The sequence below is a fragment of the Lycium barbarum genome, chromosome 3 (assembly GCF_019175385.1).
Source record: "Lycium barbarum isolate Lr01 chromosome 3, ASM1917538v2, whole genome shotgun sequence".
Taxonomy (NCBI): Eukaryota; Viridiplantae; Streptophyta; class Magnoliopsida; order Solanales; family Solanaceae; genus Lycium; species Lycium barbarum.
The window spans coordinates 130,456,118-130,528,206 of NC_083339.1; the positions used below are offsets into that span (position 1 = coordinate 130,456,118).

The 72,089-nt window shown below is 34.3% G+C and overlaps 4 protein-coding genes, 1 non-coding gene and 1 pseudogene across 9 annotated transcripts; 3 read left to right on the forward strand and 3 right to left on the reverse strand.

The window, feature by feature from the left end:
- Positions 1–1,335: 1,335 nt before the first annotated feature.
- On the forward strand, positions 1,336–3,429 carry LOC132632528 (adenine/guanine permease AZG2). The gene has a single exon (XM_060348494.1). It carries the CDS (start codon positions 1,597–1,599, stop codon positions 3,205–3,207), a length of 1,611 nt encoding a protein of 536 aa, XP_060204477.1. The 5' UTR covers positions 1,336–1,596; the 3' UTR covers positions 3,208–3,429.
- Positions 3,430–7,831: 4,402 nt separating this feature from the next.
- LOC132632529 (B3 domain-containing protein Os01g0905400-like) lies at positions 7,832–40,829 on the reverse strand. 4 transcript variants are annotated; one of them, XM_060348499.1, is made up of 6 exons: positions 39,985–40,507; positions 39,221–39,388; positions 33,358–34,093; positions 30,651–30,728; positions 10,077–10,201; positions 7,832–8,214 (listed from the first exon to the last, which is right to left on the reverse strand). In XM_060348499.1, the coding sequence occupies exons 1-5, from the start codon at positions 40,030–40,032 to the stop codon at positions 10,086–10,088; spliced, it is 1,146 nt and encodes a 381-aa protein (XP_060204482.1). In that variant the 5' UTR covers positions 40,033–40,507; the 3' UTR covers positions 7,832–8,214; positions 10,077–10,085. The 4 variants fall into 4 exon arrangements, with proteins under 4 accessions (XP_060204482.1, XP_060204479.1, XP_060204478.1 ...); XM_060348496.1 differs by lacking the exons at positions 7,832–8,214; positions 10,077–10,201; positions 39,985–40,507 and adding exons at positions 28,770–29,280; positions 30,372–30,490; positions 40,576–40,829; XM_060348495.1 differs by lacking the exons at positions 7,832–8,214; positions 10,077–10,201 and adding exons at positions 28,770–29,280; positions 30,372–30,490 and having other exon boundaries at positions 39,985–40,497.
- Positions 18,873–26,751, reverse strand: LOC132632530 (DNA-(apurinic or apyrimidinic site) endonuclease-like; annotated as a pseudogene).
- Positions 28,009–28,093, reverse strand: LOC132634540 (small nucleolar RNA R44/J54/Z268 family). Its single transcript, XR_009580259.1, has one exon. It is a non-coding gene; the product is annotated as a small nucleolar RNA R44/J54/Z268 family (small nucleolar RNA).
- An 8,809-nt stretch (positions 40,830–49,638) lies between the features above and the next one.
- LOC132632531 (E3 ubiquitin-protein ligase AIRP2-like) lies at positions 49,639–52,984 on the forward strand. 2 transcript variants are annotated; one of them, XM_060348500.1, is made up of 5 exons: positions 49,639–49,955; positions 51,557–51,719; positions 51,837–51,903; positions 52,225–52,456; positions 52,569–52,984. In XM_060348500.1, exons 1-5 carry the CDS (start codon positions 49,864–49,866, stop codon positions 52,777–52,779), a joined length of 765 nt encoding a protein of 254 aa, XP_060204483.1. In that variant the 5' UTR covers positions 49,639–49,863; the 3' UTR covers positions 52,780–52,984. The 2 variants fall into 2 exon arrangements, with proteins under 2 accessions (XP_060204483.1, XP_060204484.1); XM_060348501.1 differs by lacking the exon at positions 49,639–49,955 and adding an exon at positions 49,979–51,476.
- A 17,102-nt stretch (positions 52,985–70,086) lies between these two features.
- LOC132634178 (cysteine-rich receptor-like protein kinase 44) lies at positions 70,087–71,208 on the forward strand. Its single transcript, XM_060350473.1, has 3 exons — positions 70,087–70,173; positions 70,407–70,574; positions 70,676–71,208. Exons 2-3 carry the CDS (start codon positions 70,434–70,436, stop codon positions 70,982–70,984), a joined length of 450 nt encoding a protein of 149 aa, XP_060206456.1. The 5' UTR covers positions 70,087–70,173; positions 70,407–70,433; the 3' UTR covers positions 70,985–71,208.
- Positions 71,209–72,089: the final 881 nt, after the last annotated feature.

The following is a 72,089-nucleotide window of genomic DNA, read 5'->3' on the forward strand; positions in this document are numbered from 1 at the left end:
CTGTGAGGAAAAAATTGTTTACTTGAAAAATTGGGATTTCTTTTGAAGTTTGGGGTGAATTTTTTTTGACACATTGCATATCCAAACAGGCCCTTAAGTAATTCACACCAAGACTTGTACAACACGATGAGAGGAAAATTACAATTTAGTAATTAAGGGAATGTTGTTTAAAACCTTATATAGGAAAATCATTACTCTATGTTGTTATGCAGATTGAGATAATTCACCAACTAGTCAAAGATCTTTCTTGGCTTTGATTTCAGGGTCTGTCAGATTCTATAATTACTAGCAATTTCTCCATAAAATCCTGTAACTACCAAGACAACAGTCAAACGAGAGTACAAGTTGATCTCCTACACCCTAAGACTACAAATTGACATTATTTAACAACACTGGTACTCAGTAAAATTAGCATATGCCTTCAGTTCCAAGGTAAAATCGAGAATATTAACTGCCCCTTTTTATCCAAAAAGAAAAGAAAACTAGTGACCAGTGAGCTAGAAAATAAGGCAATTAACTTGCCAAAATAAGTTAAAATGCACTGACAATGTTAAAATTTATTACTATGTCATTGTGCATAGGTTAAATCTTGGGGAAAATTTAAGTTAATTTATATACAGAGATTCTTCCGCTTTTTTTCTTATTTCTTCTGCATATTTCCCTCCTAACCCTATTTTGTTTTTGTTAACTTTCTAGAAAACACTTTTTGTTTTATTTAAAATTCTCTAACTACCGTAAGTATTTGGTGTTTTGTGCCAGGAACGTTCCCGTGGGCTAGTGGGAATGTGGCAAATTTGAGGAGAATTTGGGAAAAAGAACTAAAACGGGAAAAAGAATAAATCAATCTTTTGGACACATTTTTGGAATTGTGTTTATTTTCTCACATGGAGTGTACTTGTATAAAGGAAAGAATAAAGGAAGAAGCATTTATGTAGAGATTAAAATATGAACCAAACTTCATGGCTTTGATGGATTTCGGGCTTCACCGCAAGTTTTCAGCCGGATCAAATGGGGAAGAAGGGTTTTAGAAGTAACTAGTGTTAATTAATTATGTACTAATATCCAATTAAAAAATGAGACTTCTCTTTGTTATTCAATTTTAAAATTATTTTTTTGACTTTCACCTAACATAGAGCGCACACACTCTCTATGCCATATCATTATTCAAGGGATTTTAATTCCATTTTAAAATGGTTCATGATAATTCCATTCAAAATTTAAGTATGTAACTGATAATTCAAAACAAATTTACTATGTTTTTATGCCTTTTCCCTAAACCTTAAAAGGAAGGGTGGATGGGGTGTTGTACCATAATAATCATACTAACCCACTAAAAACAACCCACCAGTTTCCTTAAAAGATATGCTTTTTATTACTTTTTGTTCTATAATGTCCATATAAGTATAGTAACAAATCTGTCTGTCAGCCCCGCATGACTTAAAATTCTCACTTTATTATAAGACCAAGACTGATGCATCCTCAAATTACTACAATCCCACACTAAATTACAATTCTTTTCCTCTCTTCTCCTCCCTTATATTATTCCTTTCCCCTTTACATACATTCAAAGAAACAAAACACAGAAAAAAAAAAAATATGGGGGGAGACCTCTGTGCAAGTGCAACTGGTTCTTTCACCAAAATGGAGAAAAAGGTAAATGAAGCAATTTCAAAGAGTAGAATTGGCAAATTCTTCAAGTTGGAGGCTAGAAAAAGCTCTTTCACTAAAGAGTTTCGTGCTGGCACAGCCACGTTTCTTACCATGGCTTATATAATCACCGTCAACGCTAGCGTTTTATCGGATTCTGGTGGCACTTGCTCCATTTCTGACTGCACTTTTCCGGCTAACCAAACACATGCAACACCAGACTGCATGTTGAACGCAAATGAAGGTTATGATAAGTGTGTTTCTAAAATGAGAAGTGATCTTATTGTGGCTACTGCTTTAGCTTCTATGATCGGTTCATTTGCTATGGGCTTATTAGCTAATCTTCCATTGGGCTTGGCACCAGGTATGGGCCCAAATGCTTATTTAGCTTATAATTTAGTGGGCTTTCATGGGTCTGGAAAAATGTCATATCAAACTGTTATGGCAATTTTTTTAGTTGAAGGTTGTGCTTTTCTTGCTATAGCTGTTTTTGGGCTACGTGGGAGAATAGCCAGGTTTATACCTCAGCCTGTAAGGCTTGCTTGTGCTGCTGGGATTGGGCTTTTTATTGCATTTGTGGGCTTACAAGCCCATCAAGGTGTAGGCCTTGTTGGGCCTGATTCATCCACTTTGGTCACACTCACTGCTTGCTCAAATACAAATCCTTTGACAGGAGAATGCATTGGTGGGAAAATGCAAAGCCCAACTTTTTGGTTAAGTTCAGTTGGGTTTATAATAATGTGTTATGGACTAATGAAGGAGATTAAAGGTAGCATGATTTATGGTATTCTATTTGTGACATTACTTTCATGGATTAGGAATACTTCTGTCACAATTTTCCCAAACACACCATCTGGTAATTCAAGCTATGAGTATTTCAAGAAAGTGATAGATTTTCATAAAATTGAGTCCACAGCTGGAGCTTTAAGTTTTAGCCATTTTAACAATGGTGACGTATGGATAGCTTTATTAACATTACTATACATAGATGTGTTAGCTACCACAGGTACATTATATACAATGGCTGAAATTGGTGGATTTGTTAATGAAAAAGGAGAATTTGAAGGTGAATATACCGCGTACATGGTTGATGCAGGATCAACAATAGTTGCATCAACTTTAGGAGTTTCACCTATAGCCACATTTGTAGAATCATCAGCAGGGATAAAAGAAGGCGGACGAACGGGAATAACAGCGATAGTCGTTGGATTTTATTTTCTATTGTCTTTGTTCTTTACACCTTTGATTGCTAGTGTGCCACCATGGGCTATAGGTCCATCTTTGGTAATGGTTGGGGTGTTGATGATGAAAGTTGTTAAGGATATTGATTGGAACAATATTAAGCATGCAGTGCCTGCATTTGTTACTATGGTGTTAATGCCTTTGACGTACTCAATTTCCAATGGTATTATTGGTGGAATTGGGGTGTATATTGCTCTAAGTTTGTATGATAGCATGGTGTTTTGGGTCAAGTGGTTGGGCAAAATGAGAAAGATGGTGGTGAAGGAGCACAATCAGGTGTCAGCTACTAATGCAGATCATAGTATTGAAATTATTTGATATTTTTGTCGATGTAATTTAGTAGTAGTTCATTTGGGTTGGAAGTAGTTCTTTCTTTTTAATTTCATGCAGTGATAGTAAATGCACAAGCCACCGTGATAGGCAAGGTGTGATAGACGGACCTTTCAAGGGCGCTTGTGCATCTTTGGTCTTTGTGGTATTTAGCTCTCTTGTTATAAAAATGCCAAGTATCAAGATTTTGATAATTTGTGCTTTGTGTTTTTTCTTATTGTTAGTGAAACGTCTAATTGTTGTTTTTCTGTTGTTTCACTTTATAGATATGGTTACTGTGCCTATTTGAGTTACAAGTGAAAAAAACAAACAATCTTAACTAGACTCAAAACTTAAAACATATAGTAGGCATTTGGACATGATTGAAATCAGGTTAATTTGAAGTTGAAATTTTATTTCAACATGCAATTTAGATCTCAAAAGTTGTACTTATTTTCATAAATATGAAAAACTCCACAGTTTGTAAAAACTATCAAAATTTCTTCAAAACCATAGTTCATAAACAAGATATCATAATATCATAAGGTGCCGCATTAACAAATTACATATTTACAGGTTCATTTCATAGATATCTTACGATTACATGTTATAGCAAACTTTCAAATTCACATAATTTTACAAAGATCCACTAGTCCATACATTAACAATAGTGATAACTAGTTATTCTTTAATATAATCCTTTCATATGGTGCAAACAATCTCTTCACGTCGAGCATGAATCTTTTTCTAACAATTTAATGTTGTACAAAAACCATTAATGAGAATCTGGGCATAGCTCCTTTTTCATTCCTCTTGTATCTGCTCAAGGTAATCGGCTCCAAGTAGCTCTTTTGGCATCTTACTTTTGGACTTTCAGAGTTTGCGTACATCAAATATACATTTCTGCTGACTTACAAGTTCAAAAAGACATTCATCTCCAGGATTCAGACCATAAAGTGCAGTGACTATCTTCCATCCACTTGTTAAAACATCAAAACCTGGTCTGCAATGATAGATAGTAGGCTAGATTCTTTTATCCGATCCTTAGAGCCAAATAATCCACCATTGATGCTTTATCGTTTTCATCAAAAGGTCTCGCCATGATTCTAGTAATACATGCACAGGCGTAAAGGAGGTCTAAATTCAATGAGAGAAAAAAGGAATACACTAACTGGAAAACAATGAGTATCTCAGCCAAGTAGAAGCACTTAATTGCAACGTAGAGCGGACTAGATTCTCCAAAGGCTAAGCAATATGCCTGAAATCACACTAGAAAATAACGACCAGGGTGGTAAGGTGATTAAAAAACTGAAACTCAATAACACCATGTAAAAAACAATGTAAATGTTGGTCTTCCTTCACAAAAAAGTTAATGATCCTATATGACATCTTCCTGTTTAGATTATAAACCAAAGAAGCAAATATCTCTTATTTGCAAAGAGAAACCTAACAAATGTCTACACACGTACAGTTGATGGAAATCATCCAGTTGCTTTGATTAAAAAGAAGTATAACAAAGAGAGGTCTTACTAACAAATTGATCCATCTATTTCGAGAAAATTATACCTCACGATTACTCAACGACATCCGCAATCAGACATACGCATTAACTTTAGATTTAAAGAAATAATGCCATCATTGGCGTGTCCTGTGAAAGAGCTAAACCTCTTTTTTTTTTTTGTTGATAACTGTGTTATCTGAACCAGCTTGCACGCACCTCGACTAATTTCTTGGGATACCTGCCACCTCCCACCAGCTAGGAGTGTCAATGGTACGGGTCAGGCAGTTGTTTGATAAAATTTATACCATACCGATTTTTTGGTTATTTTATCTAGTATAACCAAAATTAGACTTTTTTAAACCGTTCCATCATCTCACTTTTTCTTCGGTATCGGTACGGTTCGGTTAATTTTCGGTATTTTTTAAAAATAAAAATTCATTTAAAAACCACTAGTAAAAGTTAGAACAGGATACCAAGCATACTCCGGTTGGACTTTGACAAACACTCTCTAGACATTTTTATTGCTTAAAAGGTGATGAATCAAGAAACGTAAAAGACGACAAAAAAGAGACTAATCTCACTATTTTACGATAATACAAACTGAAAAGGGTCAAATATACCCCTGTACTATCGAAAAAGGGCTAAATATACCCTTCGTTATATTTTGGGTCTAAATAGACCCCTACCGTTATACTATTGACTCAAATATACTCCTCCACCGTTAAAGTTGTCCAAGTTGGAACTCAATCCCACGTGACACTAATATTTTAATGAGGTGGGTACTATGTGGCATGCCACGTCATTAATCAAACCCAATTTTACCCCACTCCCTCTCCTTCCATATCATCTTTCACCCTGACCATCTCCCTCTCCACCATTGCCCAGTTGTACAAATACTTCTGTGCATCCATATTTGGAGAAGCAATAACAAAACAGTTAGCACTGCTATTATCCAAAGAAATGTAATGCAACTAGCAGCAAACTTTGGTGGAAAAAAAAAAAACTGGCAGCAAACTCAATCTTGAACAAAGTTGGAATCAACTATATATAGAATCTAATGGTTCAAACACAATAAAATCTTTAACCACTTGAAGCAACTTCCACTGTTGAATTACAATCTACCACACCTGAACATATTGATCACTGTAAGAAGATATCATCAAAAAAGTTATATACATAATCGATAATCCTTTGATGCGTGAGATCTGAACAAATCCATCAAATTGATCACCCTTAACTTAAAAAAGAAATATTAGTGAAAGGGTGTAGCAATGGTGGAGAGGGAGATGATAAGGGTGAAAGATGATATGAAAGGAGAGGGAGGTCGGGTAAAATTGGGTTTGGTTAATGACATGGCATGCCACATAGTGTTCACTTCATTAAAATATTAGTGTCATGTGGGATTGGGTTTCAACTTGGACAATTTTAACGGTAGAGAGATATATTTGAGTCAATAGTATAACTGTAGGGGTATATTTACACCCAAAATATAACGAAGGGTATATTTGACCCTTTTTCGATAGTACAGGGGTATATTTGACCCTTTTCCGTAATATAAAACAATGTTAAGTAAAAATAAAAGATATAATTTAAATCACACAAGTGGGAAGAAATCAATCAAGATGAGACTCGAGAACTAAGTCTACTAAGATTAAGTATCCAATAAGAGAAATATAATTTAAATCATACAAGAGGAAATATATTTAACATCTTGTAGCAATCGAAAATCGTTCAAATACCTTGTAGCTTACATGTTACTAATCGAGATCCTAGAATTAATTTAGTTTTAATATATAGTAGTATAATAGGTTTCAGTGTTAGGACCTTGGGTGTTAATTATGTTGCCGGCTTATAGTTGTTTCCATCATCCTAGGCCCAAGGCGAAAATTTTAATATTTTAAAATTTAATATATATACATATAAATATATTCGGTACGGGGATTCAACCCAGGGATGTCTTTAATGGGATCCAACTAGTTGTTAAACCAGACACGAGCCTAATCAGGAACATATACTTTCAGCTACTAAGGGACAATCCAAGAGTGGCATGGAAATGTCTAGTGTTTAAGAATGAAGCCAGACCAAAGGCTAAATTTATTATGTGGCTAATGATGCATGGGAGATTGCTTACTGTGGATAGATTGTTGAAATGGGGGCTAACTATGTATCCCTTGTGCAGCTTATGTAATCAACATCCAGAAACCAGGGACCATCTCTTCTTAGACTGTCCTTACAACTAACAGCTACGGGACAGATTACTCAAATGGATGCATGAAGATATAGAGCGTTTGTGAACAGGGAACAATATAACCAATGGATTATCAGCAGAACCAAAGGCAGATCCCAAACTGCCCAGATATTCAAGATGTTATTTGCTGAGTTCGTTCATAGCCTGTGGTCTGTGGAGAGAGAGGAATCAGCGGATCTTCAAAGAAGTATAGAAGATGGGAAGACATCGCGAGAGAAGTTGTCTACACTTGCAATGTGAGTGCAATATTGGTACAAAGCTACAGATTCTACGTTGTTCACGTCTTAGTAATAGCTTGTATTTCTTCTGAGTTTCTTTATTTAGATAGCCAGTAGAGTATTATACTTGGCTATGGTATTGTAATGAATTCGCTTTGGTGATTAATAAAAAGTTAGTTACCAATATATATATATATATATATATATATATATATGATTCGATATTTCTTCGGTTTATTTTTATAAAAACAAACACCAACCTAATTATTCGGTACGATTATAAATTTATATAAAAATCGTTGGTTTTCTTAAAAAAAACTTAAAAATTGGTTCGGTGCGATTCAGTTCAGTCGGTTAAGTCGATTTTTGAAAAACCCTTGACACCCCTACCACCAGCAACCTGAGGTAACTCTGTCAATCAAGGCTAGAACAGATGGGAAAAAACAAAAGGCGCTAAACTTGAAACATAGTTATACTCGATCAAAGTATTACTAATAAGTTATTGTATGTCCAGTGTGATTTCGAGATGCTTATTTTAAACAAACTAGAGCCTTAAAAAAGACAAAAGTTTAATTCAAGTGTATGAGCTAGCAATCATCATTTTTCTTATATATGTATTTTTCCTTTCAACACTCGAGTTACAGAGATCATCACTTCACTTCGACTCTTCATGAATTTTCAAGAACATTTTGCAGTGTTTAAGCCCAAAGGTGTCCTGTCATGACCCAAACTACGGGCCGTGCGAGTACCTACCGTATTACTATCGAGTAGGCGAACCCTTACCAACCACCCAACATCCAAGACATTTTTATTACCAGTAATATAATTAATTATCACAATTTAAAAGTAAATACTCATAATGACTCTGTTATCGATAGAAGAAAACTGAAAATCCCCGGGATCTAGTCTAGACAGGTACAAGAGCTCCTATTACACAGGGATAGCCAAAATAAATGACACAGCCTCTGACTGGAATGAGATGGGCAAAGCTGTAGGAAGATGTCCGGTAATCCACTAGGAGAAACTTCAAGTAATAACCTGCAACACATCTACACCCCAAAAAGGATGTAGCAAGAGTAGTATCAGTAAACCACACGTACTGGTAAGCATCATAGGTCAACTAAGATTAGTTCACGCAGCACAGTATAAAATCAATAAGGTAAACAGATAAGTCCACGTACGCCCCCAATACTCCCAATATAAACAATTACGCGGGTACGAACTCACCTCTCTAACTCCTGACTATTCCGGTTCCCTTATTACCACAATAGCACCAGCTACCCGACTAGACAAGGTGTAGTCCTATTTCGTATTTCTTTTGGAGCCAAATTATTAAGTCTTATCTCCTCGATTACACTAACGTCTACTCCCTGATTATTAGCATTAGAGTTTTCTATCCAGTTGCCTCGCTAGGGTATGATGCATCCATGGAACATACTCATCCCACGTCCACCACAAACTGTGACTCTCTAAATCCATCAGATTTAACACAGAAACTCTGAAACTTAATGATTTATTCTTACGCCAACACCTTCATGCATGATCAGAACTCCTCAGACAGTCCAACACAAATGTAAGAGATGCATAATGCAATCATAGTAGAATGACAACATGTAAACATGAGAATATGAATGTATGCAATGCGATGCAATGCAAGGGCCTAACACACAAACTGTACATACATGCTAATTGGTGTCTTTGCCCAATATTCATGACCTGTGGGGGACCCATGGTGTCCATGTACCACTTATTCCGGAATAAACCTCGGAACACGAGCTCACAACTAGGCCACATCCTCACCCCCCCGGTCAAATGTGCCTTTTCATACATGTAAATATATTTATCTTCACATCACTTCTAACGATCGATTATCAAGTAATACCTCATATTCAACCCAACTCGGCCATGAAACTGGATAGCACAACTGATACTTACTCAGACTTTCCGCACCAAGCATCATTCCATGATCACATGCATCTATATGCAACGATGCTAATGGATGAATCAATATCATGAAATATGCCCTTGACGGGCGTAACATTATTATGCCTTCGCTTCAACTCACCCAATGCAAACCTTTTTACTGACAAGCATAATCAGCCGTATGAATATTACAAGTAACTCAACAATTTATTGCGGAAATTAGAGATACCTGGGGATAATTACGCTAACCTACGTGGTAACCTTTTATAACAGCGATAAGTGATCTCTCCCAATCAGTAACACATAGAAATCAACAATTTTAGAACTTAGTACCCATTTATACACTCGTTATTACCCTAGTTACTATATATGTACAACTTCCCTACACTATATGTATATCCATCCGAACTCCATGTCTGAAGACCTAATCATGCTTTCTCTCATCAATTCTATACGGATATATGACTCACTAATCAAAGTCTAACTCAAGTAAACCGTAACCTACCTCTATGATGAGCAGCTGTTTGAATTTCCACGAAGTATCCACCCTCCTAGCTTCTATCCGAAATTCACGAGAGATGATAGTTGAAGGGGAAGACGTGAAGAATGTTGGAGGAGCCTCTTTTTCTTGGTGTCAAGGGTTTTTCTTCATGTAAAACCTAATAGCATTTAAACACCCCACAGGGCTTATCTTTTAAGGTCTTACGCCTCAATTTGGTATGGGTTTTGCGAAGTGTTAAATAACGATCGGGCGGGTCGTTACATGTCCTGATAAAAGCATCATTCCCTCTATAACATCTTATTAAACACAAAAGTTTGATGAAAAGAATGTCAAAGTGCGTGCATCTTCAGCGGTAAACTCAAGACTTATATAAACTCAAGCAGTGTATATGCCAGTGATAAATATTCACAGAGAACACATCAAAAAGTAAGATTATTGCAATCCACCAAAATGACAGAAGGATGAAATAGTTAAACAAGGCGTTACCTGAAAATCTCAACCCTCGACCTCCAGATGAAATGCATAGCTGACTGCATGAAGGGGTGGTGTGTCTCCTGAATCAGTAGGCTCACTTTTGATGACTTTTTTGTTGCCATTTGCTGCCTTTTCTCCTGAATCATATACATCAGTAAATCACAAAGAAAGCAGCAAGAAGATGCTCAAAGGCAGTCAAAGCACAACACCAATATGCTAATGGCAATGGGCAGTTACAAAAACTGACATCAAAGTTCAAATAAGTTGTAAAGATATATAAAAATGAATTGACAAAGCACATCACTTATCTATCTAATAGGATAAAATGCCTCTACTACTGCCTCCTCAAATTCTTTCTTGACTAGTCTTGTTTCCCTAGCTGCATGTGGCAAAAACATTTACCATGTAGAAATTCAATAAAGTCACAAGATAAGGATGTCTACTAGACAATCAAGCACCAGACAGGCTTGACTGGAGGTAATCAGGCATGGTGTGAGCTTGCTAGAGCTGAAAAATTTCTGGCTGAAGTTCAGCTCTGTCAGGAAAAACAGAAGCTTAAGCTTGAGAAGTTTGATCAATAGAACCAGCAATTTCCTGCCAAAAACTCTAATTCCTATTTTCCAATTTAGCCAACCCACCAAAGAAAGGAGAGCATTTTGGTTTAGGGGGAGTATGTCACATCTAACTCCTAAATGAATGACCGAAATTGTGATTGAATCCCTTTTTATACCAAGTGTCAACTACTTCATCATTGTACTGGTCTTAAACTTACCTCTCTTGCATTAGTACCAACTACCAACACAATCGTACCTTATCCTAAGGACTCCCACTTTTGACTTATATCATCTTCTTCTTAAATCCATACCAAAAAGGGTGACACAAAAGATGTGCTTTGGATATGCGATTGGATTCTATAAGAGGTAAATGTTTGTTTCTATTTTGGAAGCAGCAAGATTGTCACAAAGGGCTCAAAGGAAGGAGCTGGCGACGGGGAGAGGTGAACCTCAGGGACTTGTAAGGGGCATATGTGATAGGAAAGGCTTGTCTCTTGAGGATATGATTAGTACAATCATTAAAGTAGGAATCATATCACAAGTTATCTCATATATTAGGAACTCTTACGTACAACAACAACAACAACAACCCAGTGAAATCCCACATCGTGGGGTCTGGGGAGGGTAGAGTGTACGCAGACCTTACTCCTACCAAGGTAGGACGGCTGTTTCCGAAAGACCCTCGGCTCAATAAAAGCATAAAAAGAAGTCAGATAAGGTTAAGAGATTCAAAGCGATATGGAAATGAAATAATGCAAGCGACACAGATAACACAGGATAATCAAAGCACAGGAAATAACAGATAATAGCAGAAATCAGAGCAGATAACACAGGATAGTCAAAGCACAGGAATAGGAACTCTTACGTAGTGAATCCAAAAATTTCCAAGCGTACTTAAAACGAATTTCGAAGTGGGAGAAGAATGTAAACTTAAAGATAGTTGTAAACAACATTCAAAAACCTCTACAAATTTTGAATTACACGAAATAAGAGAAGTTTCTTAATTTCTTGAGATTCATATATTAGGACATAATCATTAAGAATATTATACACAATACTTTTGTGATTCTTTTGACTTTCAACACGACCACTCAAACTCAAAGTGGGTTTGATTACTGCTTAGTTTGAAAACAAGATATACTCAAAAGTCATTTGAATAGCGAACAAAATTGTCAGAAAGAAAAGGGTGGCGTAAGTGTTTCCCCATTTCCCCATGAAATTCATCGGTTATTGCATAGCCAAAAAAACAACAAGTGCTTCTTACACCAAAAAGAGGTACTGGGATGAAAATCTATGGAACATCATCGACTTAGATTGAATTGACAGTTGAAGAGTAACCAAAAAAGTTGTTGGACTAATGACAGGAAAAGTTGCTATAAGAATAGACCGAACAGAGGTAGAGCAGAACCGAAGGGACCAAAAAGAAGTTAGGTGTTGTTAGAATTACCAAGAAGAAACACAGTGCCTTTTGAGCAATTACCAAGTAGTTCTTCTGGCATCTTACTTTTGGATGAAAATCTTTGGAACATCTTCGACTTACAAGTTGCTATAAGAATAGACTGAACAGAGGCAGAGCTGACCAGAATGGACCAAAAAGAAGCTAGGCATTGTTGGAATTACCAAGAAGAGACACAGTGCCTTTTGAACAATTACCCAAAAAAAAAAAAAAAAAAAAACTGACTACTGAAAGAGGAGTTGTGCAGCAGGAACGCCACCAAAAAAAGGTAAAATTAGAAAAACTGAAAAGAAGGAAAACGTTGGCAGAATCGACAGTGTTAGACGCTGGTAGGTCAAAGCTACTTAAGTCTCAACCAAGATCATGGAGATTCTTTTACCAAGTAAAGAGAAAACTTTCAATGAAATGAGATGTCAATATATCAGAGAGCTCCTTATATAAGATAAGAAATGTTTCTTGAGGAATTCCAAATTACTGTGACATCACCATTAAGGACATTGTACACAATATTCTTAATCATTTCCCCGATGATCAAGAAAATCAAATTTACAACTTCAAAAATAATTAGAAGTACAAAATACCCCCAATTGCTTTGAGGGAAGCAATTAATTATGAAATAGATACTGCTGAACGTAGTGTTGAAGCCAAATCTTTGATGACGTCAAAAATGGAAGGTAGAAACAACAATTTCACTAGAGAGAACTTGAGAAAGTCGGTGGAAAGAGTAGAAACTCAGAAAAAACATGAGAAAAGTAGATGGATAGGACAAAGAGATGAAAACCAAAGAAGGGTTATACTGATGAGTACTGGGAGAAGCGAGGAAGCTCGTTTTTGAAGCTGAAGAATAAAATTTAGGGTCCTCCAACACATACGCTAAGGACAGTAATGCAATTTGGTATACAATTAACCAACAAAAAGAACAAAAGGCTTAGCTGTGCTCACGAGCCTACAAAGCTGAGCTTTATGGAATCAAAACGCTACCTGAGACTGTATTTGGCCAGCTCAACATAACGTGAGAAAAAACGAGCTTCAGCTGAGCCCTCACTGCCTCAACTATATAGTCCTAATATGTATATTCAAGACAACACAACAAAAGCTTACCAATTTGATATGTTTCTTTGGATTTCTCATCTTTTGGACCCAGCAGTGGAATATCCTCTGCTGGTCTACTAACCATATGAGTTCCCGTGATTCCAGCCTAAAACGTTGGCAACGATGTTTCTGAATTTAAGTTGTCGATCTCAACATCTAAATTTGGTTGTGTTTGTGGTCTTAAATTGGTTTCAACATGATTAGAATTTCCAACGTCACCTTTTAAAGGACTGCTAGTTCGTTCTGCTAAAGGTTCGCTTGCTGGCTTAACTTTGAAACAAACATTGATTCCCCGGTTAAGCTGCTTCAAACAACTGATATAAATTCAGCCAAGAAAAAGAGAGAAACATCTACTGCATCAAAGTCTGAAAAGGTCACATACAAGCCAAATATTACCAATTTTGAAACAAAACATTGATGCTGACACTGGGAAGGGACAATTAGTACATTCATCTATGTCGGTGGATGAATCATTAAGGGACAATTAGTACATTCATCTATGTCGGTGGATGAATCATTAAGGGAAAATTAGTACATTCATCTATGTCGGTGGATGAATCATTCTTTATGATTGATAGAGATGCTCAATGTGATCAAGGGGACTGACAGGTTGTGCTTGCATCTGTCAAGTTTTGAAAAGCCAGCTAGCGAACCTTCTGCAGAAGGAACTAGCAGTCCTTTAAAAGGTGACATTGGAAATTCTAATCAGGTTGAAACCAATATAAGATCACAACCACAACCAAATTCAGATGTTGAGATCGATAACTTAAATTCAGAAGCACAGTTGCCAAAGTTTGAGGCTGGAATCACGGGAACTCATATGGTTAGTAGACTAGCAGAGGATATTCCACTGCTGGGTCCAAAAAATGAGAAATCCAAAGAAGCATCTCACGTGAGCCTACAATGTTTACCAAACTGAGATGCTTCTTTGGATTTCTCATTTTTTGGACCCAGCAGTGGAATATCCTCTGCTAGTCTACTAACCATATGAGTTCCCGTGATACCAGCCTCAAACTTTGGCAACTGTGCTTCTGAATTTAAGTTATCGATCTCAACATCTGAATTTGGTTGTGTTTGTGATCTTAAATTGGTTTCAACCTGATTGGAATTTCCAATGTCACCTTTTAAAGGACTGCTAGTTAGCTGGCTTTTCAAAACTTGGCAGATGCAAGCACAACCTGTCATCTCCTTGATCACATTGAGCATCTCTATCAATCATATAGAATGATTCATCCACCGACATAGCTGAATGTACTAATTGTCCCTTCCCAGTGTCAGCATCAATGTTTGTTTCAAAGTTGGTAATATTTGGCTTGCGTGTGACCTTTTCAGACTCTGATGCAGCAGATGATTCTCCCTTTTTCTGGCTGAATTTATATCAGCTGTTTGAAGCAGCTTAACCGGGGAAGATGCTTCTGGATAAGTCCTTGCTCTTTTTTACCTTTGCCAATGTCACTGCAGAGCTTGATCTTTTCACAAGATCTTGTTCCAGATATTTGAACAATGAAGTGCTGGCCCTGAATATAGTGGAAAACCAAGAAGTCGCCCACATTCAGACCATATTCTCATGAAAATTTAGGCCATGAAAGTGAACCGTTATGGTTACACACTGTTACCCTCCATCGCTGTCCATTTGAGTCTTCCAGATAAGTTTCCTGATCAGTCAGGTGTGAAACTGATCGATCAAACTTTTTTTTTTTTTTTGGGGGGAGGGGGGGGGGGGGGGGGGGGGGGGACTGAAAAGAAATTGGAGAAATTAAAACTAAGAACTACCACATATTGATACATAGCTCAAATGCTAGGCTAAAGAAACAGGTTTACGACTATATCCTTGGAAGTCTTTTGAGTCCTGGATGGTACAATTGTTTATAATACAAATGCCAAAGCATCTTGATAGCAATGCATCCCTTTCATTTGATCAAACACAAAATATATGATATGACAAAGAGAAGGTTAAAGTAGCTAATGCATTTATGCCACATATTTTCTTTAGAAGCACGAAAGTTGGTTTGTTATCAGCATTATTACCAGAGACCAGTTCACTACATTTTTTTTTTATTAGGTAAAAGAGACCAGTTCACTACAAATTAAGCTTCACAAATATGCAAATACCTCAATACCACTGTTAAGCGTATTCCTTTAAGAAGCTTCAAAGCTTAATATATGATTTATGATCTACACACTAAAAATTTGACAGGTGCTCAAGTAAGATTTGAATGATCACTCCAGAAATATGTTGACTTTAATAGATTTACATGTTTTCAGGTAACTAAAAGAAGATACAGAATCACATGATGAGTGAATGGTTGACTAAATGCTCTGCAAAGTGCAAGGACCGTCTGTGATGAAGACAGTCCATGGGAACACCTATGGTAGGTCCCAATTACTAAAGTTGCTACACCAGAACAGATCAGCTTCCTTAGAATGATATTGGTTATATTTGAAGCTACATCAGGATTGAAGATAAACGGAGAAAAAGCAATATCTTTCCAGGTAAGGAAGTACAACAATACAGGTTTTGGCAAATATTCTGGGCTGTAGAGTGGAAAAACTACCTACTATTTATCTTGGTATGCCATTGGGATCAAAACACAAATCCTTGGAGATATGGGATGGAATCATTGAAAAAACATAGAAGAAGTTAGCTCTGTTGAAGTCTCAGTATCTTTCTCTGGGAGGGAGACTTATTTTGATAAATTCAGTGTTGGAGAGCACCAACATATGTAATGTCTTTATTTCCTATGCCAAGCAAGGTGATTGACATCCTAGATAAATTGAGGAGGAATTTCTTATGGAATGGCAATAAGGAGGGCAGGAATTTTCACTTCGCGAAGTGTGAGAATGTACAGAAGAATAGAGATCAAGGAGGTATGGGGGTCAAGGAGCTGAAGCTGCAAAATAATAGTCTTTCTTATGAAATGGTTATGGAGATACAATGAGGAACAACAAGCTCCCTGGAAGGAAGTAGTCCAGCAAAAATTTGGACAAGAAGGTCAATGATGTACAAATCCTGCAACAGACACATATGATGTAGGGTTGTGGAGAACTATTAGATCTTTATGGCCTGATTTTAAGAGAAACTCATGTTACAAGGTGGGAAATGGCAGCAGGATTTTTTGCTGGAAATACAATTGGATTGGAAATGGAACACTAAAGGAACTGTTCCCTGTGTTCTCTATTTGTAGCAATTCTGATTGCACAATTGAAGAAGCTTGGACATCTCAGGGATGGGATCTTAACATTCAGAAGATGTCTAAATGATTGGGAAGTGACCAATGTAGCTGAACTACTGACTCAGGTGGGGAATTTTTTGGGTACAAATGTCGAAGCTGATGCAATCAGATGGAAGCATCAAAATGATGGAGTATTCTCAGTGAGCAGGGTGTACAAAAGGGGAATGTTTGAACTGGCAGGAGTTTCAACCGGTCCTTGGAAGCTTCTGTGGAAGAACATGGCACCAACCAAGGTGACATGTTTCTCTTGGCTAGTGGCAAGGGGAGCTTGTCTCACACATGAAGTTCTACAGAAAAGAAAAATACAAATAGCATCTAGATGCTCTCTGTGTCAAGAGGCAGTAGAAACAAATAATCATTTGTTCCTTCACTGTAAAGTTACAACTCAGGTTTGGGCTCTCTTTATCAGTTTAGCCAAGGAAAGCTGGATCATGCCAGAACACACAGCAGATCTCTTAAGTTGCTGGATCAGAGAGAAATGACAGAATCTATGAAGGCAGATCCAATTCCATTCAGAAGATCAAATGGAATTGTATTAGTTCCTTATGTTTTTGGTGTAAAGAAAATAGTATAGTTGACGAATTACAGTTAGTAGACTTCATAGGACTTTTGTAATTAATACCACTCTGTATTTCTCTTTTTGGAGGTGGCCAGCATATCCCTTAACGCTGAGGAATACATACCAGTTTTTTAAAAAAAACACTAGACACTAAATAGATACAAATATTTTAACACAAATTACACATTAAAAAGCTACACCAAACTCTATAAATAAATTAAAACTGCAGAAACTACAAAAATTGTGCCTCTAAAATCTACCAAACACAGTTCGGTAAATATTTGACAGAAACTAAAAGTGTTAAACTTTTGCCAAACTTAAAGGACCAAAACTATTAAATATATACTTATGGAACTACTTTAAACCTACCCTCAAACATAAGGGACCACTTTTGTCATTTTCTCCTTGATGGTCCATCTCCCTATTGCAAATTCATTCGACCACCTTTGTATTTTCAAGAATAGACGTTATACACGCTGCTACACAACAAGTACTACTTGTAGCTGCAGAAGCAGATCTAAAATTCAAAGCAGCTAATAGCGTGATTCCTGATATGTTCCGAATAAACCTATAGCAACTCAAAAAAGATATAAAGTTAAAAAAGTACTACAATTAATGAAGTCACATTTTGCCCAGAAAGGTAACATAACCATGACTCTTCAATTCCTAGGATAGCGCCTCACTGAAATCGGCTTATATGCATGTTATAAGGCCAGATCATGCTAACAATCAAAGAAGAAAAATAAATGTTGCTGATCTTTCCATTTTTAATGTAGCTCATCACTCAAATCAGCTATTAGGATTTCTCTACATAACCCCATTTTTGCAAATCATGGTTATTAACATACAAAGCTGCTAAAAATCAAAGAAAAAATGCAGAACTAGAAATCAAAAACAACGAAGAAGAAAAAATTATACTGTCTGAAAACAGAGTAAACAGCAAGCAAAATTGTTAATCTCTTCGTTGGGTCAGAATCAAAACCACCTTTTCTCACTTTCGTTTTAAGTTGCAGAGTTTTCTCCACCGCACTGTTCGAAAAACAGCCTTTTTGTTCCTTTTATATATCCATCATGTAGTAAGGAACTTTGAGTGCGGAAATTAGAAATACAGGTAGGCGCAGAGTTGTCTATCATGATCATGAATCAATATTTAGTAGTATTAGGATAATCTCTATGTTATAAATTGTGGCACGCTCAATACACGTGTACTGTTTCAGCGTTGAATAAAAATTCTCTAAATCAATTAAATAAATGACTTTTTTTAATTGAGAAAAAAATAATTTTCACTTGTAATTCTATTTTTTTTAGGAGTTGAAGCCGTAAGCATTATTGGAGAAGACGAAGCATCAAATTAAGATTTATCGAGCTTCCGAAATAGAATGTGATCTTCATAGAATTGGTCATTATGTGCCATAGACTGTATTAATCAAATCAGTAATGAATCGTACAAAATAAGATAAAACTTCATTGACAATCCAAATAGGGAAAGTGTCAAACCAAGTAACTTCACTACATAGTGATAATAGAAACTTAGCTAACTTATTGTTAACCGATTTTTTATGTTATATTTTACTCCTTTTGAATCAAAAAGAGTGTCCACTTACCCTTTTTTTTTTTGTTCAAAAAGAGTGTCCATTTACCAAATCAAGAAACAATTAACCTTATTCTTCCAAAATTGCCCTTATTAAGTGTTAAGCGATCAAATCACAATACCTATTTAATTAGGGGTAGTTTAGTCAAAATTACCCCTAATAAGATCAGCAAGTAAAGTAAAGCATGATTCACGCTGCATGAAATATATAGTACTGCCCCCTAGGTTTAAACACAAACATTTCAATCTTGTTTGGCATCTGCATCCTTCTCAGAAAGTTCAAGGGATACTGGACAATGGTCACTCCCATAAAAACCTACCATTGATACAACATGTTAAGTTTTAGATATTAAGTTTTAGATACTCAGCATAAAAGGCAATAACAGGCATGAAGAAGAAAGACACACACAGTTAATGATAATAATGTGAGCTGCATATGAAACTTCAGTATATGTTTCCTATACATGAAACTTTAATCCCATTCCGACCAGGTCAAAAGTTAGTATCACACAGTAAAACTCCGAACAAATGCTACTGGTTTATATAAGGAAACATAAGATCCTACTATTTATTTCAGTTTTTGGATTAGGCCTAAACATGAAGAGCTAAAATCTGCTTAAGTGTTACAATTATGATGGTCATTGAGTAATAAATGTTTGCTGTCACAAATTCACTTCTTTTTGGCAATTTCTTGGCAGCCACTAGCTTCATGTATTGTTTCATTTTGAGATTAACTTGCCATCCAATTCGATGCCTCGTCCATGCATGTTGCATGAAACAACCCTGTCTTTCAATTTCTCAGAGACAATAAAGTAATCTATTCTCATCCTTTTCCCACAATACTGCAAGTAACGTTATCATCACTCATCAGGACAATCAGTCCCAACAAAGGACCAAAGACAAGAACAAATAACTTGATGGTAGTGGAACAAACTAATTTTATTAGAGCATGTTTCCATGGAAAGTCTTCTGAGTTATGAATATACTACTTTAAATCACTTACTTCCCAATAGGATTTCCCGACCACGAGAAGCCACATTCCATGTTCTTGTCCTTGTGAAGAAATCTATATGCATCTACAAGCTTTCCTCTGAGAAATATGATTATCACTTTATTTTTAAATAAAGTAATGATTTCATTAAAAGAAGGGCGAAAAGAAGTCCATATAACAAGGAGTATACCAGAAAATAGAAAGGATTATCACATAACAGTACACAACCAGTCAATGGAATGACAAAATACAGGTTTTATCCAATGAAAATTTAACTTGAAAGAAATTGATTCATAAGACTAAACATCTGCAACTCACAAGTTCCAATTCAATATAATCTACTTTCCTCGTATTCACTTGCTCATTGTTAACTAGCTTTGTTTTCTGCAACAATTTTTAATCTTTTCCCAAGTGATCATTTCTTCTCAAATTAATCTTGCATCAGCTTACATCACATAGCTACACGAGATTTTGAACAACATTATGCAATCATGTGAGCTTCTTTCCTGCTTCTAACACTAACCATCATTTACATTTGATTTAGATCGCCGGTTAAATTATAAATTTGTAAAACACACATCTAAAAGTTCAATATCTAGACAGAAGAAGGTGATGAATTTCCAACAAATTCATCAGTGTCCCCCCCCCCCCCCCCCCCCACCCCCCAAACCCCCGGATTATATAGTCTGAAATATGAAAAGGCATCTGATGCCCTTGACCCTAACTTCAGTTGAGATGAAGTTTTCAGAACATTTCTAGATAGAATTGTTACATTTGTTACTCTGTAGCACTAAAAGAAGCATTAGTGATGTCTAGCATCAGCAAAGAGCGAAGAGGAGAAAAAGAATTGCAGAATTATTGTCACAGTGTTACAAATATACCAACAGAAAAGAAGAAATATAATCCCTAAAAAGTGATAACCAATTTCCATTATCAAAAAAGTGGATTGGTAGAAGCTATTAGTCATTTCACATAGCATCACAACAATCATAACTGACAACAAACCATTAGCTCATGTGGCACAAACATATATGACATATTAAGCAATTCAGAAGTATGAATTGATTTACATACTCTTTTAATATGGCACCAAACCTCCTCCTCTCAGCCAGGGTAAATCCAGGTTGACCACAACCCTGCATGATAAATTATAGTCAGAATCTTAGACATAACCACAAAGTGAATGTTATTTAAATTATTTTACGTCCTGCTTCAATCTCATCCAGGACTTATTGGAACATATCCTATAAAGTTTATCCAACATCATAGGAGGAACAACCAAGTAGGAAAGCAAATTCAGGAAACATAAGCAGATATTACCATGAAAACCTCCACTTTTCCATTATCCAGGAAGCTAAGTTCAGCAGAGCACCACGAAATAACAATAATTATTAAGTTGTAACTAGCTGCCAAGCACCATCAGGTTGCTTCTCTTCTTATAGAAAAACCCTTTCAGACTGACAGATATGTTGTTTTTTCAGTAAGACTTCTATTTCACAAACACTTGTTTATACAGACAACTGAAAGTATCAAATACTAGAAACACAAGAAATTATTTCACAAACTACGTTTTTTTTCAGCCAGAGATTACTACAGGTCCGGCTTGATTCAACAATTAAATTACTAGCATTATCAGGTTATTAGTGAGAGCATCCCGTCTCCTGAGGTTAACTGGTCATTTTGCTGAGTTCCTTCGACATGGTTCTCTCAAGTGTCCCTAGTATACTCAACTTGTTCACCAGCGGTCAGTTCAGCCGGAGCATTGCCTTTCCAATTTAAAGTTATTTCCCGGAAGTCTCAAGCTTGTTGACATGACAACAGACACGACTATAAACAAATTCCTGACATGACAGGGCTCTAGTCTCTCCTCTCTCACCTACAATCGAATTACTGCCTCCCACCAATCCCAAACCCCACCCCAAACTCCAAATCCCACCCCCCCCCCCCCCCCCCCCTTTTTTTTTTTTTTGGAAAATGGTAATGTTGTATTCCTCAGCATTAAGGACATGCCAGGGACCTCCAAAAAGAAGACACAAAGAAGCATCAGTAATTACAAAGAACTTAAAAGACCTAAAATACCCCTTTATTTCTACCTCCAAAAACATTAACAAGCACACACACACTGCCAAAGGTAGTGGGAATAATCACAGTTGAGTTTTAACGATATTCACTTTCTTTTTATTAGGATAACCTATATCTGCGTGGCATGATTGAAGGAATTGAAGCGAATATCATCAGTTTTAATGATATTAACTTCAGTTCCTTCAATCACACCACACAGACATGGGTCCATCGATAACACTAGATCAAGCAAAAAACTTAACAATGCAGAGCAAGGAGTTACAGCCCAACGGGGGAAAAGAAAAAAGATCCAGTGACATGGTTGAAGACATCAGGCAGTCTTCAGGAGGAAAGGGGATATAGACACACCAGAATGATGAAGTCATTGTAGTATTTAGTATACAGTGTTGATTGACAAATAAAGAAATATTGATGTCATGATAGCATATTACCTCTTTGTTTGGTGGAACGAACCATGGAGCTTGGCTGCACTGAAAAATTCTGGATGACTTACATCAATATCTTCATGACTACAGGAAAGACATTCAAGAAAGGATGAGTATCATAGAAATTTCCTGAGCATGTTTCGAACGTATAATACAGTGTCAATTTTTACTGTCAAAATTCAGAAGTAATGAAACTGCAGCTGATCAAAACATTATGACTTTACAACTGTTTGCAATTATAACATCAAGAAACAACTCATCCTTTTGACCAAGACTCTAAGAGTATTCATGATAATTTGTTAGCAACCCAACGATCCTCACTTTTTGAAAGATAACACAAATGGAGACAAAAAAGAATGGGAAAAAGAAAAAGAGGTAACAGAAAAAGAATTATGTAATCAAGTACAACAAGTACATAAAATAAAACCACATGCTAAAGGGAAAAATATCAAAAATAAACAGAACTGTACCTTACATTAAGATCACCACACCAAATCAGGGGTTTATCTGAAGTTGCGAGAACAAACTCTAGCATTCTTTTATCTCATTTTCTTCTCCTCTGAAATGAATATTCCCCGTCTTTCCAGCCATTGTTTGGCGTATATGTGTTTAATATTCGGAATGACTCAAATTCAGCCAAAATAACTCGACCATCTGGTTCATGCTTAGAACCTAAAAATACAAACATTTCTCAAGCTTATTATCTGCTTTAGCCAGTTGAATCAAGCACATAACTTAGGCAAACAGGGAAGAGAGAGAGGGAGGCGGTGTTGGTGACACATTTTCAAGACTGGGGCTTATAGAAGCTAAATATCACTCATAAGATACGAACACCAATAGAAATCTTCTTTACTTTTAAGTAGTTCCAGACATAAACATGATAATGATCCTATATTAGAAAAAGCCTATATTGGTAAGTAAACAAAAAAAAAAAAAAAAAGTTATCATCACAAATACAGTATTTTAAAACAAGTCACCCAAGATGTCCTTGAAATACATAAATATTAATGCCTTTCATTTCTTTGAAGGTCTGTTTAAGCCACCACATTCACCATATGTATGGCGACTAGGAACATATTTCTAAAGCAATCTCCAAAGGGACCTACGCTGAATAAGTATACATCTTTTTATTAGCTAAAAAATGGGAAAAATCTGGTCAAGCAGCTGCACAATACGGTGTCACAACCTTTAGCAGAAGATGACGACAGACCTGTCAACCTCCTTAATTTTCAGCCTGTTTAGAAGAAAAAAAAAACTGATAAGAGTAAAAGGGTAACCCTCATCAGACCAATAAAATTGCAAGGGAAAAAGGTGGACTTGAAATTGCATAATTGAAAGTCCTCTCCAACTAGAGAAACAAGTTGCTTCTGCTTCCAAGTTTCTTTTGCTTCATCCTCTAAACCAGACCGAACATCACGGTAGGACATCCACAGAATATGATAGAATATCCCAGAAAATACTTCTTTAGCCAACATTTCACAGATCAAATTGAAGCAGCAATTGATTGATATAAATTTTTTTCCTCCTACATCTTTGTCGGGAGGGGCAGGAGTAAAAAGGGTGCTTCTCATAAAAAAAAAAAAAAAAAGCTTCATCATTGTGTGAATCTCCTAGGGCATCAAGAGCCGGTTTTATTGTATTTAATGTACATAACATAAATGCTGCGCATCTTCAATGATTTTTCCTTTGGAAAAGAAATCATTTTAAAAAAAATTATCTACTTATGAGCACCTGTTGCATCAAGTGAAAAGGAAACCTTCATTGGTTGAAAACACTTTTTGATTAATAATGCAGTTCCAGCATATTTTGAGTCCGAAAGAGACCACCAAACATTATAATTTTGAATGGTGGACTTGATAAGGCTCGCGTCACCACCTGCAGGATGGGAAAATAAACCCAATGAAAAAGCACCACAACCTCATTATCACAAAACAAGAAGTGACCAAATATTTTTCTCAATATTAACTCAAGGAATCCTGTCTGTCACTTTAGTCACAGCAAACAAGTTGAAATGAGATTTTCTAAGGAAACCAAAAAAATACACATTGAATTTAGGATTATTTGCGATAGTGCAAGATATATGTATGCTGAGGATTTTTATCTTCGAAGCCCATTGGAAAGGGCAGTGCAAGAGAAATCATACAAAAATGATTGAATCTTTGGACACCCCGAAACAGATATGAGGTGCTTGGAAATGGTCATCCAAATTACTTTAACAACATGACCAGCATCAATTACCAGTTTTTCTTCACGTGAAGAGCTGGTATCATCTTTTAACTCTCTAGGGTTCTTAGGTGAGCCTTTGGAACCAGCGGCTGGCATTCTTACTTCCTACCACCAACGTACGGTTAGATTGGCATTCCTACCAATTATAAATTATAGAAATTTTTCTCCAAGAATCAAATGCTGAATTAATGAACAACGGATAAAAAGTATATCTCAATAAACAAAGAATAAACAAAGAGAGTGAAAAAAGAAAGAAGTGAGCAGCTAACCTAAACCACAAATATCTATTACAACATGAAATAAGGATGCATAATAATCAAAATAATAGGACAACTAGAAACTTCACAAATTTATTTAATAGTGTGTATAGTTTCCATCGTAAAATGATCTATTCATTCCACTTCATTTAATCTGTATAAAGATACCCACAGTTTGAGATCATATAAGTTATGCTTCAACATATCACCACTAAACAAATTAAATAGTGTAAAATCGTGAAAACACAAGTTACTTGATCACATACCCCAAAGACTAGGACCAGCATGACATTCCCTCAGATTCAGGTATAAAGGAGTAAGGGACTACAAGAACAACAATAAAAACTTTACCTCAAAAAAAAAAAAAGAGGATAAAAACTATGCGTCAATCACAAATTAGTTTAGAAAATAAAGGACTAATCCAGAAATTAAAGCTGTCAAATTTCCTCTTACTAGAGCAGAATCAAGCGGTCGGTAGTAAGAAAGCCATGTGAATGTTGATGGAAAGGTGTCTTTGAAAGGGCACAGGAGAGATGTACTAAAAGGGGAGTGAAAAAAGTAGGTACAAGAAACAAGTCAACTATGTCAACTGGTAGATGCCTCAACCAAACGGATTTCAAAAATTCACGGCAAACTGAAATACCAGCATTACTCAATATGAATAAGACAATAGAAATGTTCATCAATGCGTAACCATAGTCAGGTTGGCTAGTCCTCAATGCTTCAATTATTTTCTTCATTACCCCTTTCAACAATGGTTATGAATAAAAGGCATCAACTAGATTGTAAGGTTATCTGTTATTCAAAAAAAGATTGTAAGGTTATCTGTGAAATGAACGTAAAAGTCAAGGGGCAAAGCTCTTCCGGGAAGAGAAACACATCTAAGTAAAACATCAAAAGTAATGTTGATGCAGTAATTACAGCATCTGGAAGGGGATCAACACCAGGTTATCTCGACGTGAAGTACCGGCAAATATTTTACTTAGTCACATGATAATGGAGAAGATGACAAAATCGACAGTGTATGAACAAGAGCAAACAATGGGCCGCTTATATGTTATATATAATAGCAAGATAATATGCAATTGATACTTTTGGGAGATGTATTTGCAGCCCTTCTTATGATGTGACAGGTAGGAAAGGTATCTGTCAAAAGATCCCACAAGGACTGATCTCTTCAAATATCGACACTCGATTTCTTTCCTCTAGTTTTTGCTTCTTCTCTGTGTAATCCTTCTATGTTTTCTGTGTGTTTTCAAACTTCTAATCATCAAGCTCTTGCTTTCCACCTCGTTTCCAGTTTGCAACACTTATTCAAAGATCTTTCCTATCCTTTGCTCACTGTTGGACAGATTTTTTAAGGAATTACTCCATTTTATTGCAAATTAGTCATTGAAAAAACTCATCACCAAACAGCATTTTGGCATTGAAAAAACTCAATACAAGGCAAGGCAAGCTTATAGGCTATAATCATAAAACAGTGTGCAAAAGAAAGAAAATTAGCACCTCCTTTACTCAACTTGATGAAAAGTATCCTAAATTTCTCGACGTTCTTAACGTATCGATAATCCAAGTGTCCCCTTTTTTCTAACACAAGGGCAAAGCAATTGGACCATTAATAACACTTAGCAGCAGCATAAAACAAAGGCATAATTGAAGAACCTGTATGGCAATAACATCAGGATCAAGACTCTCAATGAACTTGGTGAACTCTGCACAGTTGTTCTTAATTCGAAGAAGAAAGCTATTAGCATTCCATGTTAAGTAATACATTACTATCTCAGTCCCAATGACATTGCTCCATTAGGCATGTAATTTGAAAAGGTATGGCTATAAATATCTCATTGAGGGGTAAAATCAGAATATCAAATTAAATCATTTTTAAATATAAAATGATGATATTCCTTTTTGAACAAACTAAATTAATGTGTCACACAAAATCGGGATAGATGATTAAATTCTAGGCTTATGTAGTCTCCTAAACTTGTTTTTTTTTTTTTTTTTTTTATAACTCAACTAAGCGTTGTTACCATTGAACTCCTGAACACAAATGTATCTATCAAACCCTCTAAATTTGATTTTTATTAGAAGCAAAAAATAAATTGTGGTAATGAAGGTAAAGTAATATTTTAGACATGTGGTAAGCTATTCTTTAGGTCATGGATATGTTAATTTTTGCTGGTTCAGCTCTTTCATTGCCAGCTTAATTAAGAGCTTACTCTTTTTTCTCTCTCAATTGCTGCTAATCTTAGCTAAAAAAAATGGCATAATTAAATTAGAATATATATTAGCATGTTACTACATTAAAGATAGAATATTATGTAAGTTAGATTGTGTTTGATAGACACACTTAAGAATGAGTTCAGGGGGTTTAATAGAAACAACACTTAGTGGAGGTGCTAAAATAGAAAAAAGGGACCAAGCTCAGGGACTGCATATGCATTAAGCCTAAATTCTAATTCATAATAAACGGACGTGCAAACTGGTATATTTTCTTATGGGTAAGACTATTGAAAGAAGAGAAGGTGAATACCTTATACTTCATATATAAAAATAAAAATAAAAAAAAACTTATTTTAAAGAGCTTCTTATTTATTAGTTGCGATGTAATTTCAATCTCATTTTCAAACTAAATATGTATTCATATGTTCCTTTGCACAGGGCGGCTCAATGATGGTGGTGGCCTAAAGCGAAAATATATCAAAAGAGCTCTAAGTTTATTTCGTAAAATTCATATAATTTATAATGAGACATAAAAGAACCCCTAAATTTTTGATCTAACGGTAAGAGCATACACATCACAATTCCGAACTTTACCGTAGGCAAAAGCATGGTAATTAAGTGTAGCAAGGTAGAAAAACAAGCCTATTATCTATCGAGTTTTTAACTTTGTGTCACTTGCTTTTAGTGACTTCTCAGTTAAAAAAATGACAAATGTATTTAATTTCTGATGCATGGATCAAACATGACATAATTAAATTGCTAATTTAGAAAAATCGAAAATAAAATCATTAAAAACGTGAAAGAGAATGAGTGTACATAGAGTAAGAAAAATTAGAATCAACAGGGAATATTAATATACTATTTAATTTAATGAATTTTTTTACTGTTATTTACTCACTCATTTGTACAACTTCAATCAAAATAAAATTTAAATTTAATTTTTTTAATTATTAATATTTATAATAATACACAAATTATGTGTTATATATAATAATATAATACTTAGTATTTATAGTAATTTTGGGGCCTAAATATTTGGGGGCCTAAGGCAAAGGCTTCATTTGCCTTACCCTTAGGCCGGCCCTGCCTTTGCATCCAATTGTCCTTGTTGTCTCTCTCTAATAAATTACTTTTCCTCGTACATGAATCTCTAGAAATTTTGGTATATTTTTTTATTTTTCCAGTGTGTCGCTTCAAATTAGTTACTATTATCTAACCTTGATAAATGGTTTTTTTTTTAATACACACACAAAAATATGCATCAGAGAGATTTCCATCGACAAATCATCATTCCCCCAATGGGGTGCTGATGTCCCTGTCTGTTCTATCATCATTGCAACCCTAATAAAAGATAAGGTTTGATGCAACAGTAAATTTAGAAGGACATGAATTTAAGTCATGAAAATATTTTTTTTGTAGAAATGTAAGATGAGGGGTTTACACAATAAATTCACGAGGCCTTGTCCTTTCCTAACCCAACGCATAACAGAAACTTGTGCTTTTATGTGACATGTTACGAATTTCCTTGACACAAAATCTGTTGGGATTTCTTTGGACTAGACCAAGGTATCCTCATTTTACAATCTTACCAAATGAGCAAATCATACTTCATAAACAAGATAACATAATATCATAGGGCGCCGCATTAACAAATCACATATTTGCATGTTCCTTTAATAAATAAATACTTATGATTACATGTTATAACAAGCTTTCAAATTCACATAGTTTTACAAAGATCCACTGGTCCATACATTAACAATAGTAATAACTAGTTATTCTTTAATATAATCCTTCCATATCGTACAAACAATCTCTTCACGTCAATCATGAATCTTTTTCTTGCAAATTTAAAATTATGGTCCTGTTTTTGCCAAATATAAACTTATGAGACGAGTATTAAATTTTATAAAAATTGAAATCACAAACTAGAAATTGAAATCCTACCTTTTAGGTGTATTTGAGATTTAAAATGAAAAATTCAAATTGTGTCATAAACAAACATAGAAATTCTGATTTGAAATCCAAATTGCATGGCCAAGCCCTTGTCTCAAAGTATTGCAGCAGTCGAAATGATAATTTGTGAAGCGTTGTAGCATAACGGTCGCGCATAAAGTGCAGCTTCAAAATGATTGTACAAAATATAAGACCCAGCCAAGCAACAGTTTAATGCTGTACAAAAATCATTAATGAGAATCTGGGCATAGCTCCTTTTTCATTCCTCTTGTATCAGCTCAAGGTAATCGGCTCCAAGTAATTCTTTTGGCATCTTACTTCTGGACTTTCAGAGTTTGCGTACATCAAATATACATTTCTGCTGACTTACAAGTTCAAAAAGACATTCATCTCCAGGATTCAGGCCATATAAAGCAGTGACTAGCTTCCATCCACTTGTCAGAACATTAAAACCTGGTCTGCGATGATAAACGGTAGGCCAGATTCTTTTATCCGGTCCTCGGAGATAAATAACCCACCATCCACGATTTCTCGTTAGCATCAAAGGTTTTCGCCAGGATACTGGTAATATCTGCATAGGCATAAAGGAGCCTAAATTCAACGATAGAAAAAAGGGATACACAAACTGGGAAATAACGCGTATCTCAGCCAAGTAGAAGCACTTCATTGCAACGTAGAGCGGACTAGATTCTCCGAAGACTAAGAAATGTGCGTGAAATCACACTAGAAAAGAACGATTAGGGTGGTCGGGTGATTAAAAAACTGGAACTCAATAACAGCAATGTAATGTAAGTGCTGCTTCACATGGTGTTCTGGTGATGAAAGGATTAGAACTCTGAAAAAAACACTGTAAATGTAGGTCTTGCTTCACTAAAAAATTAATGCTCCTATATGACATCTTCCTCTTTAGATTATAAACCAAAGAAGCAATATCTCTTATTTGCAAAGAGAAACCTAACAAATGTCTGCACACGTACCAGTTGATGGAAGTCAGCCAGTTGCTTTGATTAAAAAGAAGTATAAAAAAGAGAGGTCTTACTAAACCATTGATTCATCTATTTTGAGAAAATTATACCTCACGATTACTCAAGGACATCCACAATCAGACATACTCATTAACTTTAGATTTAAAGAAATAATTAATGCTATCATTGGCAAGTCCTGCTTCGCAGGCACTAAACTTTTTTTGAGTTGATAATCGTGGTATCTGGCCCAGCTTGCGCGCACCTCAACTAATTCCACGGGATACCTGTCACCTCTCCCACAAGCAACATGAGGTCACTCTGTCCACCAAGGCTAGAACAGATGGGGAAAAATAAAAGGCACTAAACTTGAAACATAGTTATACTCGATCAAAGTATTATTAATAAGTTATTGTATGTCCAATGTGATTTCGAGATGCTTATTTTAAACAAACTAGAGCCTCAAAAAAGACAAAAGTTTAATCCAAAGGTGTCCTGACAAAAGCATCATTGCCTCTATAACATCTTATTAAACACAAAAGTTTGATGAAAAGAATGTCAAAGTGCATGCATCTTCAGCGGTAAACTCAAGCAGTGTATATGCAGTATTGATATATACTCACAGAGAACGCATCAAATAGTAAGATTATTGCAATCCACCAAAATGACAGAAGGATGAAATATTTAAAAAAGGCGTTACCTGAAAATCCCGACCCTCGACCTCCAGCTGACATGCATAGCTGACTGCATGAAGTGTGTCTTCTGAATCAGCAGGCTCACTTTTGATGACTTTTTTGTTGCCATTTGCTCCCTTTTCTCCTGAATCATGTACATACATCACAAAGAAAGCAGTAAGAAGATGCTCCAAAGGCAGTCAAAGCACAGCACCAACATGCAAATGGCGATGGGCAGTTACGAAAAATGAAATCAAAGAACAAATAAGTTGTAAAGATATATAAGAACGAATTGAAAAGCATACCACTTATCAGTCTAACAGGACAAAATGCCTCTGCTGCTGTCTCCTCAAATTCTTTCTTGACTACTCTTACTTTCCTAGCTGCATGTGGCAAAAACATTTACCATGTAGAAATTCAATAAAGTCACACGATAAGGATGCTTGCTAGACAATCAAGCACCAGATAGGCTTGACTGGAGGTAATCAGGCAATGGCGTGAGCTTAATAGAGCTGGAAATTCTGGCTGAAGTTCAGCTCTGTCAGAAAAAAAGAAGCTCAAGCTTGAGAAGTTTGATCAATAAAACCAGCAATTTCATGCCAAAAACTCTAATTCCTGCTTTGCAATTTAGCCAACCCACCAAAGAAAGGAGAGCATTTTGGTTTAGGGGGAGTATGCCACATCCAACTCCTAAATGAATGCCCGAAACTGTGATTGAATCCCTTTTAATACCAAGTGTCAACTGTTTCATCTTTGTACTGGTCTTAAACTTATCTCTCTTGCATCAGAGCCAGTACTGAGTTGATTGTAGTCTCATGCAAAGCCTGGGTGACTATGTTTGATGTGCTACTGAAATACACCCTTTTGTTCTCCAAAAGAGAATACGACAAGAGATGAATATTTTAGAAACAACCTTAGTACCAACTACCAACACAATCGTACCTTATCCTAAGGACTCCACTTTTGACTTATATCATCTTCTCCCTAAATCCAGGCCAAAATGGGTGACACAAAAGATGTGCTTTGGATAGGTGATTGGATTCTTGATGTGCTACTGAAATACACCCTTTTGTTCTCCAAAAGAGAATACGACAAGAGAAGAATATTTTAGAAACAACCTTAGTACCAACTACCAACACAATCGTACCTTATCCTAAGGACTCCACTTTTGACTTATATCATCTTCTCCCTAAATCCAGGCCAAAATGGGTGACACAAAAGATGTGCTTTGGATAGGTGATTGGATTCTATAAGAGGTAAATGTTTGTTTCTATTTTGGAAGCAGCAAGATTGTCACGAAGGGCTGAAAGGAAGGTGGATTAAGCTGGCGAGGGGAAAGGCGAACCACAAGGGCTTGTTAGGGGCACATGTGATAGGAAAAGCTTGTCTCTTGAGGATATGATTAGTACAATCATTAAAGTCGCAACCATATCACCAGTTATCTCATGTATTGGGAACTCTTACGTAGTGAATGCAAAAATTTCCAAGTAGAATAACTTTTTTTGAATTTTCCAAAATCACAAGAAATCCAGTACTCAAAACGAATTTCAATTATAATTTCGAAATGGAGAAGAAAGAAAACTTAAAGATGGTTGTTAACAACATTCAAAAACCTCTACAATTTTGGATTACACGAAATAAAAGAAGTTTCCTAATTTCTCGAGATTCAAATATTAGGACATAATCATTAAGAATATTATACACAATATTTTTATGATTCTTTTGACTTGCAACACGACCGCTCAAACTTTGATCACTGCTTAGTTTGAAAACAAGATGTTTGATTACTGCTTAGTTTGAAAACAAGATATACTCAAAAGTCGTTTGAATAGCAAACAAAATCGTCAGAAAGAAAAGGGTGGTGTAAGTGTTTCCCCATGAAATTCATCGGTGATTGCACAGCCAAAAAGACAACAAGTGCTTCTCACACCAAAAAGAGGTACTGGGATAAAAATCTTTAGAACATCATCGACTTAGATTTAATTGACAGTTGAAGAGTAACCAAAAAAGTTGTTGGACTAGTTACCAAGAAGAAACACAGTGCCTATTGAGCAATTACCAAAAAAAAAAAAAAAAATTACTGAAAGAATCATTGGAAAGAGGAGTTTTGCAGCAGAAACGTCACCAAAGAGAGGTAAAATAGTAAAACTGAAAAGAAGGGAAACGTTGGCAGAATCGACAGTGTTAGACGCTGGTAGCTGAAAGCTACTTAAGTCTCAACCAAGATCATCGAGACTCTGTTACCAAATAAAAAGAAAACTTTCAATGAAATGGGATGTCAATATATAAGAGAGCTCCTTATATAAGATAAGGAATGTTTCTTGAGGAATTCCAAATTACTGTGACATCACCATTAAGGATATTGTACACAATATTCTTAATCATTCTCCCGATGATCAAGAAAAACAAATTTACAAAACAATAATTAGAATTACAAAAAAAAAACCCAATTTCTTTGAGGGAAGCAATTAATTAATTATGAAATAGATACTGTTGAACGTAGTGTTGAAGCCAAATCTTTGATGATGTCAAATATGAAAGGTAGACATTTTCACCAGAGGGAACTTGAGAAAATTGGTGGAAAGAGTAGAAACTGAGAAAAACATGAGAAAATTAGATCGATAGGACAAAGAGATTAAAACCAAAGTTATACTGATGAGTACCGGGAGAAGAGAGGAAATTAGTTTTTGAAGCTAATGATTGAAGGACAAATTTAGGGTCCTCCAACACATACGCTAAGGACAGTAATGCAATTTTGGTATATAGTTAATCAACAAAAGGCTTCACTGTGCTCACGAGAGCCTACAAAGTTGAGGTTTATGGAATCTAAGTGCGACCTAAGACTGCATTTGGGCCAGCTCAAGACTGAGGTCAAGCTCAACATAGCGTGAGCAAAAATCGAGCTTCAGCTGATCCCTCGCGGCCTCAACTACATAGCCCTAATATGTATACTCAAGACAATAGAACAAAAGCAAAAGAATCCCAACAATTTGCTGTGAACAGAAAGCTTACCAAACTGAGATGCTAGTTTAGATTTCTCATTGTTTGGACCCAACAGTGAAATATCCTCTGCTGGGCTACTAACCATATGAGTTCCCGTGATTCCAGCCTCAAACATTGGCAACGCTGCTTCTGAATTTAATTTATTGATCTCAACATCCGAATTTGGTTGTGTTTGTGATCTTAAATTGGTTTCAACCTTATTAGCATTTCCAATTTCACCTTTTAAATGACTGCTAGTTCCTTCTGCAAAAGGTTCGTTTGCTGGCTTTTCAAAACTTGACAGGTGCAAGTACAACCTGTCGTCTCCTTGATCACATTGAGCATCTCTATTGATCATATAGAATGATTCATCCACCGACATAGCTGATGCAGCAGATGTTTCTCTCTTTTTCTTGGCTGAATTTATATCAGTTGTTTGAAGCCGCTTAACCGGGGAAGTTGTTTCTGGATAACTCCTTGCTCTTTTTTTCCCTTTGTCAATGTCACTGCAGAGCTTGATCTTTTCACAAGCGCTTGTTCCAAATATTTGAACAATAAAGTGCTGACCCTGCATATAGTGGAAAACCAAGAAGTCGCCCACATTCAGACCATGTTCTGATGAAAATTTAGGCCATCCCTGTTGGATTGCAAGTGAACCATTATGGTTACACACTGTGACCCTCCATCGCCGTCCACTTGAGTCCTCCAGATAAGTTTCTTGATCAGTCAGGTGTGAAACTGATCCAGCAAACTTTGGGGGAAAAAACTGAAAAGAAATTGGAGAAATTAAAACTAAGAACTACCACATATTGATACATACCTCAAATGCTGGGCTAAAAGAAACCGGTTTACGATTATATCCTTGGAAGTCTTTCAAGTCCTGGATGGTATAATTGTTTATAATATACAAATGCCTAAGCATCTTGATAGCAATTTATTCCTTTCATTTGATCAACACAAAATACATGATATGACAAAGAGAAGGTTAAAGTAACTAATGCATTTATGCCAGATACTTTCTTTAGAAAACAAAGCATGAAAATTGGTTGTTATCTGCATTATTACCAGAGACCACATTGCAGTTCACTACAAATTAAGCTTCACAAATATGCAAATACCTCAATACCACGGTTAAGTATATTCCTTTAAGAAGCTTCAAAGCTAAATAAATGATTTATAATCTACACACTAAAAATTTGGTAGGTGCTCAAGTGAGATCCGAATGATCATTCCAGAAATAATGTTGACTTTAACAGATATACATATTTTTTAAGTAACTAAAAGAAGATACAGAATCACATGATGAGTGAATGGAAAGGTTTGACTAAATGCTTTGGAAAGTGCAAGGACAGTCTGTGACGAAGAAAGTCCATGGGAACACCTATGGTAGATCAATTTACCAGTTCCAAAAAAAAAAAAAAAAAAAAAAAAAAAAAAACACCTATGGTAGGTCCCAATTACTAAAGTTACTCATAAACATTTTCTCTGTCGAAAATTTATGAGCATGAAGCATTTCATTTTTGTGTTAAGCTCTTTAAAAACTGGAAAGTGGCCTTTTAAATCCTTCAAGCAGAATGATTTTAAAGTAATATAACATATAACTTCTTTTTCCTTTGGGGGAGTTGAGGAGACACTCAAGACACATTGTAGAAGCAATAGCTCATGAAAACAATTGAAGACTTCTCTTCGGGATCTTTTTCTTAGAGCAGGTAATCCTTTGAAAACAAGATATTTCGGAACTCATAGGTGTTTGGCATGAGTTCCAAAACTTAAACAGGACATCTGGTCGCTACTGCAAAACATGACCAACATATGTCATGATCATTATCAAGTGCATAGATACATACCTGAAAGATAACTTATATTAGGAAATTCAAGTGGTTGAAAATTTCTTGAACTTTATACACAAACGGGCAGATGGTCGAAAGGAAGTTCAGACAGATAGTATTGTACTCAGTTACTGACTGAATCGGTAGATACAACACCCATCTCTACCATAACTGAAAAAGTGACCAAGCTTACTTATATATTTGTCAATATATGATTTGTTGGATTAGCTCACTTCTCATAGGTTACACTTGCATTCTGCAAGGTTTTCCAGATTGCCTCTATGATGCAGAAGTAGGGAACTAAATTGTAAAAGAGCAAAGCATTGGGTGCAAAAAGTGCAATAGGATGCATACATTGGGTGCAAAAAGTGCAATAGGATGCATACATTGGGGTACCAAAATGGAAAAATGCTAGACGTCTGAATTATGTTACAAATAGCAGCAGATATTTTCTGGTCAGTCATTTAAATCTCCTCCCTTTTCTGCACCACTAGGTTAGGAACAACCATGAAGGAATGAGTTTATGGAAATAATCCTGCTCAACTAGTGGCATTTATTTAGTGTCTCTTATATAGTTGTGTTTACCTCTAAGGATTTGAAACCATGAGAATCTAATTGGGATAGGCGTCTTATATGCAAAAAAAAAAAAAAAAAAACACTACAATATGGAGGACCTAAGACCACAAACGCAAAGATGTATCTGTTTCGATATTTTCAAGAACTAAGTATGTCAAAACCTGTTTGCCTAGTAATCCTTTTTCTTGATCAAAAAAAAAAAAAAAAAGTAGGTCAAAACCTGTTTCTCAAATCCAAAAGAATCAGTAGCCATCACTTTCAGTATTAACTGTTAAATCAGTTTTCTCACAAAGTTCCATAGCAGAAGTATCCTAACATTTCCTTTTCAAGAATTATGTCATCTTTTCATTTATTTGCATTCATTGCACATCGGTGTATGAAAAGATGGGTATATTTCAGTGAAGTTTATGGGAAGAGGATCAAACTAAGCTAACAGAGCAAACGGTTTCATAAAATGATCATAAATAGTACGTAACGACTATGTTGCTTGGACTCTTCAAAATCCTTGCCTCACCCCTGTCAAACAACAGGGGTGTAGGTGTTGGTGGGGGTGGGGGTGGGATCCACACCAAATTTGTCCAACTTACCTGGGATGCTTTGACTGCTTCGACTACATCTATGACCGAGAAGTATAGATCGATTGGGTATTTGATTTGATTTTTGGGTTTATGTCATATATATATAAGTATATAAACTATGAGAATGTTTTGTTATTACATGAGATGTCTAATGAATAAAATGTTGGTGCTTATAGAAAATTTAACTTTATTAATTTTAGTTCAATAGCTTTAATTAATCGAGATATATACTTCATATGTCGTAAGATACATTTATTGGTTGTATCCCACCAGTTGTATCCGCACTCGGATCTACACCCGTATCGGATACCCAAATCTGAGTCCGAGTAACTTAGGGCAATGACCTTCCTTTTCCTTATTTTGTGATATAGTAGGTAACAACCTTCTTATAGTAAGTCATTTACCTGGAGAACGGATAGTGATAATGAGGCCAAACAAGAACATAAAAGTAAAAGAAATTAAAGATAACGTTGATTGTTTGAGATATAATAACAAGATGACACTTGCCAAACATTTGCTTGGTTAAGGGTTGTGCATTTATTTATTTCAGAAGGTGTAAGGTGTAACTCATCATCGATATATTCATGCATTTATTTATTCACATACATAGGTTGACCAGGACTTGAAGATGATGGGGCACAATTATCTTTAACATAGTCATGCCAACTACTGAGCTGAGGGTCTATCGAAAACAGCCTCTCTATCCCACAAAGGTAGAGGGACGGTCTGCGTACATCCTACCCTTCCCAGATCCCACTTGTGGGATTACACTGGGCATGTTGTTGTTGTTGTTGTTGTTGTATAGTCATGCCAACTACCAGCTACAAAGTTTGGCGTTAAGTCCAACGGATCTATTAAGGAGGGAGTGTGTGTGTGTAGACAAAATCGTATAAATATACTAAAGCGACACCAAGTTTAACTAAAGGGCCTTAGCCCTTAGGTTGGCTAAATGTTTCACCAAAAGGTTCCAAAAGGTTGGAGTTCGGATACCGCCTGCCATATTTTTGAAAACTTTTTTGTTTCCTTACGTCATTTTTAACCATAGAATTTGTTCAACTCAAAAACGTAAAAATAAAGTGCAGCCGTGTAGGTGAGGATTCGAACCTAGGTATAACCAAGCACAAGAGCAGGCGCCTAAACCAGTGCCCCCAGACAGCATTCGCACATCAGGGTTCCCAGGAAACTATGTAGAACTTATTTAAGGTATATACACATGTAATTAGGATTTTTTGCGAGGTTAATGGGTGCCCGTGACCCCCCTAACCTCAATGTAGGTCTGTCTCTATTCACATCTTTATTATGACAAGCAATATATTCCTGCACAGTTTGCCATTTAAAAGTGCTATTGACTCCGGGAACTCTCATCTCATTAACTTGTCGAAAATCCTTCTTCTTTCAAATATGATGTAGCTTTATTTCCCCAGAGTTGGTTATCCTAGCTGAGAAGAAGCTTGAAACTCTAATGCAATGCAAGTTATGGTTCATTTCTGCCTCCATATCCTTTGAACATTTTGGGTGTCAGAGCTTGTTTCTGTTTTTCTGAGTTTCATTAATTATATTACAGTTCCGGTTATTGTGCTTTAAGAGTCCCGCTAGTCAATTTACCATATCTTGGGTATGTTAATGTTGAGGAATTAGAGGTCACATAATTACTACTTCAGCAACCCATCCTTTTGGTTGGTAAGATCCTACACCTCATGCATTTGCGTCTTCTCTCTAAGAATTTCAGCAAAACACTTGTGATGGTACGGATCCTTGAATTGGTACATATTTTGCATTATCTCAAATTTTTCAATGTCGAAAACTTACAGCTCACATAATTATCACTTCGACTGTCCCTCCTTTAGTAGGTACAGATCCTGCACCTCGTCAGGCATCTTCTCTCAAAATCTTCACACTTATCATGCTTCCCGATTGAGTTCTTCTTCCATTAGATTTTCAAAGTTTTAGATGACTGATTTATCAGATTCAAAGTTTTCATAAAGTGAATACCAATCTCAAATTTCAGCAGAGAGTTCGCATGAAATTTTTCAGTACTTCTATTAATCAGTTAGTTTCAGAATGGAAAGATTCATATTGAAGCTGAATCTTATCTCAAATGAAAAGTAAGACCGTGTTTTCATTAAAATAAGCTAACCTCTTTTCCTGTATTTAATGGTCCTAATAGTCCAGTAGTTTTCTAACTATGTCAGGGTTTATCATTTTAGATCTTATTATCGCCTGTTTCCGAGTTTAGCTACTAAGAGATACTCTTTAGCTTTGACTTTCTGAGTTCATAGGAATCTGCTGAAATACCTCTTTAGACTCAAGTAAGAATCTGATTTTATGATCTCAAAGACATGTAAGATGAGTTTAATACCTTAACTGTTTTCTGTGCATGGTATAGCTTTAAATACGGTGATATGGTCTATACTTATTTAAGGAGTGTTTGAGAGATTTTCTATAGGAGAAGAAGAGAAGGTTTTCTTTATGCCTGTTGGTTAGCTTGGGTGTTATAGCCCTGTTTCCTTTTTGGAAAAGACTCAGGATTGAAGAACCAGATGTCTCAGGATTCTGGTGGATATCTGGTGGATAACGGTATGAAGTACGATCTTGAACCTAGCGGGTATGCTAAAAGGTTCACATCCCCGAAATGTAACTGGTTCTTTTAATCTTTCACAAATTTTCACTACATTGATACAAGAACAACAACTATGCTTCAGTTCCAAACATTGATGTAAAACAAAAAACTAGAGTAAAAGTTAAAAGTTAGTTATCAAAATAATAAGCAAAAGGATGTCACGAACAATTAGACAATTAAGTACAAGAATGACTCATTGCAAATATGGTGATCCCTAGCAAGTATACATTTAAAACGAGTACTTTAAACTAAGTCGAGAAAACAAGCGTCAACAAAGAATCACACTTTACCAGAACTTGTAAGTCACTTTTGGCAATCATTACTTTAAAGAAAGAAGAAACCCTCTTCCCATGAAGCATCAGGCAGTTATTGTTGCGCCCATGACATGCTTCGTTCTCCCGTTCCGTATACTCCCTGTACATAGTATGTTCCATTGTTCCCCCAGCAACTTCTAAATCCTACATAGTTTAGGGAACTCATGAAAAATATCACCTAGAATTTTAAGATCAGAAAAATAATACCATTGAAAACAACGGATGAAATGGCGGACCAAGGCATATTAAGATATCAAAAATAAATGAACTCTATCCAGGCAACTTATTAAAGTTCAACTTAATGGTCGAGAAAATGACAAAAATGGTCCGTTATGTTTGAGGGTAGGTTCAAACTAGTCCCTTACGTATATAGTTAACAGTTTTGGTCCTTTTTAACACCTTTAGTCTCCGTAAGATATTTACTGAACTCTATCCGTTAGATTTGATGGAAACAGTAAAAGAAAAGGATTTAAACACTAAGAAAGTCCAATCAAATTCTAAAATATGCAACACAAAAAAACACTAAAAAGATACAAAATTTATCAAAAATTACACCTCAAAAAGTTACACGAGACTCTATAAATAAATTAAAAATTGCAGAAACTACAAAAATTATACCTCCAAAATCAATCAAACACAGTTCAGTAAATATTTGACGGAAACTAAAATTGTTAAACCATTTCCAAACTTAAAGGACCAAAACTATTAAATATATACTTACGGAACTACTTTGAACCTACCCTCAAACATAAGGGACCACTTTTGTCATTTTCTCCTGGATGGTCCATCTCCCTATTGCATATTCATTCGACCACCTTTGTATTTTCAAGAATAGACGTTATACACCGCTGCTACACAACAAGTAGTACTTGTAGATACAGAAGCAGATATAAAATTCAACGCAGATAATAGCTTGAATCCTGATATGTTACAAATAAAGCCATAACAGCTCAGAAAAAGATACAGTATAAAAAAAATAAAAAAAAGTACTAAAATTAATGAAGTAACATTTTTCCAGAAAGGTAACATAGCCATGACTCTCTTCAATTTCTAGGGTAGCGCCTCACAGAAATCGACTACATGCATGTTGTAGAGCCAAAAGATGCTAACAATGAAAGCAAAAAATAAATGTTGCTGATATGTTAATGCAGCAAATGATCCTTCCATTTTCAGGGCATCGCATCAATGAAATCATCTATTGGCATAACCCCATTTTGTAAAATCATGGCTATAAACTGTTGATAACAGCAAAAAATCGAAGAAAAAAATGCAGAACCATAAAATGAAAAAGAAAAAGAAAAAATGGAGAGAGAGAAGTAAATATTACTTACCGTCGGAAAACAGAGTAAACAGCAAGGTGAGAGTAAGCAAAAATGATAATCTCTTCGACACCACCTTTTGTCACTTTAGTTTAAGTTGCAGAGTTTTCTCAGTCACTGTCCAAAAAGCAGCCTTTCACATACCCATCATGTAATGAGAGATTTTATTCTGCATGAGACACAAAATTCCGTGGCAGACATAAGTTGTGTGAGGGTCCTCCCATATTTTGCCAAATGTTTTTCCTGTGCCACTTTTCAGTGAGAGAGAAGAATGTAGGGCACTCACGCGTGACCCAAAGTCCCCCATCCCCGGCACGATTCTCTCTCCTTGTATTTTGAACCATCTTCTTTCTTTTATTTCTTTTCTTTTTATTTGTGAGTTTTCATGATATACAAAATAAAAGAAGATCTTATTCTCGTTTTCCCCATAAAATTCTTCTCTGATGATGTCAATTTTCTTTTATGTATTTGAGCGGCATGGCCAAATAATAGCTGACTATCAAGGAATAATTTATGTTGGAAATCATTGACCAAAAATCGGTATAAAATTGGATTTAAGTGATAAATACGTTTTTGTTTATGGCTGTTTTTTTTGTTTATGGGGATCCACGGTAACAACAAAAATTGAATTATTTGAGTGCTTTCAAGGTTAATGGCGCTCTTTGTTTTTGTTTTTTTTTCCCCCTCTTGAGATTATTTTGTAGATTTAACTTTTAAGTATCTTTAAAGGTTAAGGATTCATTTGTTTCTTCTTTAGATTACTTTTGCCATGCATTTATTTTTGTGTATTCCATGTCTACAACTCTTTTTTTTTTTAAATATTTTTTACAATAGGCTTCGAAAGGGCAGACAATTTATCCAATAATAATTTCAAATATGAAAAAGATCCATAATGCCAAAATCTCTGCATGTACTATATGTACTAAAACTTATACTAGTATCATTTATCATTGTATTTAGAGGCTCAAAGATAGAGAAAATGTTAAAATTTCTTGAAACTACAAGATTGATATTTTCTCGGAAAAGAAACCAATAAGTATTTGGGAGAAAAAGAATGAAACAGCCGGTCAATGTTAAATTGCAAGAAGTAAAACGAATTATGTGAGAAGGAATATCTTGGAATAAGAGAGAGTATTAAAAGTTAAAACAAGATGTAAGTAAAAAAAAAAATGGGAATATGGGGAGAGAGAAATAGTGTTGAAACTTCTGCAATTCTTTTGTTGAAAACTGGGACCCAAAATCCACTTGGCAAAAGATGAGAGCAACCTCATACAACTTATGTCTGTCCAGTAGTCGCGTCTCACACAAAATAAAATTTTCCATCACGTAATAAGGAGCTTTGCGTGCGGAAATGAGAATACAGATAGCCGCAGAGTTTCTATAATGATCATGAGTCAATTCTGGCACGCTCAATACACGTGCACGAACTTTTAAAAATTTGTTTTAAGGTTGAATATTAATTTTTTAAGGTTGAAGTGGTTGAAATACTCCTAAACTTGGCGCGGGTTATTACTTTAGTAGCCGAACTATTTATAGCATCAAAAACGCTCCTAAACTTGGTTAAAGTGAGTTCAAAAACACCCCTGAGCTGCCACATGATATAGCAAGTGGTCTCATTCTCTTCTAGACGCGTGAGAGCGTAAAAAACATATCACATAAGCAGCCAATAAAAAAATCCATTTTTAACATTTGTCTTTATTTTTAATCCCAACCCAAAAGCTAAAAAGGCCCTTTCTTCTTTATATAAATGCTCCTCCGTTAAAACACACCCAAGTTAAACTCAAAAAAAAAATCTTAACCTTCTTCTCTAATTGCTAAAGTTCTGAGTTATATTTGTAGGTTTGTCTCTCAATTATCTCCATATGTACTAAAGTTTAAGGTAGAAGGAAAAAAGAGGTGGGTATGAAGTTACTATCCAAGAAAGACAGTCCAATTGAAAAGGATGAGGTAAATGTGTTTAAGAGCTGATTAAAACTCCAGTCGTTGAAGGGACTGCAAGAGCTTCAATTTTTTTGTAAGTGATACAATTAAGAAGAAAAAAATCAAATTGGGTAATTGAGAGCGAGATTTTTAGAGGGTTTTAACGGGTTGGGTAATTTAATAAATCAGGTGAATTTTGCGGTCGGGTGTTTAATATATTAGTCTCTTTCCTTTATTATTTGGCCTTAAATTATCCACGTGGATGACACATTAGCTGGAAATTCCAGCTGGATCGCGAGTGACTACGCTCACTAAGGTGTATGAGCTTGGGGGTGTATTAAAATCCACTAAACCAAGCTTAGAGGTGTTTTTAAGACTAGCCATAGTTTGAGGACTAAAGTAATAATCTACGCCAAGTTTAGGGGTGTTTTAACCACTTCATCATTTTTTAAAGCAATTAAGCAAAATCACTTTTTTTGATCGAGAAACAAAATAATTTTTGCAACTACTTTTTTTGGTATTAGAAACACATTATCCGAAATTTTATTTTCTTAGAACGAGCTGAAGGCGTAGATATTACTGGGGGAGAAAAGCATTAAACTGAGATTTATCGGGATCAATGCTACGAGCTTACGAAGTAGAACGGAATCGTCGCAAAGTTTATCATTACTAGTCTTACGACTACATTAAGCAAGCCCAATAATCACTTGTACAAAATAAGGTGAAACCTCATTGACGATCCAAATATGGAAGGAGTCAAACCAAAAAATTTCCCTAAATAGTACATTATAATAGAATCTTAGGTAAACTATGGCTACGAGCATTAAATATTTACTTAAAAAAAAAAGACAAATAATTCAGACTTGAGATACCAAATATCTTCGCAAGCAATATTTATGTAATACTTAAAGTCCTATTCTTCTATTGAGCATTTTAATCATTGTTGACGAATCTGACAAAATACTTATATTCTTCCAGTGATACTTAACAGTCATTTGAATTGTATTTCTTATTGTCAACGCTTCAGCTGTTACAACTAGTTTTCCAACAAAACGAATTAGATTACTATAAACACGAAGCATATCACGATTAGCCTCAAGCGCTATACCAACTTGATTCTCTCTTGTAAACCTTTTGATACAAACCTGCATCAACATAAAGCACCACAATTTCTGAAGAAAAAGTTAGTAAACTTCCGTCGGCAGTAACATACGCATATCAAAATAAGGCTTTAGAAAACGCATCATTCTCACTCCAGAATACTGAATTAAACATATACTTATTCATTAATAGCCTTCCACATCATCAATAAAATAAATGCGCACCTCCAATTGCAATAATGTATTGACATTCAAAAACGAAAATTATATGTCCAAAACTAGTTTGTACCACCAAGCAGTAAAATCTAAGATAACAAATTAAGTCAAAAAGAGTCGGGCTCATTTTTATAATTAACTGATCTTGAACATACAAATTAAACATGAAACACGTGCTCTAAAGTTTCAGATTCCATTTCACAAAAATGACAGATAACCTTTTTTAATAATAATGTAATGAATTCTTTCTGTAATAATATAATTAACATGCAATGTATTTAAAAAACAGTTCCTTAAAAAATATTTTTGCTTGCTTAATTTTAATCCTTAAAGGCCATAAATAGTTCCAAAAGAATTTGGGAAACATGTGAGAACTACTCTCTCGACGATTAGCAGAACTTTATCATTAGTAAAATCAATTTTGCAAGATGATAACCAGAATCAAAGTTAGTTTTCTGAATGCTCATCCATGTATTGGGATTACCTACTAAAATTGTTTTTTTGTTTCTTTTAGAATTATAATATCACTCAACTATCACTATCCCTAAAAAAATACTAAACATCACAAAAGTCCCTTCTTTTCTAGTTGGCATGCCATGTCACATTAAGATCTCATTTTTAGTAATAAATTTATTTAACTCATCTAACCAACCCGACTCATCAAGCTCATTTTCTTGGTTCTAATTACAATTTATTTATTTGTTTTATTATCAATTCAAGTATTCACCAATCTATTTAAAAGTTAGTTTTATATAAAATAAAAAGCAATATTTTTTCTGTATACAATTGTTTAAGTGGCATGCCACGTCACTTATCAGTGAATTGACTTTCACATCACTTCTAGTACAGAAATATAAGATCATGACCAATTTAACATTATTTTTTAGTAATCTCATGTGAAAAACGTCACCAAAGTAATACTTGTAATGTATATATATATATATATATATATATATATATATATATATATATATATATATATATATATATATTTAAGAGTTACCCACGACTAAAAATTCAACAGATAGTTTATAAGGTAGTTTGGGTTGGTTAGTTTATAAGGTAGTTTGGGTTGGTTGATCTGCTAACTAAGTCAAATGCTTCCCCAATAATTAAAAGACTATACTAGAAATCTACATTCTCTAAGTATTAAATTCAAACTTTGAACTTGTTGAGGAAATATGAGGCCAAGTCTAATTAGAGTTCTACGCCTTCTTTATTTTTCCTTGGTTGAATTTTTTGTGATTCCTATTCCAGTAGGCGTTGGTGGTTCACTTGTTTTTCCATCCATTAATTGTACTAGCTAGTGGGAGCCCTAGCTAGTAGGTGCTGTTGAATTTTATGCTAAGCTGGAAACTAAACAGAGTAAAGTTGAATTCCTTTTACCACTGTCCACGAAATTCTGATCCCCTTCCCTATCGTAAAAATTTATGCGCACTCAATATTTATACCATGACATGTATTTGCAAATAGACTCACTTAATAAAGATTAAGTAATATACATTATCATCTCATTGAGTCACTTAATTATGATTATTTGATATGATTTGATTTAATACTATAGTGCTGGTAAGTATTTACCATTCCAACCCTCCAAGAAGAGAATAAACACGAAATAATATTGAGTACAAATTCTAAGATTTCTGCCTCATAAAACTATATAAATTGGTAGCTGAAAAAAGTTAAATAAATAGGTATTAGAGTTGCAGTCTAATGTCGCTATACATCACTTATGTACAATTTATACCGAAAACCTTCGGTCTTTTACTTTTGTCTTAGACCCCAGTTCAGATTAGTTTTAAAAATAGAAACATATACTCGCTCCAGTTCAATATAGGTTTCTTTTTAGCCAAAATAATTTGATCCAAAATAAGTATATCTATCTATCTATATTATTTTAAAAGCATGAATATAAATGTTGGTTGACCAAAATACCCTTTAAATATTGAACGATTTTTATGTCCTTTTAAAATTCTGTTTATATTCTTTTTATTAAAATAACCTGCTATTTTATTTTACTTCCGGATGAAATAGAATTCTTATTGAAAACTCAAAATAACAAAAGTTGGCAGTGAGTTGGTTTCTTTGGGACCTGTGTTTCTGTAGTGTATTTTACGTTTATTTTTATTTTTATGTAATACTTTTATTTTTAGCAAAACAAATCTAAATAATGACATTGTTGATAATTAAACTAATAAAATAATCAAAGAAAATACATTGAAGTAAAATAAGATATGCAACTAAAATAATCAAAGAAAATGTACTAAATAAAAATAAGATATTAGACCTATCAACCCAAAATTGTGACCCACTAATTTTGTATCCATCGAGAGCTAAATTATTTTTAAAAGTAATTTTATATTGGGTAAAATTAAAATATCTATCTATCTATATTACTTATTATAAAAGCACGAATAACAATATAATGTTGAAAGACAAAAATATTTTTAAAACATTGATTGACTTCGATATTTTTTAGTCTAATTCTATCATATTTCTACTGACTATTTTGTTAAATATAAATTCACATAGTCTGCTAAATGGAGCTTCCGTCTATCCGCCATGAATTTGATTCCAATTCAAATTGAATATGGTAAGATTTCTATTAAAAACCGTGTACTTTTGTTTTTGTGGATTCCAAACTAAAAGCAAACATTGAATTTTCATAACAATTAATACATCGAACCAATTTTGTTTCACCCAAAATTTCTCCACGGAGATACCTGAAGAAATCCTTCCATATAATATTTTTTCTTATGGAATTAAAGTTAAAGCCAAACATTAAATTGTCATTATACTTCCTCTGTCCCTGTTTTCATGTTTGACATGACACACTCCTTAAAAACAATAAATAAAAAGGTAATTTTATTATATCACATCTTATTTGCAGTATAAGTCATCTTACTCAGTGGGAAATGAATTGAAATAATTAGTAGTAGTACTATAATAAGGATAAAATAGGCATAAAATGGTAATTTATCTCTTGATTTTTAAACTGAACAAGTAAAAATTGACATTTATTCTTTGTATAGTGGACAAGTAAAAGTGCACAGAGGGAAAAGCTAATATCAGTTAATTATGTTAAATTATTCTTCATTAGGTGCAGATCGGTGAATTGATATATACTTATTTATCAATTGTGTGGATGTACTTTTGTTTATGTATTACTTGATTTTTTAATAGAAAATATTATTATATCTTATTTTTGTGGTCAACTTTTTTTTTTAATAAATAACTAAATGTTCGTAAAACTTATTAACATTTTAATAGTATAATCTTATTTAGTAACGATTTTCAACACTTCGTATCTGTAAATGACAATAAATAAATATATTGTCACTTAATCTCTAATATTGAATTATCTTAGTGGTAACGCGTTTTTTATGGGGGAAAAGAAGAAAAAGATAAATAGTGAGAACATCAATTTCAAAGAAGTATAAGTAGATACAATCTTATACTATAATAATTTTTTTTTAACTCATAAAATCAATGTATATAATTATTAATAATGTATCTAATAATTTTTATTATGATTGAGATTGACAGAATAACGTTCAACCTCACGTATAGACTAATTGCTTTAAAAAGCAAGGAAGACAAAGCCAGCAGCTTGATGTCCTTTATGACTAATGTTGCTACTAAATAATAGTACTTTTTACTAGATACGCCAAAATTAGAGGACACCTAATTTGGATAGAAAAGAGAAATAATGCAATAGGAGGGATGACGTTCTCACTTGTCGTCAACCAAAACCAGCAGCTAGATGTCCACAATTTTTTCTTATAATTGATGAGTCATATCAAAATCAAGATATAAAGAAAATCCTAAGTATATGCAAGTTCTTATATGTTACTAAATAAATTTTCGGGGGCAGAAATCTTGAGCATATGGCTAATTGCCAGCAAGATTAATTAGGTTTTGCGTACGTTAAAATTTTGTAAAATATAGCAACATCCAAAAGATTAAAAACCAAGTGACTTTTAAAGTCCTTTAAACATCCAACAATCAGTGGCGGAGCCAGAATTTATGCCAAGGGGTTCAAAAATATAAAGAAGTCATAAATGAAGAAGCTAAGGGGGTTCAACGTCTACTATATATACATAAAAAATAATTTTCACCTTGTATATACAGTGCAATTTTTCGCTAAATGAACCCCCTGGGCTCTTACTAGGTCCGCCACTGCCAACAATAGTTAAGCGTTGGGTAAGAGTGACATCGATGCTCAAATTAGTTGCTAAGATCTAATTGTGGTTAAACAAACTGATATGCGGTTGAGTTGTTTAATTTCAGGAGACCAATAGACCATCATCCTATTATTCAAAATGAGGGAAGGTGCATAGCATACATTTTGTTGGTACAACATGCAAATACGCTTTCAAAATTTAAATTTTATAGGTTTTGATTCATAATATTTACTATTTCTACTATGTTTTATTGGGTTTAGACTTGTTATTAATATTTATTAATTAACTTGTAGTGCATATATATACAAGATGTGCATCGGCCAAAGCTATTTGGTACAGATGAATACGTAATTATTCACTAGAACCGCTCTGGCAGCATGTTTGCTTCAACTAAAACAAATCCTAGTGTTCTTAACGTTTTGAATTTGGTTAATTTCAGGACACAAATTCAAACCATATATGGATGTGAAAAAAATAAAGTCTTTTGCATTAAAAAATTCATATAACAAACGTCCTATAGTCTGCACGTGTAAGCTTTGCGTTAACTAAAAATCCAAATCTCCCATTTCTTTCTTCTTATTTTATGTACGGATTTCAAAAAATAAAGCCATTGATTAATTGTTTAGTGGCTTTCAATAATAGCTCTTAAGTAATTTAACAGCTTCTTTCAACCGTTAAAAATTTTCATAATTTGAATCAGCGACTTGTTTTTCTTTTCATTTTTCAATCAAAAATCATAAACAATTAGTTGAATATTGTTAGTTAAGCAACTCCATGAAGGTGTCACTGTTCCATCCGATACTCTTATATTTTAGGAATTATATTTAACAAGATACCAATATACAAATAATTAAGTTTCAGAACAATATTATTTTAAGAAAAAAGTCATTTTCCCTTAAATTTAAGAAAACAATGCTTACTTATACATAAATAGCTACAAAAAGAAAAAAAATTAAGAAAATATTGGTGGGAGAAGCAAACGTAGAAAGCTTTACAATAGTCGATAATAATGCAACTAAATTATGTATGTCCAGTTGGTTGGTTATCTGCACTTTCACTTTGTTGGTGATACTCGGTCTCTATCTTCTAAACCTCTCGTCATTTCCCTCCTCTTTCCCTTTACATATAATAATAGAACAATAAATGTATTTCCACTGGAAATTTTATTATCGAATTCTAAAATTCTAAAATTGCCTAATCTAGCGTTTAATTTATTGGTTTTTGTCTTTTTGACCATATAATTGATCTACCGTGGTGCCTTATACGTTAGTGGACAAATTATACACAGATTAGCCAAGACAGTCATTCGGTGATCAATAGCCAATGAATTATATTAACATAACATTGAATGTAATTCATAAAATAATATCACCGCACAATTTAAGCATGCATTATTTTTAGGGACAATAGTGCTAACCAAACATGATTAATAATACATAGCTTTATGTATGGATAATTTTCCCGAAGAACAGAAAAGGCATCATTAAGGTAAAATTTACAAATAGGCCGCTTTTATTATAATTCCTATAATTGAAAAGTAGTTAATGCCGTGGAAATTCAAATTTTATGAGTCAAACTTGACATGGTCGCTCAACAGTCAAAATTCAACATATTACATATACAACTCAAAATCCAAAACTTGTAACAGGAAGCAACCAACCATAACAACACTACATCTCTCTCTTTCTTGTTCCTTTATAATGTCAATGGCTGCTTCTCATTAAATACTCCTTCTAGACTCCATTGACTTCTTCTTCTTTATTCTAAATGTTCAACATTTTACTCCTACATTACATATACCCAACTGAGTTATCTTGCCCATCATTGTGCAGATCAATTCTTGTACAAGTGTACATTTGAAAATTGCAAGTTTGGCGTAAATGATGACGAATTACTATCAGCTTGTAAAATCTACTTCCTGTGAAGATTCTTTAAAGGCAATTGAGGCTGATATTCAGTATGCCAATTTGCTGTATGTTCTTTTCTTACTTGCATGCTTGTGTCAGTTTTGATCCTTTTTTTTCAGTGCTCTGTTACTGCTATATGATGAATTGAACCTAAGTTAAGACATATCAAATTATATTTCATCTTAGATTAGTTTCCCTTTCTGGTTTTCTTCAATATAAAACAGGTTCTTTTCTGATTTGTGAAGAGGAGATATGGTATCAGTTAATGCTATTGCTTCTCTTTTCGTTAATTACACGATAGGAATACACCATTTGCTTACTCTTTCCTCTCTAAAATTTCAAAAAGATTGACCTTTTCAAGATACTACTATTTTGTTGTGATTAGTTTGAAAAGTCTGCCTAAAAGAATTTGTTTTTTTCCCCGTGTCTCACCTTTGAAAAAGTAAAGGGGTTTGCCCTAGAGAGGGACTAGAGCATTTTGGATTTACTGCATATGAAAGTAGGAAAATGCTGTTGAGTAACAGGAAATTATTGTGCACCAAGGTGTGACCTAGTCAATAAAGTGGGTTGAAAATACTCAAGATTATTCTTGTGTCCAAGCCTTAGTGGACAGAGGTAGCAAATACTTCGCAGAATTGGTCAAGGTGCGCGCAAGCTACCCTGAACACCATGGTTTAGAAAGGAAAAAAAATAACAGGAAACTACTTTGATGCTAAAATTTGTGGATTTTTCCTCAAGATTTCTAGTTTTTTTGAATTGGGAATTTCTGGAAGTAACCTCTTTTCGGCTTCCAAATGGAATGTTGATAGAGCTTTGCTTTGTTCATGTGGGTGGTTCTTTTGGTCAAGGAAGGGAAAATGGAAGAGCAAGTGGAGGGGAAAGTTGACAATAGCATATTTTCTTTCCTTCGTTTGAATTGAGGAGTAGCAAAAATTATGTTACTCTTTTATCATTGACATTCAACTATATTTGGTACTGAGCCCAAAAGGAAAGAACTCTTCTTCTTTTTTCGTCTTCAATGCAAATCAAACAAGGGAGACAATTTTTTGGAATTTCCTTTTTCTTTACTTCCTAAATATTTGGAACTATGAGAATGGACTAACGAATTTTTCATCAGTGTTCTGTATGCTAGTTCCGCAGATAACACTATGACTAGGTGAAATTTTATAATAGTAGTTTCAAGTAATTATGAATATAATTGGAGAGGTGGTTTTGGTTAGTTTAGTATCGGAGTAATTTTTTACTACTTCATCCTGTTAAACCTTATGAATTCTTCAATTGGCATTCTTAGAAGTTCTCTTTCTTGTAGTAAGTTTTATCACATCTACTTTCACATATTGTTGAAAAATAAACGATGAAAACAATGCAATGAAATAGTAATCTGCAGTAGCAAGAATTTATTGATGTGTTTTGTTAATTTCTTTTCTTCTATTGTTTTGAAGGGTCTCGGAATAATACTTTTGTAAGCTTTTTGTGAGTTTGCAAGTCGGTGTTTCCACAATCTTGAATTTACTTTCTGTGATTCCAACTGTTCCATGTTTAAATCACTGGATTTGCTTGTGATTTCTGTAGCCAGTTGCTAAAAGGTGTACCTCGTCAAATTGTTGTTCTGGTCGCTGTCTTAAACACTAAAGATAACCATTTTGCTATAAATTACATCTTGCAGGGCAGCTTCTATTCCGAGGTTCAAGAATGGCACTTGTCTACAAATGAAATTGGCATACAACAACTTGGCGCCAATACTTCTGTTCTTGCTCCAGTGGATGGATTTCTCATGCACATGCTTACTTCCAAGTTATCTCAATCTCTTCCACATAGTTGTATACAAGGTTTGTTCTCTTTTCTCGGGCTTTTAATTTCTTCTCATAGTACAAGTAGGTTAAAGATTTTATTATACTAAGTTGATATTGTCATATTTTGCTGAAAAAAGTTGTGATCTTTTTAAGGTTAGCCCCAATAGCAAGAAGAAGATTCCTTCAGATGGGAGGAAAGCAAGCATTAGAGAATTCTATGGTATGCACCATTTTCATTCATCTTCAACTAGCAGTTGAAGATGTAACCCAATGAAAAAAACATTTGGTGGTCTAAGAGCTGTAAAATTAGATCTACTTGACAGTGTATTCTGATATACTTAATCAAATATACTTTCCTGGATTGAATTTCATTTAGTGAGTATCTGATTTCATCCCACCAGTAAATAGAGAGACCTCATAGTAATTACATTGAGCAAACTTTATGATATTTCATTGTGCCTCCATCTTTATGTCTAGCGTTTTTCTCTAACTATATCCATATACATGAACACTTATTTATCTGACAAATACCAATTTGCAGCGGTTTTATTACCATATCTCCAGCGCTTACATGATAGCTCATCAGAACAGGATAGTAGACAAGACGAACCTCAAGTTTCAGAAACGATTCCTGGGAAGAAAGTACAAGAGCAAAAGCATTTTGATGCTGATCTAGAAAAAGAAAATGAATGTGGGATCTGCTTAGAACCGTGCACCAAAGTAGTTTTGCCAAACTGCTGTCATGCCATGTGCATTAATTGCTATCGTGACTGGCAAGTGATATTCTTGTTCCTCGTTTTCTTTTTCTGGATCCCTCATTATTACTTTTCATTGCCAAAAGAATAAGCTTTCTGGCAATTTTCTTAACCTTGATATCTGTTGCAGGAACTTAAGGTCCGCGTCCTGCCCATTTTGCAGAGGAAGCCTCAAAAGAGTGAACTCAGGGGATCTGTGGGTTCTGACAGGCAATAGCGACGTCGTTGACCAGGCAACTCTTTCAAATGAGGAAATGTTGCGTTTCTATCTTTACATAAACAACCTGCCTAAAGATATTCCAGATGCGCTGTTCCTAGTTTATTACGAATATCTGATATGATTTAACTTCTGAACTAATTAAGATGTTTGATATTAGAAGTTTAACATGCCGACCAAAGCCTGTGGATAGAGTCCGGTAAGCCCTCTAATTCCTTCATTTGTCATTCATCCAAAACATTTATTGTTAACTTTGAGCTGAATAACTGCATCCTTACCGTAATTTGTAATAGACATTGAAGTCAGTAAAGAGACTGTTACCTCACTTTCAGCACTCTGACAAGTACTTGATTTGTAAGCGTACCGTCTTCTGCTAGTATAGACACTAAGATATCTTCTTCTTTTTTTTAACCTAATTTTTCTAATTAAATCTTTATATATTGATGTAATTACAATATAGTTTAATGTTTACCAATAGTGAATGTGATTACTTTACATTAAATTAATAGTAAAAGCAAAGAACTACCCCACTCCTCACGTATATCACTAACTCCTCTTTACTCCTTCCCCAAGAATTAATTGTGATTTGTAGTAGTAAATTCGTTAGTAAAAGCAAAGGACTTTTTCTCTCCCCACGCTTAAGAGTTAAGACCGCTACTACAACTGCTAAAAAAAAAAAAAAAATTCTTTGTATATGTGTGGCTCAAAACAAATCTTACATAAATGTGTGGTTGTAAATCATTCCATAAAGTTAAATTTGTTTCTACATATAGAAAGATGATATTCTTTTTGAGACAGACAAAAAAAAATGATGTCACATAAATTGAGATAGAGAAGTAAGTTATTGAGTGGACCGATTTAGACAAATGACTTCTGTTTCAAAGGCTTTTTTTTTTGGGGGGGGGGGGGGGGGATGGGGGTATGTTAAGAAGTAATGACCTATCTATGACTATTGATCTTTCTCTTTTTTTTTCCTTTCATGATCATTAAACTTTTGATTTTTCATTTTATGATGCCACTTTTAGAGTAGGGATCATCAAAGGAATGTGAAAAGAGCACTATTGATATTTTGAAAAAGGAAAGTTTTTATTTCCTTGAAAGCTTAAATTATACATATTTTTACCATTTTTGTTATTTTAGGATGTTGTCACAGTTTAGAAGAACTATTTCATAGAGTGCAATGATAGCGTTCAAATCGCTCCTCAAAGATAAAGTGTACACGATCGTCGCAATATAATTTACCCAATTATGAGTCGGGGTCGATCCCACAGGAAACAATATGCTAGGCGATTTAATCAAGTAAGGAATTATCACTTTCTACGCTAAGCCAAACACTTGATAATAATTTGGTTTTTTTGATAAAATTATAACTAATAATATAAACTAATCTAGAAAGCAAGTAAAATTATCAATGGCCACAAGCGTAGATACAAGGAACTCTCAAGTAACGATCCAATATATTTTATGATATTACAATTAAGAGCGGGTTTATGTTAATAGATAATGGTTTCTAAAATCTCATTGAAAGTCTTCCAACCAAATCAATGAATTTCACTCTAAGCTTTTCCAAGCCTTAGAGTGTGATATCAAGCACAACCAATTGAATCTCAAGTAACTTTCCTATTCCTAGCTCAAGTTATTAGATGGGTTTAATGACCCAAATTCTTGTTAATTAATCTTTCCCAACTTAGATTTCCTCTTCCGAGCTCAATCAAAGTAAATGGGCGAGTCTTAGGGTTAGCTAATCCCTTAAGAAACATTAAAGAACACGATTAATTAAAATAACAAAGACCCACTTCAATAAAAATAAAAATCATTCAATACATAAGCATAACAAGAGGTTTCATCCAACTTTGCAAATGAATATTTTCATAAACAAGATTAAAGTTATGGAATAAAATACAACACCCTTAAATAAGCAATACAAAGCAAGGAATTGAAGAAAGGGTTGAGAAATTTATCATTAACGAGCTCCAATCTTCTCCTCCAAAGGTGTGGTATAAAACTCTAGCTCCAAAGCTTGTGTTGAATGGCCAAAAGATGAATATAATTGCTCTCTTGTCTTCCTTTTATAGTTCCCCACTTTTTCCAAGTCCAAAAATAACAAAATAAGCCCCAACTTTTCAGATTTGCAAATCTGTCCCGTTTTTGCAAAACTGTCCACTTTTGACAGTTTTGCTTGGACAGTTTTGCAAAACTGTGCAGTTTTGTCCAATTTGGCCTCTTTTTGACTTTATTTTTACTTGATTTCATCACTTCTAAATCACATAAACCTATAAAATGGAAGTAAAAAGACATTAAATGTACTAATTTCTCAATCAAAACATAAAAACAATCTAAAATTAAAGAAGAAATAAGTTCGTAAAATACCACCTTATCATGCAACACACATAAAAATTCAAAAATCTGTAGGTGTATATCTCTGTTATATATCTTATCGCTTTATTTTCACAAAACGTGCTTAGAAAGTGTTTGTATTTTTGGATATGTACGAAATCCTTTTTTGTTAAATTTGTGAACTTTTTAGTACATTTTAATTGAGAAGTTACATGTATATATTTTGAAGATGCATTCATAGTAGAAACTTTTAATTTACGATTTAAATGAAAAAGTTATATATGATTTAATTCCTCTTGGAGATGTCACTCTTTTGCGGTAATATTTCTGTTTATCTTAATTAATATATTTATCAAAAATAAATTAATCTTCATGAATTCTAACTGAAAGTATATTGCATATATTATCATTTTTTTTTTAGCAAAATCTGAAAATACGCTATCACATAAAAGTATTATTTGTATTTGTAGAATTCCTCTTCACAAAATATATTAGAAAATTGGCCAGAGAATATAAGGAAAGAGCAATCAACCATGAGATTACAATTATATTAAAGAATGAATAATATTAGATTGATGTATTGGTGTAGAGAGATAAATTTGAGATAGATATTTTTACTATAAAACTTATAAAGGTATTTATTTAGTCATATTTAATTTTTAATATTTGCGCGAAGAGCGGACATATTCACTAGTACAAATATAATCAAGAGATTAAAAGTGTATTCTCTTTAACAATTTTAACTTTTTAATGAGGAGATCACATAATTTAATATGGTATAAGATTTAACAATGTTTGTGTCGTGGCGCACATGAGAAGGCGCGGGGAGACAAACTAATATAATTAAGATATTAAAAGTGTATTATACTCGTGACGAACATGAGAAGGCGCGTGGAGACAAACTAATATAATTAAAAAATTAAAAGTGTATTTACTAATCTTTTAGGTGAGATAATGGTGCGATGACCTAATTAAATATAATGAAGAAATTCGAAGTGTGTAAGAATCAAGTCAAACGTGATGAGCGCATTGAGATATAATATACATATCTCAATGAGGAGATCACATTATAATGTTTATCCAATAATGATTTTCTCTTAGTAAATTTATTATTTTTAAAATATTTAATTACTTTTTATTTGAATTGTAAATTAATTATGTTTAAAAATAAATAAATTATGCACATCATATGTTGAAAAACAAGGGACAACATCTTAATCATTCAGATGTGCATTCAGATTCAGATGTCTTAATTCTATTGAAACCAAATGAGGCCTAATTAGTAGTACGGAAAAGGGTCAAATATACCCTTGTACTATTAGAAAATGGTTAAATATACCCCCTCGTTATACTTTGAGTCCAAATATACTCTTCTCGTTATACTTTAGGTTCCTCTTCCCTTAAAATTATCCAAGGTGGACATATGATCTGACATGGCGCTGACAACTCGGTGAGGTGGATACCATATGACATGTTACCTCACCACTCTAACCCATTTCGCCTTCTCTTCCCTTTCTTCTTCCATCACTATCATCTCCTCCCCTTCACAACTTTTGCCACCATTAGCACCGCTACACCACCGTCTCCACCTTTCCTAAATTTTCTCATTAATCTCTCTAATTCATGTATCTAACTAAATTAATTAATTATTAAACTCTTATTCATTTCCCCAACTTTCCAAATTCAGGCGTTTCAATCAGAAAATTAGAAATATTTTCCTGGATAGCAAACACACCATCAGTACAAATGTCAGTATACAATAGCTAATTAATGATCAAATGAATACAGAACATTTTGTCCTCGAAAAACTAGTTAAATATGTAAAGGGCACATTTCCTAGGACACTGGCTTTCGCTTTTGTTGTCAATAAAGTAATTCTGGCTCTATTTTCTACTTTTTTAAGTTCTTGATCCCATGCGGTTCTAAGTTAATAGTATTAAACATAAAGTATAAGTAAGACATATCATCGCTTGTATAGAATTTTAAAAAAAAACTACATATGTATATTTAGACTGGATTAAAAAATTGTTTTCATGAGTACAGATTAAAATTTTCAAAGGAACCAACCACTTTGATTAGCTGTAGCACTTTAAATTGAACTGTACCATCAATATTCTATTTGCTTTCATTATTTAGGTTCAATCACTGAGTTTAAAATAATCAATTTATATTATAATAAAAGGAGGGTAGTCTAGCTTAATGTTAAGCCAAGTAGCATAATATGAACAAGCTACTTGGCAACGAATTCTATTTGTATCAATTTTAAAAAGAAACTAATTGACATTATTAAATGAACTCACCTAATTTGTTGGAGGTAATTGAATAATTAATTGATATTTTTGGATCTAATGTATAGTCAAGAATACTACTTTAAAAGATAATATATAATATTATATTATAGAATTAAAAAAAAAAATTGACATTATTTAAAGTTAATGTGTACTTACCTATTTTGGAGGATTTGATCGGAGAAATAAACAAAATCTCACATTCAATGGGAATTATTAGAATAATTGAAATCTAATATAAATGTATTACTTTACTTTTTAGATCTTTTCCATAAATATTGAATATACATACTATTAATTATTTAATGAAAAATATCTACTATTATATTTGCCTTGATACGTATCTTTTTTTAAAATTAGTATTCGATTAATTATTTATCTTTTGGAGCTGCACAGTGGTTTGACTTTTACTTTGCATCAATTATCAAATCTGTACAAAACTGAAATTCAATAACAAGTTTTACACACTCCATTCTTTCAAATTTATAATAAATGTAAAAATAAATTAAAGTAAATAAATTATATCTATATATAAATGGAGATTAATTTGCAATATGTTTAACCCAAATAGTAAGCTATTAAAAAGTCACTTGGCAATTATAGGACAAAAATAATAAATATTGTAATAAAAAATATTGAAAGATGATAATTATTGAATTGAGATAAGAAAATTTTAATTAGAATTGAAAGATGTAAAATTTTGAATTGAGGTAAAAAGAAAATTGAATTTGGATTGAATTGAAAGATAGCTATCCTTTTTAAACTAATCAAATGATTATCCTTCCTAAAATTAAGACGATACGGTGCTACTAGCAGAATCAACTCAACAATCTTTACGACTTTGGTGGACCAAAATTATAGAAATAAATATCAATTTCCGTTTCCTATATCTTTTCCTTCTATGTAGAGAAAATATTTTGCATTGAAATTAAGAATTTGAATTTGAATTTGAATTGAAAGATGAAATCTTCTAGATTAACTCTTAATACTTCCACTTATTCATCTTCTTTCCTTCTCTATTTAATCCCCTCAAATCATACATTTTACACAACTTTTGCAACGTTGTACTTTTGTATACTTATATATTTATTTATATATGTGTAGGTTCTATAATTTCGGACAACTTCTATCGCAAAGAAACAATGTGCTAAATCTGTCGAGGTACTCTTAGCAACTTCTTTTATTTTTTATTTTCACGTATATCCTAAATATTATTGGATAGGTGCAATGTTTGCTATTCCTACTGAAATTTATCACTTTTTGCACTTAATTCAAGCAGTTACATTAACAAGCAAGGTAGTTACTTTCTTTTGGCAGCCACGTCCAATTTTGATTGCATAATTAATGCACATGTTTTTACTATAGAAAGACTCTAGCCCGTCATTCTTCTATTAATTTTCGCTTTTATTTTGCACCTATTTGTTTGTTACTTCAATTGTTTGAGTCTTTAGATTTTACTTTTTAAAATTGAATTTGCACCTATCAAGTTTTAGTATTTTGTTTTAATAATTGAATTATTAGTAATAGATTTGTGGCAAAGAAATTTTTTAAAAACTAAATCTTGAATAAAGGCAAAGAGGGAAGGACCTAATGGTGGTATAAGCAAAATGCATTAATAATGACTTTCGTAGCTTTAGATTCTTCTGACCTTTTTATTACTTTTTTTCTACCTAAAAAATTATGGTAATAAGATTAAATAAGAAGTTTCGCAACTGTAGGCTCCATAAGGGATATGAATACTATTAATTAGTATATGAAATTATGTAAAGATTTTCAAACAAGGAGTTATTGATTAAGAACGTAACTATGGAATCCCATTTACTAAAATTATGGATCTTTAATTATTTTACTTCTGTTTTTGGCTCCTCCGCCACATTGAATATTATCAATTGAAAGGGATGTTGAGATAGATCTTGACCCTTATATTATTCTCTACTTTAAATTTGCATATTTAAGTTATTTGTTATCTCTTTTTTATGATTCTTTTTCTTAAATACTGTCCGCACATCGCGTGGGTACTAATACCATAAGGGATATGATTAATTGATATTTTTGGATCTAATTTATAATCAAGAATACTCCTTTAAATGGTAAGATATATTACATGATGTAATTAATTAAAAAAAAACTTTAGAAAGGTACATAATTGAAATGTATACGTACTATTTTGGCAATACAATGACAATAATTAATAGTAAGAAATGCATTAAATCATAATAAATACAGTCACCTAATATTACATGATATAATTAAAATTAAAATAAACCTTAAGAAAACAGTACAGAATTGAAACGTGTATACGTACTAATTTGGCAATGCAATAGCAATACTTAATAGTAATAAATTTATGACATCTTATTTATTGTCAATACAATAGCAATACTTGATAGTAATAAATGCATGACATCTTATTTATAGTCACCTAATTTGATGTATTTGATTGGAGAATATAATTAATTGATATTCTTGGATCTAATTATTGTCACGACTCAAATCATGGATCATGCGGGCACCCCCACTAACCCCCTTTGGTGGGTGAACCCTTCCCCTAACTACCTTAATTTGATACAACACGCGGAATAACAATATGTAAACGCACTCCAACAGTTTAAATATTAAACCAATGTTGAAGAAATACATTCATTATAATAAATTCTCAAAACCTGGTCTAGACTCGTACAAGAGCTTCTAAGGAGTTTACAATCGGAAGTAGATAATAGACTCAAACTGAATACGACTTCTGTTTAAGGATAGAGAACAACAGAAATCTAAGGAGAGACTCTGGGTTGCAAGATCTCAAATGCCTCGAAACGGTCGTGAGACTCCGAACATGACCTGAAAATAACTTTACACTCCACAAGGAGTGTAGCAAGAGTAGTATGAGCACAACACCAGGCTCGTAGGTATCATAGGCCGACAATGATTAGTTCACGCATATAAACAGGAAGCAACTAACAAGTACGCAGATAAGTAATCAAACACAGTCACAACTCTAGCAAATATGGAAGTCTTACAGTAACAATAGTCACAAGGGATTTCAATATCTCAGGTTATAAGCCTAGGAGGAAATCTCTAAACCTCGAGCCCGTCAAGCCTTTAAAATAAATACTTACAAACAACAACTCCATAATTCACAAATCAAGAATCAATCAGAGAATGTACCATGCAATGACATGAATAGCAATTCAAATTGAGTGTTATGCAATGCAATGCCGTGCTATGTAAATGTTATGCAATGCAGTATTCACCTCTCACGCTCCACTCTCGTACACACATGCTATGGCAATGCCTTATAGTCATGACCCATGGGGGACCTGCGAAGTCCATGTACCACTCGTGCTCCCGGAAGAAACCTCGGAGGCTATCAATCTCTCTCAATCTCCGGCAACGACCTCGGAGTCTCTCTGTCACTCTCAATCTTCGGCAAGGACCTCGGAGTCTCTATGTCACTCTCAATCTCCGGCAAAGACCTCGAAGTCTCTCAATCACTCACTGATACGCCCAAATTACACCTTTAATATCAGGAGTAAGCGGTCGTTGTCAAATATAGAACCCAATGAGGTTGGGGTCGAATCCCACAGAGAATACAATGAAGAAAATATACTTAATAAGTGTAACACCCGACTATTAGTCTATATTTCAAGGGAAAGGGGAATATAATAGTGGTTTGATTGTTGTTTCTTCATTAAAGATTAAGAATTGTTATAAGATGTAAACTATTGGTAAATGGGACTAAGGTTGTGGTTCCAATGGAAAGTAATGCGATTGGGTATCAATTCAACTTATTTATATGCCTAAGTGCATTAAACCAAGGGTCACGCGAATCTTGCCAAAAGTTTTCCAACCAAATTAGCAAATTTCATCCTAGGCTTTTCCAAGTCCTAGAATGTTTTATAAGAGAACACCCATATAGTCTCAACTAGCTTTCCTATTCCTAGCTCAAGCTATTAGATGGATTTAATGATCCAAATTGTTGCTATTAACTATTTTCCTAACCTCTACTTTCTTTTCCAAGCAAAGTAATGGTATTAAGTCACAAGTAATGTTGTACACCATCACAAGACATTAATGCTTGAAGAGTTAATAGAAAACACCATTAGCATATAAATGTAGTATGAGTATGAAACCTAATCACATAACTAACACATTTGGTCTCACAACCTTAGCTAAAAAGATTAGCTACTAATATTCATTAAAGGTAAAGCAATAAAGTAAAGTGTATTCATAAAGCTTACAAAAGTATTGAATGGAGAAGATGACAAAATCCAAAAGGAATCTCTTAAAGGCTTCACCAACCAATAATAAATGAGCTCCACAAAAATCTAAGCTAAAAATCTGTAGAATAATGAGTCCAAAACCCTAGAAAATCTATTTATAGAATGTCCAAAACGGGAACAATTTCCAGACAAAAATGCCCCTGCGCATCTGGTGCGAATCGCACTTGGTGTCGCATGTGCAACCTGCGAGTCGCAGGTTGCATCAAATCATCGCAGGTGTCGCATCTTCAATCAGCTGTGGTGCAGCATCTGCGGCATAGGATGGGACTCGCAGGTACCACCTGCGACTCGCATGTGGTGTCACATGTGTTGCACCACTATCCTGTTTTCTTTGGCCATCTCTGTCAACAGATGCTGCACCACCTGCGACTCGCATGCAGTACCTGTGATTCGCAAGTGATGCCCTGGTTCAATTCAGCTGGTTTTTGTTTCATTTTGCCTCAAGTTGCTTCCAGCACATGTTATTCTACAAATTAACACAAAAACACGAGAAACGACATCAAAAGTACTTGGGGATTTACAAAAGACTAAGTAGTTGGCGTCGAATGTGCCGTAATTTCATGACATATCACTCACCTCACTATCAGGACAACATAAGAATAATATGGATGCATGTCATGCATGATATCAGTCTCAACAATATCATCAACAAAGTACAAGTCATATTATTGCCCACGGTTCTATCATCAATATTACCCTTCCCTCTCATGAGATGAGTGAGCTAGTATGTGACAGAGATACAACTAGGTGATAATCACATCAAATAACACATGGAATATGGGATGCATGCCATGCATGAAATCAACCTCAATAATCACTGCAATCATAGGTTCCACAGATTCATACTCTGAAATGCAATTCAATATTCAATTTCTCAGTAATAATCTCCCTCTTCCATATGACAAGTGAGATAACAAGAGAGAGAGAGAGAGAGAGAGAGAGAGAGAGAGAGAGAGAGAGAGAGAGAGAGAGAGAGAGAGAATTATATCAAGTACATGAAATCATAACCATGGAAACAATCCCACATAACAATATCACAATAATGGCGTCAGGCCCGCATAACAGTATCACAATAATGGCGACAAGCCCACATAACAGCTGACAATACCAGCCTAGATGGAATTTACCTCCACACCATACCTGAAGACCTATCATGCTTTTCCCATCAATCACTACTATCTACATACGTTTCGCTAACCGGAGTCTAGACATAAAGTAAGCCGTAACCTCCCTCAATGCCGAGCGGGTGTCATGAACGATCAAACCAATGCCTTCCATTTGCGTAGAGTCTCCGAATGATCGAAATCTATCAATATGCAATCTACGTTAGAATACGAATCTAAGGATACCCATATTGCTATACTTATATTTGAAATTCCAAAACGCACCCCGAAAAGTGATCCCGGGCCCACACAGGCAGAACTGGAATTTTCTTTAAAAATCATTTTACCCATAACCTAAGGGTCCTATATTCAGAAAGTTAGTCAATTTCATCCACAAATGGACTCTCAAATCATAAGTTCCTACTTCTTAAGACTAGGGCTCAACACTTTCAATTCCCCCAAAATCTTAACTTAAGATTACAATCCCATTCTTCATGTCTCAAATATCATGAACTTCATATACTCAATATATCAAAATTTGAATTAGAAAGTGATAATCATGAGAAAATACGGACTAAAACCAAAGTGACGAAACAAAATCTTCAACTCTTAGCAAAATATGTAGAAATCCACTAACAAATAATCCATTTAATCATTTCACCTAATGAGTAGCTCATTATTATTTTATCATTAGCATATTATCCATTCAGAATCATTCCCCATTATCAACTCTATCGTTGGCACAATTATTGTCCAATAATTAAGAACACATGAGAGCACTAAGAACCAAATTGTAAAGAATACTACCTTTTGTTTGCAAAATTTAAAAGTACAAAAGGTTTCTTTCTCGTATGGTGTAGGATTCTTGATAATCATGTATAGAATAATCTGGCGGAAGGAAAGAGTACGACATACATTAAATTAGAATAACACTGCCAATGTCCTCAAATATCTTCAGTTGTTTGCCCTCAATTGTTGAGGTACGGTTCCCCCCCCCCCCCCCCCCCCCCCCCCCCCCCCCCCCCCCCAAACCCTAGGCAACTAAGATATATGGGTCATAAGAAATGGGTCTGGCCCAATAACTTATCTCAATAATTTTCCCAATTTACTTATTCACTTAATCATTTGAATACTTAAAAAAAATAGTCATTCTGTCAAATACTTTATTTACCAGCTTGTACCTTATATAAAGACAAATAAAAATTTCTATGAATAAACTATTCACACACATTAAATAGATAAATTCTAAAATTTACCCATCAATTATATGACTGTACCACCTATCCCCGCAAGTCAAGAATATCATTTCCAAGCTACAGAAAGGGTAATTTGGGGAAAGGACTGCAAAACGCCTAAATGACCAAACGGGTCGTTACAATTATAGTCAAGAATACTCCTTTAAATGGTAAGATAATATTACATGACAAAATTCAAAAAAAAAACTTAAAGAGAAAATATTAGGATACTGCATCATCATCATCATCGTCATCGTCATCATCATCATCATCATCATAATAATAATAATAATAATAATAATAATAATAATAAGAAGAAGAAGAAGAGGGACAACAATAACACCACCACCACCTCTATGAAAAATAGTTATATATTTGAAAAATAACCCTATAATACTTCACTTGAGACACTCATTTCACATTTTATAGAAGTGTATTAAAACGTAGATTGAGATAACTTTTGACTTTTATTCTTTGGCATAAGTTAAAATATAAAATAAACTAAACTATTTACATGTATTTTTCTGCTATCCATCATATTTAGTTATTTGGCAGTACTTAATTGTTGTCATAATTTCAAGCTATTATTTGATCTTTTGGTTGATTGTATGTGTTTTTATTGTTGGTTAATGATAGTAATAATTTATCTATTAATCTAAATTTGAGAGAAATATCGATGGATTGTCCATAGAAAAGAAGATTGAGGACTTGGTAATTTAGCCTGTTAACTCAAGCTTATGAAAAATCATTTTTTTTTAATGTTTATTCTAGAAATTGAGGTGTTTGGCTAAAATTTTAGGAAAAAAGCAATTTTTTTAAAATAATGAAACTATATTTCCGAAGCTGAATAGTGAGCAAGTTACCATGAACTACTGTGTAATTTTCATCCTTAGCTCACTTTTTGAGCCTATCATTTGTTTCAAGTATACTTTGAACTAACTTATATAATATAAATGATAAATCTACAGAATATTATTATAAAAATAAATGTGAAATTATAATTTTTTTTTATTATTATTATTATAATAAACAATTATTTTAAAAGTAAGAAAATCTATGTTATACATTTTATTAAATAGACAGAAGTGAACAAAAGACAATTTAGTATGAAGTCACATGTCAATGAAACAATATAAGTAATGGATAATGCAATGACAATAGACAAGATCGTAGAAAAGAAAAAATTTCTAAAATTATTTTTTATAGTGTAGATATATTTGGATAAGATTATTTGAACTCAAACATAACAGACAAAGTTAAAGATAAGAAATATTGAACAACACAAGAATTTCAAGCCTTGGTAATGTAATGATACCAAGATAATACCTATAACGATAAACAAAGAATACAAACATAAAAAACTTTAATGTAGAAATATAGAGAAATAAGACTTATGTATATATAAAAAGATTGAGTATAAACTCAAATAGTTAACACTCACCGCGCATCGCGCGGGTACGTATACTAGTTAATCTAAATAATATTACAGTGGTGTTAATGGTGGCAAAGGTTATGAAGGGGGAGGAGATGATAGTGATGGAAGAATAAGGGAAGAGAGGGGTTAATGGGTTAGAGTGGTGAGGTGACATGTCATATGGTGTCCACCTCACCGAATTGTCAGCGCCATGTCAGATCTCCTGTCCACCTTGGACAATGAGGGGTATATTTGAACCAAAGTATAACGGAGGGATATATTTGGACTCAAAATATAACTGAAGGGGTATATTTGGACCCAGAGTATAACGAGGTATATTTAACCCTTTTCGAATAGTACAGGGTATATTTGGCCCTTCTCCATTAGAAGTATATGAACATCCACCTTGTAGTACTAAATAATAGTACAAGAATTATTAATATGTGTATGGGAAACTCGGAAGATTTAACATATGGTGACAAAAAAGTCTACTAATTAGAAATTGTGACAAGTTTGACCAGCCAAGGTCAAACTTGTCTTAAAAATGTGATTAACTTAAGTTGGGATTGAATTATAATTTTTAAAACTTATAATCTTTTATAAAATACACAAAAAATCCCAACTTAATCCCAAAAACCCCACCAGCCCCCCTTCTCTTCCTCCCACCTGCCCCACACCCCCTCTCCCACTTCCCCCCCCCCCCCCCCCCCCCCCCCCAATTTTTTTTTAAAATTTTTTGATATTATTTTTTTTTTACTTTTTCACCAGCGCCCCCCCCCCCCCCCCCCCACACCCCCCTAAAAAAAAATTAAAAAGTTTTAATTTTTTTATTTGCTTTTTCACCAGCCACCCCCCTCCTAAATTTTTTAAAAAGTTTTAATTTTTTTATTTTCTTTTTCACCAGCCACCCCGCTCCTCCTCCCACCCCTCCCCCTCCGCCCTTGCCCCCCACCCCCACACCCCACCAAAAAAAATATTTTTTTAAAAAAGATTTTGAATTTTTTTTTGGCTTTTTTGCACAACCCATCCCCCGCACCACCACCCCCCCTCAATTTTTTTTTTCAAAAAGTTTTGATATTTTTTATTTGCTTTTTCACCAGCCCGCCCCCCCCTCTCTCCTCCTCCCCCCCCCCCCCCTTTCCCCCATTTCTTTTTAAAGTTTTAATTTATTTATTTTTTGCTTTTTCACCAGCCACCCCCTCCTCCTCCTCCAGCCCCACCCCCCAAATTTTTTTTTTAAAAGTTTTGGTTTTCTTTATTTATTTTTTCAACCCCCCTCCTCCTCCTTCCAATCCCCCCCACCCAACATTTCTTGAAAAGAAGTTTTGAATTTTGTTTTTTGTTTTGTTTCTTACTTCCCCCACCCACCCACCCCCACCCCCTCCCCAAAAAAATTGTTTTAAAAAAACAGTTTTGAAAAGTTTTTATTTTTGGTTTTTTGCACCCTCCACCCACTCAAAAGAAATCTTGAAAGGAAGTTTTGATTTTTTTTTTTTTTAAGTTTAGGAAAAGTTTGGATAAAATTCAGGTTGTTGTTGTTGTGTGTTTGTAGTGAGATAGATGGTTTTTCTGTTGTTGTCCTGGTATGGTTCAGGGTTTAGGAAAATATATCCAACAAATAGCTTTTTTGTTTTTGTCCTGGTATTTATATGATTTTGTTTATTGAAGATAACGAACAGATTTGTAGTTGTTGCAACAAGTTCTACAATTTTTGCAACAAGTAGAAAATCTGTTGCAATGACTCACTAATTTATTAGACATAGTTTCAGTTATTTGCTTCTGTTTATAGAAGATATCCAACAAATTTGTAGTTGTTACAACAAGCTCTACACTTGTTGTAACAAGTTGATAATCTGTTGCAACAACTACAAATCTATTGGACATAGCTTCAGTTATTTGGTTAGAAGATATCCTACAAATTTGTTGTTGTTGCAACAAGTAGACAATCTGTTGCAACAACTACAAATCTGTTGGACATAGCTTCAGTTATTTGGTTCTGTTTGTAGAAGATATCCAACAGATTTGTAGTTGTTGCAACAAGTGTAGTGCAACAATTGTAGGCAATCTATTTATGAATCAGCAAATGTTGAGGAAAGATATGGTCAAATGGACAGCCAAACTGACAATCAATCCTCATAAAGAGATAAAGAACAGAGTCAAGAAGCAGTAGATACAAATGAAGAAAGTGAAGCAGAACTAGAAGATGAAGAAACTAATGATGGAAATGAAGGAGATGGAGTAGATCAAGGAGATCTGCTACACCCTAGAAGACAGTTGCTGAACAAATTATTACTTAAGATGTAGTATTTGGATCCAAGGTAGTTGTTTAACAATTTCTGTGTTTTTTTGTCCTTTATGTTATTTGTGAATGATGTTTATGAACTTATTTATTTTGATTAGTTGTGGTATTTGGAGCCAAGATGGTTGTTGAACAATTTCTGTTTATGAACTTATTTATTTTGCTTATTAATTGTTGCAACAGATGCATATAGTTGTTGAAGAAGTTGCAACAAGTTATTAATTTATTTCAACAAGTTACTAATCTGTTTCAATAAGTTACTAATCTTTTTAAACAAGTTACTTAGTTGTTGCAACAAATTACTCACCTTGTGGGAAAAATTCAAAAAATTGCTTAAAATTATTGCAAACACTAAAAAATATGCCACAACAGATGAGTTAATTATTGTAACAGATCATACACTTGTTGAAGAAGTTGCAACAAGTTACTAATCTGTTTCAACAGATGGATCAGTTGTTTAAGCAAGTTGCATAGTTGTTGCAACAGATTAATCACCTTCTTTGAATTATTGCAACAACTTACTCATATGTTGCCGCGGGTATCTCATATGTTGCAACAACTTACTCATATATTGCAGCAGGTATCTCATATGTTGCAACAACTTACCTATATGTTGCAGCAACTTACTTATATATTGTAGCAAGTATCTCATATGTTGGAATAACTCCTCCATTGTTGCAACATATTCACGATATTGATCACATTGAACTCCTTTGTTTATACTGAATAACATTGAATTCATTTTTATCACTAAATATGGTTGAATTAAGTACTTTACATCAAATCACTCTAATAATCACTCGATTTAGGAATAATACACTTAGAATTGCCCATCTAATCCATGAAATTACTATCTAATCCATTAAAGATGTTAATAGGTATATATATTCATCACTAAATACCATTTATTTCCTTTGTTTAACACTAAATGTGGGTGAATCAGGTAGTTCACATCAAATCACTCTAATGATCACTCGATTTAGTGCATACTAACTTAGTAGATCATCTTTCCTGACTCAAAGTACATCAAACAGATTAAGTATTATACATTGATCACTAAATATCGTTGATTTCCTTTGTTTATCACTAAATATAGGTGAATCAAGTAGTTCACATCAATTCACTCTAATGATCATTGAATTTAGTGCATACTGACTTAGTAGATCATCTTTCCTAACTCAAAATTCCATCAAATTAATTAAGTATTATATATTGATCACTACGTATCGTATCCTTTGTTTATCACTACATATCATTGATTCCCTTTGTTGATCACTAAATATGGGTGAATCAAGTAATAACTGTTGCAACAACTGTAATATCTGTTGCAGCAAGTAGAGTATCTGTTGCAACAACTGTAGTATCTGTCGTAGCAAGTGACATAGTTGTTGAACAAGTCCTTACTCTTGTTGGATAAAACCCAACAAGATACTAGTTGCTGCAACAAGTCTTGTTACTTATTTTTGACATCTCTCTCTCTAATTCATAAATTCTTTTCAAGAATTTTTTTTTGGGGGGATAGGTGGTGCAAAAAACAAAAAACAAAAAGTTTTCAAAAAGTTTTTTTAAAACAAAATTATTATTTTTTGGGATGGGTGGGTGGAGTAAGAAACCAAAGAAAAAATTTCTTTTCAACATTTTTTTTTGGAAGGGGGTGGGGGTTGGTGGATGGGGCGGGAGTGGTGCAAAAAATCAAAAACAAAAACTTTTCAAAACTTTTTTTTAAAATAAAATTAATTTTTTTGGGGAGGGTGGGGGTGGATGGGTGGTGAAAAAAAAATTTGGTGGGGTTTGGGGGTGGGGATGGGCAAGGGCGGAGGGAGGGGTGGATGGGGTTGGGGTGGTGCAAAAAATAAAAAACAAAAACTTTTCAAAACTTTTTTTAAAAATAAAATTAATTTTTTTGGAAGGGGTGGGGGGTAGTGGGGGGCATGGTACAAAAAGACAAAAAAAAATTCAAAATCTTTTTTTAAAAAAACATTTTTTTGGTGCGAGAGTGGTGGGCAGGGAGGGGATGGGGCGGGAGTAGGGGGAGTGGTGCAAAAAATCAAAAACAAAAACTTCTCAAAACTTTTTTTAAAAAAAATTAATTTTTTTGGTTGGGTGGGGGTGGGGCCGGGGGGTGGGTGCTACAAAAAAACAAAAAGAAAAACTTTTAAATTTTTTTAAAAATTTTTTTTTTGGTGGGGGACGGGAGGCTGGGGGCAGGGAGGGGGTGGGGGCGAGGGGGAAGAGATTGGGGGCAGGGGGTATTTTTTGATTTTTATTGGTTGAGTTAAAGTGTTAAAAATAAAATTTGAGGGCAAAATATAAAAAATAAAATTTGGAGTTAAAGTGTTAAAAATATAACTTTAAGGGAAGTCAAAACTTGCAAATCACTCATCCAAAATTTATCACCCCTACTCAATTAAAAAAATTAGAATTATCCAACTCAATTTTAAAATCTTTTTATCACCTTTAATTAAAAGCCCCGGGAAACTCTACATTAACTAATTATCTACGAACTCAATAACACTTTCTGGAAGACAAGGATCCTGGTCCCAGCGGAGAAAAGCACAAATCCAGGTCAGAAGCATGCTTTGTTTGAAGTTGCATTTCTTCCACTGTTATTTCAGTTGATTACTATGTACTATATGAATACATGATTTTGAGTTATGAACTCTGGAAAAATTAAATGAATCCTCTCACTGTGATTGTTTGGGTTTGATTTGTTTTTTATGTTTCTTAATTTATTTATTTTTTGCTTAAATTAGCAAGTTGTATAGATTCTGACTTCAAGTATATCTCTAAATGCATAGATCACGGGTGGGTTGTTAAGTGGATATATGGCCCCTGAGTATGCTATGGAGGGGCTTTTTTCTACTAAATCAGATGTTTTCAGCTTTGGTGTTCTGATGCTTGAGATAGTGAGTGGGAGGAAGAACACTGGCTATCTTTCCGAACATGGTCAGAACCTGCTTAATTTTGTGAGTGTATTTCTTCTCCATTTTTGTTTTGAAGTCAGCTTGTTTTTGGTTGTATCAATTTCAACTTGAATGAAGTACCCTAAAACCACCTGAAAATTTAGGCATGGAAATTGTGGTGTGAAGGACATGGATTAGAGCTTATGGACCCTTGCTTATCGCAGCCCTGTGTGGCAGCTGAGATAACAAAATGCATCCATATTGGATTGCTCGGTGTTCAGCAAGATCCAGCAGAAAGACCTACCATGTCCTCTGTAGTCTTTATGCTGGAAAACGACCCTCAAACACTTCCACAACCATCACAGCCTGCATTTTCCATTGGGAGAATTGTCGTGAGATCAGATAAGCCCCGTTCTAATGATCAATTGTGCTCCGTTAATGAGGTCACTTTGTCAATTCTATCACCTCGATGACCTATGGACGGTTAATTCTTCCACAAGGGGTTCTTCTGTTTGCAGATAATGCAGGGATTTCATACAAAAAATGTTATCCTATACTCAAGTTAAACTCTAAAATTATTTTTCTTCTTCAGTTCCTTCGTGACTTCTATCCTCCTATCTTTAATTAGTTTATGACTATTATTTTTATCTGTTGCATATATTTCGAATCATATCAATTACTTTGAGAGTATTGTGTTCCCACTGTGTCAAGGTCAGTGAGATCTGACTTTATGTATAAAACCCTTCAAACACACTCTGCAAAGCACGGGCTCACTAATTCACTATGAATCGGAAGCTAATTATTGACTCGTTTCAAAACTATTGCTATTTCGCTAGTAAGTAACTAAAAGGGGGTTTACAAAAATACAAAATGTCCCATTACGAAACAAGCTAGCCATAGTCATGTACATGGCTTCAATGAGATGAACACCGTCCCAATTAATGTACTGAGATAGGTCCGGACAAGAGCTTGAAGAAGGAGAACCACAAGTATTGAACATGTCTAAGTTATAATTTCCACCACCAGATCCACAACAACTTTTGAACACCTCTTTAAAGCCATACTTCTTGGCACCTCTCACTACTGTGCTGTATGCACTCCAGTAGTCTGCATAAACAATGACAGCTTGCGGGAATTGTTTTCTGAATGAATCTAATTTGGCTCGGATGATGTTGTTTATGGATGTTGCTTTGCTTGTTTGCACTTCCCACACATCCCTTATCATCTCTATCAGTCTCAGGTTCCAAATATATGGATAGTGTTAAGCAACCTGTTGGAGGAAGACCTTGAACAACAAGGTATTTTGCTCCCTTGTTCAGTAATGCCTGTACATGAACCCATTCAATTATGAGATTTGTGGGCCAAATTGTGTAGAATTAGAAGTGGTGAGACACAATATAATCAAGAGATTAAAAGTGTGTACTCTCAAACAATTTAAATTTTTAAATGGGCGATCACACAATTTAATGTGGTATAAGATTTGACTCTGTGTCGCGACGCACGTGAGAAGGCGTGTGGAGACAAACTAATATAATTAAGAATTTAAAAGTGTATTCTACTAATCTTTTAGGTGAGATA

Bases quoted from the DNA above. Each gene is read 5' to 3' on its own strand.
- LOC132632529 (XM_060348495.1), bottom strand. From the start codon at position 40,032: ATGGACCATCCAGGAGAAAATGACAAAAGTGGTCCCTTATGTTTGAGG. The intron at 34,094-39,220 runs GTAAAGTGTGAT...ATTTCTTTTCAG, and splicing joins AAAGTGACTTACAAGTTCTG to TTTTTTCCCCCAAAGTTTGC. The intron at 29,281-30,371 runs GTAACGCCTTTT...ATGCCTATGCAG, and splicing joins TCGAGGGTCGGGATTTTCAG to ATATTACCAGTATCCTGGCG.
- LOC132634178 (XM_060350473.1), top strand. From the start codon at position 70,434: ATGGCCCCTGAGTATGCTATGGAGGGGCTTTTTTCTACTAAATCAGAT. The intron at 70,575-70,675 runs GTGAGTGTATTT...CTGAAAATTTAG, and splicing joins GTCAGAACCTGCTTAATTTT to GCATGGAAATTGTGGTGTGA.
- LOC132632531 (XM_060348500.1), top strand. From the start codon at position 49,864: ATGATGACGAATTACTATCAGCTTGTAAAATCTACTTCCTGTGAAGAT. The intron at 49,956-51,556 runs GTATGTTCTTTT...TACATCTTGCAG, and splicing joins ATTCAGTATGCCAATTTGCT to GGCAGCTTCTATTCCGAGGT. The intron at 51,904-52,224 runs GTATGCACCATT...ACCAATTTGCAG, and splicing joins AAGCATTAGAGAATTCTATG to CGGTTTTATTACCATATCTC.
- LOC132632528 (XM_060348494.1), top strand. From the start codon at position 1,597: ATGGGGGGAGACCTCTGTGCAAGTGCAACTGGTTCTTTCACCAAAATG.